At 45.8% G+C, this 72,089-nt stretch overlaps 1 long non-coding RNA gene across 1 annotated transcript; it reads right to left on the bottom strand.

The window, feature by feature from the left end:
* Positions 1-39,399: 39,399 nt before the first annotated feature.
* LOC146868472 (uncharacterized) lies at positions 39,400-66,321 on the bottom strand. The gene is made up of 3 exons (XR_014966246.1): positions 66,287-66,321; positions 64,637-64,695; positions 39,400-40,379 (listed from the first exon to the last, which is right to left on the bottom strand). It is a non-coding gene; the product is annotated as an uncharacterized LOC146868472 (long non-coding RNA).
* Between the last annotated feature and the right edge of the window lie 5,768 nt (positions 66,322-72,089).

Below are 72,089 nucleotides of genomic sequence, written 5' to 3'. Positions count from 1 at the left end.
TGGTATATAGGATGAACCTCCGGCATCGGAAACTGACACACTGAGGTAGGGCTCCTCTCATGTAGCCTACCCCAATAAGCAATTAATGTTGTGACGCTACTAAAAACCTGATCAGGCCCCATATTAGTGACATATGCATAATCTTTAATATCATATAAAATCAGTGGTGCCGTATCTTTGAAACACTGTTCCCAAAGACCAATCAGGGTAGCAGATATATGTTTAAGGGCATGCTGTTGTACATAAGGCTCATAATCTTTCATCACATTCCACACGTCTTCCACACTGTAAATGGGATTTTGAGCCCACTGGGCAGCCTAATTTGCCACTACCCTCTTTTCATTATCGCCCATATCCAACCGCACTAACGTCCGTCCCATTCGTTCCTTAAATTTCATCCAGTCTGGCTCCTCAAAGCCACGTAATACTGTCCCACTACTCAGTAATGTCGGGGAGTGAAGAACAGAGTGGGAGCAGCAACAGAAGTAACAGGCACCAACGTAGCTGCTGTCTTCATCGTATGCGTAAGAGCTGGCGAAAGGGACGCTGAAACAATGGACGAGGCAGGGGTACTGACAGTCATCATTGTTGCCGCAGACAGCGAGGATAAATAAAAGACAGGAGGAGATGTGGTAAAAACAGTCGGATCAACAGTCACAAGAGCAGCAGTAATGGGGGCAGAAGGAGCAGGCGGCTGAGGCTTTGAAGGAGCAGCGGGATATATCCCCTGCAGGGCATGTGGAGGTCGAGTATCTAATAATTCCTCCGCAAAAGTATCATTTTCTCCCTGGACCACATGAGATTTATCAATCTGTAATCGAAATCTCCTATCTTCACTTTCGATCCCTATCTTTTGCTTCTCTCTATCATGTGCCACATCTTTCTGAGTCAATGTTTGCATTCTCATCTTTCGCGTCTCTTTCTCTGCTTTCATTCGTCTCTGCTTAGCTTCCTTTTGCCACGTTAGAAGAGAATCAAACATAGACTGCCTACTTCGCTTTGCAAACAATTCTTCCTGTAAGAAAACAATCTTTTGTTCATCAAAAGTGCCTGTCATTGTCCACTGTAACTCAGCGTTGTCCCTCGTATATTTGCTCCATAACGTACTAAACATAATAGGGCCAAGGCCATGCTTCACACACATATCAGAATTCGGATTGCCTTCTGGAGGCGCTGGCTGACTTTCTTCCAATCTTGCATCAGTAGAACAACAACGGCAGCCCAAACAAAACAACTTGCTAAAGCCAGGCCTTCACAAAAGAAAACAAGTTCACTATTTATGCCTGGCAAAAGGTTTTCAAACACTTTTGAGTTTTCACCCAAAAATCGGTCCTCAGATCATGCCAAATACAAACCAAAATGTTACCATATCCACAAAGAACCAAAACAAACTCACCTGATGTATGCAGGTCAAACAAATGTTTTCTCCACTGCCGACTCTTCGGACCAAACGGTCAGATCCAAGGGTTTTGCCGTTCAGGACTTCAGTCAGGGTGACCACTGGGCGAGGCACCGTCCGGTGGGACAGACAGAGCAGCTGCGATTTCAGGAGCTCTCTCGTGCAGGGATCCCTGATCCGCCCTGACGATAGCCCCGACCTTCCCACCCGTCCGCGGGAGGGGATGGGTCACTCACCCAAAGGAGTCCCTGTTTGGGCGCCAACTGTAGGAAGTGGCCCGTTTAGGGTCACTCGGGTCACTCTCGACCACCTCTCAGCCTTCCATACCAAATGAAGAATCGGTCAGACAGTAGAGAATACAAACTAAGTATATGTTTATTCAGATACACTCGAGAGAATCCCCGTCTACCCAGTCGCTTAGGGGTGCTGCAGAGAGGACTGACTTCAGCAAACATAGTGATACATTATGTACATTTCAGAACCAAAGAAGGCCCACCCATAATGGAACTTTCTGAGCAGGTGCAACTAACACAAAGAAGTACAGTAGGATGAGTTTTGATTCTGAGGCCAGGCACACAGTATCTCTTAGCCAAGGTCACCCTGCCCTTGCCTGCCTCTAGACTAGTGGGAGAAATCCTCTATCCAGTGGGAAAGGTATGCGCTAATAAGAACAGTGCGTTAATTAGCAGAGTAGGCCTAACCTTGAAGAAACAAAACTTTCCACTGCCTGCTTTACCAGGAGACAATAATCAGTCAGTGGCATAAGTCAAATTGGCGACTAAACATAAAATGGTGCCGCAAATGCTAACTTATATAAAACAGTGCACGGACAGAATAGCAAAAACATTTTCATTTCATCTCTCCCTCCTTTTAGCATTCGCTAACATATTTAGGTGGTGGGCCAACAAAACATAACAGGCTTGTGGGCAAAGGGACTTCAGTACTCGGAACAGTCCACATACTCAGTATCAGATATAGAAGCTGCAAGGGATTATGTAGAACCAAAAATCCCTTTGTCAATGTGCATCATTTCTTCGATGCTTTTCTGTGACATAATTGCTGCATTAGTATCATGAACTGACATTTTCGGCTTGGGGGTGAGGATAGTGACGCAATAGGAGCAGCAAGCTGGGAGACATTGTATGCAAAGGCAACAGGTGAAGAAAATACCAGCAACCACAGCTAGAATAATGAGGATTTTCCAACCCCAAAGATGTGAGTATGTTCCAAAACCACCCTGATAATGTCCAAGTACCTGTCTCTTAATGTATGTCAGACGAAAGCCTATGCAATTTTTGTATAGCTGCATATACATTGGGAGCGTGATCAGGGATGTAAGCACACCAGCTGCTGCCGATGATGCGACAGGCCCCACCCCTATCTGCAAGTATAATGTCTAACACCATCCGGTTCTGTAAAGTGACTAATCTCATAGCCTGAACCTCAGCAGAGATGTTTGTCAATATTCTTGCAGTTGTATTGATAACCCCCTCATCAACTCTTGTTAACCGACAAAGCTAAAGACTATTAGCCATGGAGCCCCAATGGGTAGCAGGCCTTTGATAGCATCCCCAAATTGCTGTGCAGTGGTGTCTGTCTGATCTATATCTTTGGTGTGAACAGACCTTTTTTAATCAGAACAGGAATGTGCTCCTACATTGCAACTGATGATCTCTATGATAGTTGGGCGGGGTAACATATACGGAAGGAAGGAGATAAGAGAGATAACAAGTGCCTGATCATCCCCTCTGAAGCCAGACATAAGTTTGGGATCCACAAACAAAATAAACATTATGGGGTGGAATCAAAGCGGACTATTAATCTTTGTCAGACTATAGGTGTAATTGCACTTACTCTCCCCCACCTTTACCTCCCCGGTCCCCTGGACACAGAAACTAGCTGTTGTATTAACCACGGACACCGGTATCAGTTTGTCCTTGGTAACATTGGAAGCTTGGATAGATTGAACCTGTAAAAATCAGACATTTCCATTCTAAGCCATGTTTCGTTTTTCACTTTTTCGTATATCTTCATACTGGATTTGGGGGATAATGTACCAGAGGTCCCTTGTCCTGCTGATCCCATAGGAGTAAACCCTTGATGAAAACGTATATACTCTACCACAGTGCGAGAATCAGCAGATGTTATTCCTATAGTAGAGAACTGGAAATGATAGTGCACCATGCTAAACAATTGAAACCAACCTTCACGGCTCCCAATATATGACAATGGCATGGACAAAAAATTGTCACTCTATGAGTAAGTGAGTGGAGCAATCCACAAACCCAACAATTAGTTGTAATGGACACATCATCGGCCTGATGCAACATTTGTACAAATACATTGCCTGTTTAAGACTTTCTATGCTCGTCTTTTTGAGCGGCCAAAGTAACAAAAATGTGCTCAGGGGGAGTGGTAGTAGTACCTACCAAGGAGTGCACACTAAATTTCTCATCCAGGAACCAAGATACTCCAGGTATTGTTGCTAGTACCATTACAACTAATAATATGCAAATTATTTTACTCTTTTTTGACCAACCCTTGATCAAACGCGGTGGTGCAAATGGCTGGTCCTCCTCAGCCACAGGTCGAACAAAAGGATGCATGATTAGGCAAAGAAAGAAGTGCTACGAAAATGATAATAAAGGCAAGTGTTCCCAGTGTCCGCCTGAGCCTCACTGGTACAGGCTCCTATTGTTCATCAACGCTAGCGCTCTTGAGCACAGGCGGTGGAGCTTGCTCTGTCCTAAGCTTTCGATGAATCCCACGATGATCAGGATAATGTACCCCCCACAGGAGAGCACATGTAACTTATCCTATCCAAGGTCATGAACAGTGCACAAATCTCACGTCACCCTAAACTGACTCTGTTGGTACCACAGCAAAGTACACCCTAACTTACAAAGTCCATCCCTGTCTAATCTGACTTCTCCTTTTGTGCACTATAACCAGGTCGAGGACACAAATTGTACCTGGTGACTCCAAGCACAGAGGAGTCAACAAATTGCGGCTCTTTAAAGGCTTGGATTTTTGGGGGGACCCCTGCTTAGCACGTCATCATTCTCAGTATCCGTTTGGGTCCACGTTCATTTTGCGTCACTGAAGGGGATGAACTGAGCGACCTTTTCACACTCAGTGTCCCCAACGCCAACAGCGACCCATTGGTCATAAGGTAAGGGTAGAGGCACTTGCTTACAATGAACACCATGGATCCAGTTCTTTCGGCCAGCAACCTTGACTGCGCTTCTGGTGGCCAGACGGACCTGCTCAGGTCCCTTCCAGCGCGGCTCCAAACTCTTTTTCCACTGAAAATGTCTCACAAGGCTTCAATCACCAGGCTGAATATTGTGTCCAGGCCCCTCTGGTATATCTGGGACAGTGTCCCGGACCCGTTGGTGAATAGAACGCCAATTTTCAGTTAACTGGCACAAGTAGTCTGTCAACAATTGAAACTAAATATCAGAGAACCTCCGAGGACGCGGGACGCCCCAAACATTTGTGGGGCATCCAAACACGATCTCGTAAGGTGACAGTCCTGTTCTAGAATGTGCTGTTGTTCTTGTTGACAAAAGAGATAGTGGTAGAGCATCTGGCCACTTTAAACCTGTACTTTCCTGGATCTTTGCTAATTTCAGTTTGAGAGTACCGTTGTACTTTTCAACCAAACCTGCTGACTGGGGGTGATTTGCAGCATGAAATTTCTGTTTTATGTGCAAACCGTCACAAATTATCTGTATGACTTTGGCATTAAAGTGACTTCCCTTATCACTCCAGATCAAATGGGGCAAGCCAAAGCGAGGAAAGAACTTCTTCAGGAGTACCTTTTCAGTCCCAATGACTGTATTTTCTTTAGTGGGGTAAGCCTCAACCCATTGACTGAATGCACAAACAACCACCAACACGTACTTCAAATTGTTAACCCTGTCCAATTCAATGTAATCTAATTGAAGAACCTCAAAAGGAAAAGTGGGTGGTGCAAAATTGCCGGGTGGTGTAGGGGTACCTTTCCCAGGATTGTGCATCATGCACACCATGCAATATTTAACTAAATGTGCAGCTGTTTTGGGAATGTTGTAATTTTGCCATACAGGGTCTAACAACTTGCAAATAGCCATGAGCCATAGTGACCACAGGAAGAACATATGCATCTGGCAACATCAACCTTTGCTTCCCTGACTTGTCAATCCAACATCCCTCATCGTTCAATTGTGCTGTACTTTCTTGCCATACGGCTAGTTCTTCTATGGTAGCCTCGCTTTGGATTTCCTTCACATATTCAAGCGTGTCCTTAAACATAGCACCTTCAGGCACCCACCTAGCAGGACCGGCCACAAACATTCTCTGCATTTTATTCTGTGCTGTTTCCTTAGCTGTGTGATCATCGTCAGTGATCTTTCTGTGGGCGTAACACTTAACTATTGTCAACTTCTTAGGGAGTGTCAAAGCAGATAAAAGCCTCAATATAAGGGGACCATTTTGAATCCTTGTGCCATGGGAAGTAAGGAATAACCCTGGGCAACGAACTCCGCTCCACTAGCGGAGTTTGCGGAGATTTGTTAACTACGCATTCCATGAAAAACACGGAATTCAGGCAAAACTTTGTGTTTCTCCACATAGCGGAGTCAGCTACTAAACTGCACTCACAAATATTTTATAAAGCAACCTTACATGCTAAAAAGCATATAAAGAATTCACAACGGTGAACTTTGAAAATGAAAAATATCAGACAATGAGAGAGGTGATGATTTTGGGGTCCCCCCTTACCTAGGGGGAGGACCAAGCAGATGCCTCGAACACAAAAGCATTTCATGCAGAATGATTCAATGGTGATCCCATCCTCTTAGGACCACCCCAAGCACAGTTAAGGGCAAACATACAATCCCAAACAAAGGCCCTGCAAAGCATTATGGGACGAGATTAGCAGTGGCCAGTGAATATTATGGTATCAAATATCAAAAGAATTCTACAAAGAGCTGGAGTTCTACTAGTCGTTACTAGGTGTCCCTCACGAGTCAAATGCGAAAGCATTGAAATTATTTCAACAAGCTGCAGTTCAACTAGTCGTTGCTAGGTGTCCCTCAAGTCAAATGCTTTTGCATTTGACTCATGAGGGACACCTAGTAACGACTAGTGGAACTGCAGCTTCATGAAAGGGTTTCAATGCTTTTGCAATTGACTCGTGAGGGACACCTTGTAACGACTAGTGGAACTGCAGCTTGATGTAATAATTTCAATGCTTTTGCATTTGATCCATGGTGTGCCCGATGCAATAACAATTTAACTGTACTGTCCCTGCAGCCTTGTTCTGTATCAGAAGCGATGAGGAGGTCATCAACATACTGAAGAAATATATTACCCGCAGGAAGTATAAGGGAGTCCAATTGGGCCTTCAAAGCTTGACCATAGATACTTGGACTTTCAGTATAGCCCTGAGGGGCTCGACAGAATCTAAAGCTACTGCCGCCTAGTGTAAACCGAACAGATACCTGCTGTCTGGATAGATAGGAATACTAAAGACCGCATTTTTTAAATTAATAACAGAAAAGAACTTAGCAGAAGAGGGAATCATTGTCAGGCGAGTGGTGATGTCAGGAACAACCGGAAACTGGGGAATCACTATTTTATTAACCTCGCGCAAGTCAATCACAAAACAATAAACATCTGCAAGTTCATCAGAGGAACTTGAGGGAGCCCTTTTAATAATTGGAAGAATAGGACTATTGCAAATATTAGCAGTCGTCTCCTCAACCACATCTTTCTCAATTAAATCCTGCACATTTTGCAACATGGCTCGCTCTTCTGCCTGCGGTATTTTATACTGAGGGACATGAGGTAAAATGGCACCATCCTTAACACGGATCGTAACATGCGATATCTGCAACAATGCCACATCTGTGTCGCCTGTTGCCCACAGAGTGGGTGGCACATCTTTAAACTCAGCAAAAAGGGGCGCATCTTTGGACAAACACTGCTTGGCGCACACCACATCCGGACGTTCTGGAGAACAGTAAATTGTGGCATGCAACTTTTTCAATAAATCCAAGTCCATCAAATTTTCACCACAATTAGATGTCAACAAGAATGGCAAATCCACAGTAAAAGGACTGATAGTCAATGCAAAAGGTTTTGAAATGGGGTTACAACCGGTAACCAGAGAAACCTACCGAAACATTATTATGGCCAGATAGAGCCTCACCAGGGACCAAGGAGCGAGAAATAGAACTATTTGTTGCACCTGTATCCACCAAAAAATCCTTAGCTGAACCATGCAAGTTTGCAGTAACATAAGGACCGCGCTGATCTACAGGTATTGGAACTGGTCCCTCACTCTGTCCTTGGCTGTCCTAGGTGTAAGACATTCCTGTCACTTCAACTGTATCATAATCATCATGATAATACTGTCCGCCCGAGGGTCATCGAAGTAATTATTAGCAGAACGACCCTGTGATGCTGCTGCATTCGGAACCCTGTCTGCTCCTCCAGCTCCATGACCCCGTCCACGAAAACCTCGTCCTCTAGGGACCGCCACCTTCTACAAAAGCACAGGACACTCGCTATGCCAGTGTCCCTCCTCTTTACAATACGCACACTGATTCGGCCCTACGGGCGTAGTATTCCTGCTAGTGCATGGATCCTGGCGAGCCAAACCACTACGTTCTCTACCATTCCCTCTAGAAGCCTGCTGCAACAACACCTTTATCTTCAGATGTTTATGCCTTTTCTCCGTTCTCTCCTTATCCTCATTTTCCCTGTGCTCATAATACTGTAACATATTCAAAATAACATAAGGAAAAGAAGTGGACCAGGTGCTTTTGAAAGCCTGTAATCGAGTTGCAATCTCAGGAAGCAAATTGGAAACAAATTTATTAACAAACAGTCGGACTCCTCCCTTGTTAGACAAATCCTGCCCACTATAATCCAGGAACACATTTTCAAACCGAATGGAAAAAAATCAGATACAGTCTCGTCCTTCTTTTGGTGACAAGCCGATAACTTGTCCCAATCGACCTTCCTCGGCGGAATAAGAGAATGCATATATGTTATAATGCGACCTGGCAAAGCAAGTATCTCTGCCCTAGGCTTGTCACCTGGCTCCCTGTCCTGATCCCATGCTTTGATTTGATCCCAAGTACCACCCAATTCCGCAACATGATCCTGTGTGTGCACTTGTCTCCAAATATCAACCGCAACTAACAAACCAAAAAACATTTCCATATCTGCAAGCATCATTACTGTGGAAGAGGCTGCCTCGGTCAATTCTTTATAATATGCAGTAGGATTTTTGCTAGGGTAGGGTAACTGAGTCTTGAGAGACAAAACTTCACTCCTTTTCCCATGGAGTATAAACCCCCTGTTCTTGGAAACGGGCTGCTTCACCAGGTCAAACAACAACATTGTGCTGGTCCCTTAACTCTAGTATCTCGGGGTGGTATATAGGATGAACCTCCGGCATCGGAAACTGACACACTGAGGTAGGGCTCCTCTCATGTAGCCTACCCCAATAAGCAATTAATGTTGTGACGCTACTAAAAACCTGATCAGGCCCCATATTAGTGACATATGCATGATCTTTAATATCATATAAAATCAGTGGTGCCGTATCTTTGAAACACTGTTCCCAAAGACCAATCAGGGTAGCAGATATATGTTTAAGGGCATGCTGTTGTACATAAGGCTCATAATCTTTCATCACATTCCACACGTCTTCCACACTGTAAATGGGATTTTGAGCCCACTGGGCAGCCTAATTTGCCACTACCCTCTTTTCATTATCTCCCATATCCAACCGCACTAACGTCCGTCCCATTCGTTCCTTAAATTTCATCCAGTCTGGCTCCTCAAAGCCACGTAATGCTGTCCCACTACTCAGTAATGTCGGGGAGTGAAGAACAGAGTGGGAGCAGCAACAGAAGTAACAGGCACCAACGTAGCTGCTGGCTTCATCGTATGCGTAAGAGCTGGCGAAAGGGACGCTGAAACAATGGACGAGGCAGGGGTACTGACAGTCATCATTGTTGCCGCAGACAGCGAGGATAAATAAAAGACAGGAGGAGATGTGGTAAAAACAGTCGGATCAACAGTCACAAGAGCAGCAGTAATGGGGGCAGAAGGAGGAGGCGGCTGAGGCTGTGAAGGAGCAGCGGGATATATCCCCTGCAGGGCATATGGAGGTGGAGGTCGAGTATCTAATAATTCCTCCGCAAAAGTATAATTTTCTCCCTGGACCACATGAGATTTATCAATCTGTAATCGAAATCTCCTATCTTCGCTTTCGATCCCTATCTTTTGCTTCTCTCTATCATGTGCCACATCTTTCTGAGTCAATGTTTGCATTCTCATCTTTCGCGTCTCTTTCTCTGCTTTCATTCGTCTCTGCTTAGCTTCCTTTTGCCACGTTAGAAGAGAATCAAACATAGACTGCCTACTTCGCTTTGCAAACAATTCTTCCTGTAAGAAAACAATCTTTTGTTCATCAAAAGTGCCTGTCATTGTCCACTGTAACTCAGCGTTGTCCCTCGTATATTTGTGCCATAACGTACTAAACATAATTGGGCCAAGGCCATGCTTCACACACATATCAGAATTCGGATTGCCTTCTGGAGGCGCTGGCTGACTTTCTTCCAATCTTGCATCAGTAGAACAACAACGGCAGCCCAAACAAAACAACTTGCTAAAGCCAGGCCTTCACAAAAGAAAACAAGTTCAGTATTTATGCCTGGCAAAAGGTTTGCAAACACTTTTGAGTTTTCACCCAAAAATCGGTCCTCAGATCATGCCAAATACAAACCAAAATGTTACCATATTAACAAAGAACCAAAACTAACTCACCTGATGTATGCAGGTCAAACAAATGTTTTCTCCACTGCCGACTCTTCGGACCAAACGGTCAGATCCAAGGGTTTTGCCGTTCAGGACTTCAGTCAGGGTGACCACTGGGCGAGGCACCGTCCGGCGAGACAGACGGAGCAGCTGCGATTTCAGGAGCTCTTTCGTGCAGGGATCCCTGATCCGCCCTGACGATAGCCCCGACCTTCCCACCCGTCCGCGGGAGGGGATGGGTCACTCACCCAAAGGAGTCCCTGTTTGGGCGCCAACTGTAGGAAGTGGCCCGTTTAGGGTCACTCGGGTCACTCTCGACCACCTCTCAGCCTTCCATACCAAATGAAGAATCGGTCAGACAGTAGAGAATACAAACTAAGTATATGTTTATTCAGATACACTCGAGAGAATCCCCGTCTACCCAGTCGCTTAGGGGTGCTGCAGAGAGGACTGACTTCAGCAAACATAGTGATACATTATGTACATTTCAGAACCAAAGAAGGCCCACCCATAATGGAACTTTCTGAGCAGGTGCAGCTAACACAAAGAAGTACAGTAGGATGAGTTTTGATTCTGAGGCCAGGCACACAGTATCTCTTAGCCAAGGTCACCCTGCCCTTGCCTGCCTCTAGACTAGTGGGAGAAATCCTCTATCCAGTGGGAAAGGTATGCGCTAATAAGAACAGTGCATTAATTAGCAGAGTAGGCCTAACCTTGAAGAAACAAAACTTTCCACTGCCTGCTTTACCAGGAGACAATAAGCAGTCAGTGGCATAAGTCAAATTGGCGACTAAACATAAAATGGTGCTGCAAATGCTAACTTACATAAAACAGTGCACGGACAGAATAGCAAAAACATTTTCATTTCATCTCTCCCTCCTTTTAGCATTCGCTAACATATTTAGGTGGTGGGCCAACAAAACATAACAGGCTTGTGGGCAAAGGGACTTCAGTACTCGGAACAGTCCATATACTCAGTATCAGATATAGAAGCTGCAAGGGATTATGTAGAACCAAAAATCCCTTTGTCAATGTGCATCATTTCTTCGATGCTTTTCTGTGACATAATTGCTGCATTAGTATCATGAACTGACATTTTCGGCTTGGGGGTGAGGATAGTGACGCAATAGGAGCAGCAAGCTGGGAGACATTGTATGCAAAGGCAACAGGTGAAGAAAATACCAGCAACCACAGCTAGAATAATGAGGATTTTCCAACCCCAAAGATTTGAGTATGTTCCAAAACCACCCTGATAATGTCCAAGTACCTGTCTCTTAATGTAAGTCAGACGAAAGCCTATGCAATTTTTGTATAGCTGCATATACATTGGGAGCGTGATCAGGGATGTAAGCACACCAGCTGCTGCCGATGATGCGACAGGCCCCACCCCTATCTGCAAGTATAACGTCTAACACCATCCGGTTCTGTAAAGTGACTAATCTCATAGCCTGAACCTCAGCAGAGATGTTTGTCAATATTCTTGCAGTTGTATTGATAACCCCCTCATCAACTCTTGTTAACCGACAAAGCTAAAGACTATTAGCCATGGAGCCCCAATGGGTAGCAGGCCTTTGATAGCATCCCCAAATTGCTGTGCAGTGTTGTCTGTCTGATCTATATCTTTGGTGTCAACAGACCTTTTTTAATCAGAACAGGAATGTGCTCCTACATTGCAACTGATGATCTCTATGATAGTTGGGCGGGGTAACATATACGGAAGGAAGGAGATAAGAGAGATAACAAGTGCCTGATCATCCCCTCTGAAGCCAGACATAAGTTTGGGATCCACAAACAAAATAAACATTATGGGGTGGAATCAAAGGCGGACTATTAATCTTTGTCAGAATATAGGTGTAATTGCACTTACTCTCCCCCACCTTTACCTCCCCGGTCCCCTGGACACAGAAACTAGCTGTTGTATTGACCACGGACACCGGTATCAGTTTGTCCTTGGTAACATTGCAAGCTTGGATAGATTGAACCTGTAAAAATCAGACATTTCCATTCTAAGCCATGTTTCGTTTTTCACTTTTTCGTATATCTTCATACAGGATTTTGGGGATAATGTACCAGAGGTCCCTTGTCCTGCTGATTCCATAGGAGTAAACCCTTGATGAAAACGTATATACTCTACAACAGTGCGAGAATCAGCAGATGTTATACCTATAGTAGAGAACTGGAAATGATAGTGCACCATACTAAACAATTGAAACCAACCTTCACGGCTCCCAATATATGACAATGGCATGGACAAAAAATTGTCACTCTATGAGTAAGTGAGTGGAGCAATCCACAAACCCAACAATTAGTTGTAATGGACACATCATCGGCCTGATGCAACATTTGTACAAATACATTGCCTGTTTAAGACTTTCTATGCTCGTCTTTTTGAGCGGCCAAAGTAACAAAAATGTGCTCAGGGGGAGTGGTAGTAGTACCTACCAAGGAGTGCACACTAAATTTCTCATCCAGGAACCAAGATACTCCAGGTATTGTTGCTAGTACCATTACAACTAATAATATGCAAATTATTTTACTCTTTTTTGACCAACCCTTGATCAAACGCGGTGGTGCAAATGGCTGTTCCTCCTCAGCCACAGGTCGAACAAAAGGATGCATGATTAGGCAAAGAAAGAAGTGCTACGAAAATGATAATAAAGGCAAGTGTTCCCAGTGTCCGCCTGAGCCTCACTGGTACAGGCTCCTATTGTTCATCAACGCTAGCGCTCTTGAGCACTGGCGGTGGAGCTTGCTCTGTCCTAAGCTCTCGATGAATCCCACGATGATCAGGATAATGTACCCCCCACAGGAGAGCACATGTAACTTATCCTATCCAAGGTCATGAACAGTGCACAAATCTCACGTCACCCTAAACTGACTCTGTTGGTACCACAGCAAAGTACACCCTAACTTACAAAGTCCATCCCTGTCTAATCTGACTTCTCCTTTTGTGCACTATAACCAGGTCGAGGACACAAATTGTACCTGGTGACTCCAAGCACAGAGGAGTCAACAAATTGCGGCTCTTTAAAGGCTTGAATTTTTTGGGGGACCCCTGCTTAGCACGTCATCATTCTCAGTATCCGTTTGGGTCCACGTTCATTTTGCGTCACTGAAGGGGATGAACTGAGCGATCTTTTCACACTCAGTGTCCCAAACGCCAACAGCGACCCATTGGTCATAAGGTAAGGGTAGAGGCACTTGCTTACAATGAACACCATGGATCCAGTTCTTTCGGCCAGCATCCTTGACTGCGCTTCTGGTGGCCAGACGGACCTGCTCAGGTCCCTTCCAGCTCGGCTCCAAACTCTTTTTCCACTGAAAATGTCTCACAAGGCTTCAATCACCAGGCTGAATATTGTGTCCAGGCCCCTCTGGTATATCTGGGACAGTGTCCCGGACCCGTTGGTGAATACAAAGCCAGTTTTCAGTTAACTGGCACAAGTAGTCTGTCAACAATTGAAACTAAATATCAGAGAACCTCCAAGGACGCGGGACGCCCCAAACATTTGTGGGGCATCCAAACACGATCTCGTAAGGTGACAGTCCTGTTCTAGAATGTGCTGTTGTTCTTGTTGACAAAAGAGATAGTGGTAGAGCATCTGGCCACTTTAAACCTGTACTTTCCTGAATCTTTGCTAATTTCAGTTTGAGAGTACCGTTGTACTTTTCAACCAAACCTGCTGACTGGGGGTGATTTGCAGCATGAAATTTCTGTTTTATGTGCAAACAGTCACAAATTATCTGTATGACTTTGGCATTAAAGTGACTTCCCTTATCACTCCAGATCAAATGGGGCAAGCCAAAGCGAGGAAAGAACTTCTTCAGGAGTACCTTTTCAGTCCCAATGACTGTATTTTCTTTAGTGGGGTAAGCCTCAACCCATTCACTGAATGCACAAACAACCACCAACACGTACTTCAAATTGTTAACCCTGTCCAATTCAATGTAATCTAATTGAAGAACCTCAAAAGGAAAAGTTGGTGGTGCAAAATTGCCGGGTGGTGTAGGGGTACCTTTCCCAGGATTGTGCATCATGCATACCATGCAATATTTAACTAAATGTGCAGCTGTTTTGGGAATGTTGTAATTTTGCCATTCAGGGTCTAACAACTTGCAAATAGCCATGAGCCATAGTGACCACAGGAAGAACATATGCATCTGGCAACATCCACCTTTGCTTCCCTGACTTGTCAATCCAACATCCCTCATCGTTCAATTGTGCTGTACTTTCTTGCGATACGGCTAGTTCTTCTATGGTAGCCTCGCTTTGGATTTCCTTCACATATTCAAGCGTGTCCTTAAACATAGCACCTTCAGGCACCCACCTAGCAGGACTGGCCACAAACATTCTCTGCATTTTATTCTGTGCTGTTTCCTTAGCTGTGTGATCATCGTCAGTGATCTTTCTGTGGGCGTAACACTTAACTATTGTCAACTTCTTAGGGAGTGTCAAAGCAGATAAAAGCCTCAATATAAGGGGACCATTTTGAATCCTTGTGCCATGGGAAGTAAGGAATAACCCTGGGCAACGAACTCCGCTCCACTAGCGGAGTTTGCGGAGATTTGTTAACTACGCATTCCATGAAAAACACAGAATTCAGGCAAAACTTTGTGTTCCTCCACATAGCGGAGTCAACTACTAAACTGCACCCACAAATATTTAATAAAGCAACCTTACATGCTAAAAAGCATATAAAGAATTAACAACGGTGAACTTTGAAAATGAAAAATATCAGACAATGAGAGAGGTGATGATTTTGGGGTCCCCCCTTACCTAGGGGGAGGACCAAGCAGATGCCTCGAACACAAAAGCATATCATGCTGAATGATTCAATGGTGATCCCATCCTCTTAGGACCACCCCAAGCACAGTTAAGGGCAAACATACAATCCCAAACAAAGGCCCTGCAAAGCATTATGGGACGAGATTAGCAGTGGGCAGTGAATATTATGGTATCCAATATCAAAAGAATTCTACAAAGAGCTGGAGTTCTACTAGTCGTTACTAGGTGTCCCTCACGAGTCAAATGCGAAAGCATTGAAATTATTTCACCAAGCTGCAGTTCAACTAGTCGTTGCTAGGTGTCCCTCAAGTCAAATGCTTTTGCATTTGACTCATGAGGGACACCTAGTAACGACTAGTGGAACTGCAGCTTCATGAAAGGGTTTCAATGCTTTTGCAATTGACTCGTGAGGGACACCTTGTAACGACTAGTGGAACTGCAGCTTGATGTAATAATTTCAATGCTTTTGCATTTGATCCATGGTGTGCCAGATGCAATAACAATTTAACTGTACTGTCCCTGCAGCCTTGTTCTGTATCAGAAGCGATGAGGAGGTCATCAACATACTGAAGAAATATATTACCCGCAGGAAGTATAAGGGAGTCCAATTGGGCCTTCAAAGCTTGACCATAGATACTTGGACTTTCAGTATAGCCCTGAGGGGCTCGACAGAATCTAAAGCTCCTGCCGCCTAGTGTAAACCGAACAGATACCTGCTGTCTGGATAGATAGGAATACTAAAGACCGCATTTTTTAAATTAATAACAGAAAAGAACTTAGCAGAAGAGGGAATCATTGTCAGGCGAGTGGTGATGTCAGGAACAACCGGAAACTGGGGAATCACTATTTTATTAACCTCGCGCAAGTCAATCACAACACAATAAACATCTGCAAGTTCATCAGAGGAACTTGAGGGAGCCCTTTTAATAATTGGAAGAATAGGACTATTGCAAATATTAGCAGTCGTCTCCTCAACCACATCTTTCTCAATTAAATCCTGCACATTTTGCAACATGGCTCGCTCTTCTGCCTGCGGTATTTTATACTGAGGGACATGAGGCAAAATGGCACCATCCTTAACACGGATCGTAACATGCGATATCTGCAACAATGCCACATCTGTGTCGCCTGTTGCCCACAGAGTGGGTGGCACATCTTTAAACTCAGCAAAAAGGGGCGCATCTTTGGACAAACACTGCGTGGCGCACACCACATCCGGACGTTCTGGAGAACAGTAAATTGTGGCATGCAACTTTTTCAATAAATCCAAGTCCATCAAATTTTCACCACAATTAGATGTCAACAAGAATGGCAAATCCACAGTAAAAGGACTGATAGTCAATGCAAAAGGTTTTGAAATGGGGTTACAACCGGTAACCAGAGAAACCTACCGAAACATTATTATGGCCAGATAGAGCCTCACCAGGGACCAAGGAGCGAGAAATAGAACTATTTGTTGCACCTGTATCCACCAAAAAATCCTTAGCTGAACCATGCAAGTTTGCAGTAACATAAGGACCGCGCTGATCAACAGGTATTGGAACTGGTCCCTCACTCTGTCCTTGGCTGTCCTAGGTGTAAGACATTCCTGTCACTTCAACTGTATCATAATCATCATGATAATACTGTCCGCCCGAGGGTCATCGAAGTAATTATTAGCAGAACGACCCTGTGATGCTGCTGCATTCGGAACCCTGTCTGCTCCTCCAGCTCCATGACCCCGTCCACGAAAACCTCGTCCTCTAGGGACCGCCACCTTCTACAAAAGCACAGGACACTCGCTATGCCAGTGTCCCTCCTCTTTACAATACGCACACTGATTCGGCCCTACGGGCGTAGTATTCCTGCTAGTGCATGGATGCTGGCGAGCCAAACCACTACGTTCTCTACCATTCCCTCTAGAAGCCTGCTGCAACAACACCTTTATCTTCAGATGTTTATGCCTTTTCTCCGTTCTCTCCTTATCCTCATTTTCCCTGTGCTCATAATACTGTAACATATTCAAAATAACATAAGGAAAAGAAGTGGACCAGGTGCTTTTGAAAGCCTTAATCGAGTTGCAATCTCAGGAAGCAAATTGGAAACAAATTTATTAAGAAACAGTCGGACTCCTCCCTTGTTAGACAAATCCTGCCCACTATAATCCAGGAACACATTTTCAAACCGAATGGAAAAAAATCAGATACAGTCTCGTCCTTCTTTTGGTGACAAGCCGATAACTTGTCCCAATCGACCTTCCTCGGCGGAATAAGAGAATGCATATATGTTATAATGCGACCTGGCAAAGCAAGTATCTCTGCCCTAGGCTTGTCAACTGGCTCCCTGTCCTCATCCCATGCTTTGATTTGATCCCAAGTACCACCCAATTCCGCAACATGATCCTGTGTGTGCACTTGTCTCCAAATATCAACCGGAACTAACAAACCAAAAAACATTTCCATATCTGCAAGCATCATTACTGTGGAAGAGGCTGCCTCAGTCAATTCTTTATAATATGCAGTAGGATTTTTCCTAGGGTCGGGTAACTGAGTCTTGAGAGACGAAACTTCACTCCTTTTCCATGGAGTATAAACCCCCTGTTCTTGGAAACGGGCTGCTTCACCAGGTCTAACAACAACATTGTGCTGGTCCCTTAACTCTAGTATCTCGGGGTGGTATATAGGATGAACCTCCGGCATCGGAAACTGACACACTGAGGTTACGCTCCTCTCATGTAGCCTACCCCAATAAGCAATTAATGTTGTGACGCTACTAAAAACCTGATCAGGCCCCATATTAGTGACATATGCATGATCTTTAATATCACCTCCTGAGGCGACAAGCCGGGAGGTTCTCTTTCGCACTCTTGCCCTGATAACTTTTTAAAACTGTAATTCTTGTGTTACCTGTTTTAACAGGATTTTAACCTTGTGCCCTGTTTAAAAGCATTGTAGCAGCTTTGTGCATTGTGGTTGGCGCTCGCATTCCCCACAGAGCCCTCATTGTAGTCCGTCCTACCTTGGAAGGTGCCTCATTGCTCCCGCGACCAGTCGCTCTCGGGCGGCTCTCAGCTGAGCATCGACGCTGAGAGCTCGCTCCCGGAGAGGCGACACAGGTTTTTGGCGGCCATTTTGGGGGTATTGGAGCGCGCGGACGCGCTCTAGTCTTTTACTTAAGGGGATGACGTCCCCTCCGCACAGCGGACGCGCATTGCGGACGGGCCGGACTCAGGCCGGAGTCATGCCAGAGTCCTGCCCGTCTGCGCTCGTCAGCACGAAGGAGGCGCTAGGGGCTAGGGATGCTGCCCGGCGTCCTCGCTCCCCATCCTGTTCCCGAAGGTACTCAAAGGACTTTCTCAGACCGCCTATGTTAAAATGTCATCACAAGTGCACTCCTGTACACTTGTGTCGTGGTGCGCATTGTACATGTCTGAAAGAATCGGCGCAAGCCATCCAGGTTCCAGACACTAACACTCGCTTGAAATCAGGGATACAAGAGCCCACATTCCCCCCGAAAGAATCAGGCTACCTTATTAATGCCCGTTCCCTGGTCAAAAATAATATAGCCTTTAGAGACTTCGTATCCCAAAGAAAACCCTCTTGGGTTTTCGTATCGGAAACGTGGGGTTCGGACTCAGCTGGCCCTGATTTGCTTAATGCTCTCCCTGACGGCTACACTATGGTAAGACAGGACAGAGAGGGCTGAAAAGGGGGCGGAATTGGCATTATATATAAGACTGCTTTTACCTGCCGTACTGAGTCTCTTCCCTCTCCTCACAACACTTTTCAGGCTATGTTTTTCTCTCTCAGTTCCTCTCCCTCAGAAATTTTTTCAGGGATTCTTATCTATAGACCTCCAGGCCCCAGATCCTCGTTTTGTTCTGACCTTTTGGAAGTTATAGAGCCTTTTCTTAACAGGCCCTCCCTTACTATTCTTGGGGATTTTAATTTCCATCTGGAAAATAGTAATTCCAGTGATACGTCATCTCTTGTGGATCCATTGGCCTCTTTTAATCTACTCCAAAAAGTTTCTTCCCACACTCACATTGCCGGTCACACATTGGATGGGGTGTTTACGAATGATTCTAGGTTAGAGGTGGGTCCACTTCTTCCTCTCTCCTGGACTGATCACTATGCAGTCTCCATGAAATTCTCTTACTGTACCTCTTATGCTCTCAGAAAAGACACAAACTGCTGGGTGCAGAAGAGAAATTTCCGGAGCCTGACTGACCAATCCCTGGGCCCCTTTATTGCTAACTTTGAGTCCTTTCCCTCACAGGATATCGACTCATCAGCACGGGAACTTGCAAATACCATCGCGAAGGCAGTGGACTCCCTGGCCCCCCTTAAATCAGTATACTGTGCTAGGAAACATCCTACGGCCCCTTGGTATTCTGACTCCCTTAGAACTCAGAGGCAGGCATGTAGGAGGCAAGAAAGGCTTTGGAGATCCCAGCCCGATGCCGAAGGTCGGACCATACACAGAAAGCTTCTTAAAATCTACAAAGCGGCGGTGCTGGATGAAAAACAATCCTATTTCTCCAACCTCACCTCCTCTCTTACCTCCCTCGGAGACTTGTTTAAAATTGTGGACACCTTATCTTTTATTCATCACCCTGACCCTATAGTCCCTTCACAAGAACTCTGTGATCAAATCTCTTCCTTTTTTCACACTAAAATTTTAAATATTCACACAGCCCTCCAGGCAGATAACCTTACACGGCCTTTCCCCTCGGTTTTGGGTAATACTGTTCCCCCTGCGGAAACTTATTCCAGTTTTCCTCCTCTTACAGCCCTGGACCTAGAGAGACTTTTGGACTCCCTTAAGTCAGGCTCGCTTCTTGACCCCTGCCCGCTCAAAATCTTAAAAACTTGTAAGGCTACCTTAATGCCCCCCATGCTGGCAGTCATGAATAGGGCCATATCCAGTGGGACTTTTCCATCCTCCTGGAAAACAGCCATTGTAAAGCCCCTTCTGAAGAAGACCACCTTGGAGGACCCTGAGTTCTTAAAAAACTTCCGCCCCATTTCTTTGCTTCCTGCCCCGGCCAAGATGTTGGAGGCCCACCTGAATTTCCATCTTAGCTCCTTTCTGGATAAAATCCGCCAGCTTGATCCATCTCAGCATGGTTTCAGAAGGGAGCACAGCACTGAGTCAGCCCTTACGGTGGTGGTTAACAACATCCGCGCCAAGGTCGATAGGGGTCAGACTACGCTGCTGATCCTGCTCGACCTCACCGCGGCTTTTGACACCCTGTCCCCCTCCATCTTGGCCTCCCGTCTCAGTGATATGGGGGTGGAAGGTCTGGCTCTCAGTCTGCTTACCTCCTTCCTCAGTAACAGGGAGCAAAGGGTCAAATTGGGTGACTTCCTCTCCACTGCCAAGCCTTTGCATTGTGGGGTCCCACAGGGCTCTTCCCTGAGCCCAACACTTTTCAACGTTTATGTGGCCCCACTTGCTAGGCTTGTTAGATCTTTTGGTCTGGAAGTACTCTCGTACGCCGATGACACCCAAATTATGGTCTCCCTGTCTCAATCCATTGGATCTACAGCCCTCAATTTTAGGAACTGTATGGAGGCCGTGGCAGGCTGGATGACATCTAGTTTCTTAAAATTGAATGGGGAAAAAACGGAGATTCTGGTGTTCGGGAGTAATAACAAGGTGTGGTCAGCCGACTGGTGGCCATCGACTCTGGGAATCTGCCCCCAGCCCTCCCTGGCTGCCCGTAACCTGGGAGTCCTATTTGACACCTCTCTTACCTTTGATAAACAGGTAAATAGGACTGTTTCCACCTGCTGTGGGGTTTTAAGGGTGTTGAGAAAGCTCACCCACTACCTCACGCCCGACGCCCGGAAACTAGTCTCGGTTGCTCTTCTATCTTCGCGCCAAGTCTATTGTAATGCCCTCTACCTCGGGATGAACAACAATCTGGTCCACCGGTTGCAAGTGGTTCAGAACGCGGCAGCAAGGTTCGTTGTTAATGCCCCTAGGCGTTCCTCGGGAACCACGATCAGGAAACATCTCCACTGGCTACCGGTGTATGCCAGGATAAAATTCAAAACTCTGATCCTTATTCATCGGGCTCTCCATGACGCAGGGGCCGAGGGCATCAGGTCTCTCCTGTCCTACTACACCCCAGGCAGGGCTCTGCGATCCACCAGTCTAAAGTTGTTAACCGTCCCCCGGGTTGTGAAGGCAAGGTGGGGAGGCAGGGCCTTTTTCGCCCTTGCCCCCAGACTTTGGAATGAGCTTCCCCTTGACCTTAGGAATCAGGAATCCCCTATTTTGTTTCGTCGAGCACTTAAAACTCTGCTCTTCTCCGAGGCCTATCCCTAATGTTTCTTTCCTGCTACTTGACTGATTGTTTTTACATCTTCTGCGCCTTGACGCCCTTGGGCAAAGTAGCGCAATACAAATCTCTTATCAATCAATCAATCAGTGGTGCCGTATCTTTGAAACACTGTTCCCAAAGACCAATCAGGGTAGCAGATATATGTTTAAGGGCATGCTGTTGTACATAAGGCTCATAATCTTTCATCGCATTCCACACGTCTTCCACACTGTAAATGGGATTTTGAGCCCACTGGGCAGCCTAATTTGCCACTACCCTCTTTTCATTATCTCCCATATCCAACCGCACTAACGTCCGTCCCATTCGTTCCTTAAATTTCATCCAGTCTGGCTCCTCAAAGCCACGTAATGCTGTCCCACTACTCAGTAATGTCGGGGAGTGAAGAACAGAGTGGGAGCAGCAACAGAAGTAACAGGCACCAACGTAGCTGCTGGCTTCATCGTATGCGTAAGAGCTGGCGAAAGGGACGCTGAAACAATGGACGAGGCAGGGGTACTGACAGTCATCATTGTTGCCGCAAACAGCGAGGATACATAAAAGACAGGAGGAGATGTGGTAAAAACAGTCGGATCAACAGTCACAAGAGCAGCAGTAATGGGGGCAGAAGGAGCAGGCGGCTGAGGCTGTGAAGGAGCAGCGGGATATATCCCCTGCAGGGCATATGGAGGTGGAGGTCGAGTATCTAATAATTCCTCCGCAAAATTATCATTTTCTCCCTGGACCACATGAGATTTATCAATCTGTAATCGAAATCTCCTATCTTCACTTTCGATCCCTATCTTTTGCTTCTCTCTATCATGTGCCACATCTTTCTGAGTCAATGTTTGCATTCTCATCTTTCGCGTCTCTTTCTCTGCTTTCATTCGTCTCTGCTTAGCTTCCTTTTGCCACGTTAGAAGAGAATCAAACATAGACTGCCTACTTCGCTTTGCAAACAATTCTTCCTGTAAGAAAACAATCTTTTGTTCATCAAAAGTGCCTGTCATTGTCCACTGTAACTCAGCGTTGTCCCTCGTATATTTGTGCCATAACGTACTAAACATAATAGGGCCAAGGCCATGCTTCACACACATATCAGAATTCGGATTGCCTTCTGAAGGCGCTGGCTGACTTTCTTCCAATCTTGCATCAGTAGAACAACAACGGCAGCCCAAACAAAACAACTTGCTAAAGCCAGGCCTTCACAAAAGAAAACAAGTTCACTATTTATGCCTGGCAAAAGGTTTGCAAACACTTTTGAGTTTTCACCCAAAAATCGGTCCTCAGATCATGCCAAATACAAACCAAAATGTTACCATATCCACAAAGAACCAAAACAAACTCACCTGATGTATGCAGGTCAAACAAATGTTTTCTCCACTGCCGACTCTTCGGACCAAACGGTCAGATCCAAGGGTTTTGCCATTCAGGACTTCAGTCAGGGTGACCACTGGGCGAGGCACCGTCCGGCGGGACAGACGGGGCAGCTGCCATTTCAGGAGCTCTCTCGTGCAGGGATCCCTGATCCGCCCATCCGCCCTGACGATAGCCCCGACCTCCCCACCCGTCCGCGGGAGGGGATGGGTCACTCACCCAAAGGAGTCCCTGTTTGGGCACCAACTGTAGGAAGTGGCCCGTTTAGGGTCACTCGGGTCACTCACGGCCACCTCTCAGCCTTCCATACCAAATGAAGAATCGGTCAGACAGTAGAGAATACAAACTAAGTATATGTTTATTCAGATACACTCGAGAGAATCCCCGTCTACCCAGTCGCTTAGGGGTGCTGCAGAGAGGACTGACTTCAGCAAACATAGTGATACATTATGTACATTTCAGAACCAAAGAAGACCCACCCATAATGGAACTTTCTGAGCAGGTGCAGCTAACACAAAGAAGTACAGTAGGATGAGTTTTGATTCTGAGGCCAGGCACACAGTATCTCTTAGCCAAGGTCACCCTGCCCTTGCCTGCCTCTAGACTAGTGGGAGAAATCCTCTATCCAGTGGGAAAGGTATGCGCTAATAAGAACAGTGCATTCATTAGCAGAGTAGGCCTAACCTTGAAGAAACAAAACTTTCCACTGCCTGCTTTACCAGGAGACGATAAGCAGTCAGTGGCATAATTCAAAATGGCGACTAAACATAAAATGGTGCCAAAAATGCTAACTTACATAAAAGAGTGCACGGACAGAATAGCAAAAACATTTTCATTTCATAACTATACATATTTTCTTTGTAATTTTAAGACATATACAAACATTCTACTTTAGATGGGATTTTTAAAACTACATATCATTTTTATTTCTTATTTAGTGCTATATATTTAAATTAAGTAAATATTTTATTCAAAATTAAGTTAATGATGTTGTAGCATTTTCATCTTGTTTTACTTTTAAAATAAATATTAGCATCAGGTACAATAATTCCACACTCTTATATTTTCACCTGGGAACATACTGGCTGGTCTAACCTACAGATCTATACTGGAGAAGATGTCCTGCTTACCTACCAGTAATATTAATTGAAATGACTCCATGCTTTCTTTATCACAGTCCTTTTTCTTTTTTTTTTTAAAACGCTTTGTTGAAGAAAATCCTAAATAAATGACATAAAGTACAGCTATCAGTAATATTATCAGTATCGATTGTATATAGAGCAATAATAGTTATGCAACTAAAATAACAATATAAGTTAAACAATAATACAAGCGACATCAATAAAATAAGGAATCTAAAACATGTTCAATGAAAAACACAGCATTTTATAATTTCTTGAGAAAATTCTCAATGAGAAAAGAAAACAAGAAAGAGAAAGAAAACAAAGGAATTAAAGGAGAAAAGAGCCTTACCAGAAGGGAAAAAAAGGTAGCGAAAAAATCAATCCTAAGTGTAAGACTTTTAAGCATAAATGAATATTTATAAACAAAAGTAACAGCAGTGATTGTGTAGGTTTATTTGTGTTGCAAGAGTGGACATGATTTCTAGATAAGTAAAGGAGAGTGGTAGCCAAAATAAGTATTTCTTAATAAGTTGGTGAGTAGACGTTGCACCGGCTCTATCAAGACTATGATTCCGACACAGAAAATCCCACCATCTTGTAAAAGTAATACTAGTGGTGTCTTTCCAACAAGAAGTAAAGAAATTGCAATCATCAAATCAACAAACTTTCCAACCATGGGACTGTCATTCCAGATCTGTGAAGAACCACCATGGCAGATCTGCATTTGATCAAATGTGATTGTTACTGAACATAAATTCAAGATTATATCCCATACTTTTAACCAGAAAGAATTAACCAGTAGATAATAAGACAAATATGCATTATATCATTATTTGTAGAACCACCAGTTCAACATTTAATATCTGTGAAGAGTTTGAATTTATGGAGAATGGCAGGGGTAAAAAATAATCTCTCATAAAAAAGTGCAATGTTTTTGTAGTAATGGCCTATCATAAAGTGCATTGTATTTTAGAATATATTTTGCTCCAATTTTTAAGAGGAAAGTATGTCATTTGCCCTTTGTATCTTCACTTTGCATTTTTGTCTGTCAGGAGGAAGATTATCAAGGTTTTTAAATATATATGGAAGCAAGCATTAACTCCCATGGAAAAATTTAAGGCAACAGGAGGTACAGTGTGACTATTATCATCAGAAAGCTGTAGGGATGGCATGGATTGTGAAATAGTAGTTTTTAACAATTCATATTTCTACCTACAGGATGTGGGTGTGTAATATTTACTTTTAATTTCTTAAAAAGAAAGAAAACCTGCATCTGAGAGTAGGTGACAAACAGTAATAATACCATTTTTATCAAATCTGTCCAACACATCATCCTATTATGTAGTTTAATCTTTTTATTATACCAAATGGGAGATTCTAGAAAAGCATGCAGAACTGAAGATGGGTGAATGATAATAGGTTTATCCAAATTAACCAAGTTAACAATAGTAGGAGAAGAAAAGAACATAGGAGATTGTGAAATATGAACCATATTCTTTAACTTAAATAGAATTTTTAGTGAGTCCTCTAATTTCTACCAGACAGTGACGTTTAGCACTACCATCTTCAGACAACAAATGCCAGATTTATTACAGAACAAAAGCTGTATGATATTTCGTAAAGTCTGGAAAGTTCACTCCACAAGAATTTCTAGGATTTTGTAATTCATGTAATGAGACCAGGGCCTTCTTATTTTACCATAGAAATGTAATGAGAAACTGTTAATTGATTTGAATAATTTCCGAGGAAGCATCACAGAAAGCAAAGATAGATATAAATTAAGTATTGGTAACATCATCATTCTAATAGTGTCTAACCTGTGCCACCAAGATAAAAAGAGAGATAACCACTTCTCTGATAAATTAAGAAATGTTTGTTTAATGTCTTCTAAATTTATGTGAATTGTGTCTTTAATAGAAGTAGAATACATTACTTCTAAGCATTTGATGTATTTTGAGTTCCAAGTAAAGCAAGAGTCATTGAACATAACTTTCAAACAGCATTTGCTTAGCAGCATAACTTTTGAATAATTAATGTTTTATTTATAGCCTGATACCTTTGAATATTCAGTTGGTAAATTAAAAAAGGCAGGAATAGAAGCCTGTGGAACAGAAACATAAAGTAAAACATCTTCTGTATATTCAGTAAATTTAATTTCCATGTCCGTGCGCCTATAGCCAAGAAGTTGGCCTGTGGAATTTTTCTAAAAAAGGGTCGAAGGATAGAATGAGTAATAATGGTGACAGAGGACATCCCTGTCTTGTGCCCCTGAGTAAGTTAAAATATGAAGATTGTAGCCATTAACATAAATGGAATTTGTAGGTGAAGCATAGAGTAATCCAATATAGTTTAGAATACCATGGCTGAAAGAATGCCATTATTGAATTCTCACCATAGAATTACAATCTACATGATCAGAGGCTTTTTCCCATCTAATGTTATAGCTGCAAGTGGGATATTTACTATTGAGGCAAGATGTATAATATCCAATAAGGTTTCTAGAATTATCAGCAATAAATTGTCGGCCCGTAACAAAACCTGATTGCTCTATACCAATCAGGTCCGGTATATATTCATTAATGCGTAGTAAGATCTGTGCAAAAATCTAGCCGTCTGTATTAATGAGGGAAATGGACCAGGAATCGCCACATAAAGACATGTCTTTATCTTTCTTAGGAATTAAACAAAGCATTATTATTATTTTTTTTAAATAAAGAAAAAAGAGCCAGATGCCTAATTTTTGGACACGAAAAGTTGAAATAAAAATAATAATCGTGGAACTAAAATGTGTGAAAGTGGAGAATAAAATTCAACTCAAAACCATCCGGACCAGGAGCCTTCTCCTTAGGTAATTTACCTAGAGCTGCTTTTATCTCAGAAACGTAAATTTCATTATCTAGAGATGAAAGATCAACTAAAGAGTCTTGACTTTTTGGAAGAGAGCTAAAAAACTAATCAAATGCATCCTCGGATCGAGAATGCTCTGGTGTATATAGGTGTTTATAGCACTTCATAAATCTATGACTTGTGGTGTATTTTATGGTATTGTTGTGCTCCCTTGCCATGTAATACACTCGCAAAACTATCTTGGGTCCATTTAGGCACATTTGTAAAACTTCTAGTTCAACCCTGGGTAGCTGTGACTTCGAGCAGCAAAGGAACTAGTGTAAAGCATTTAAAAGCATCAAACAATGAAATAAGGAAGTCACCAATCACCAAAGAAATCTAACACCAATTTAAAATAATAGATTATATTTTTATGAGAATTTAGACACCAAGATGAGCAGAATCCATCAGAGGACTCCGGAGATCTAGATTTTTAAGTAAAACGTAAATCTCAGCTTTTTCGTGCAAGGCTCACACAAGCACTGGTAACCGTAAAGTTATGTTTGACTACTCTGGCCTGATTTGGCGGCCAATTCTGACAGTGAGAAGGTCAGGAGGGCCAATAAGGAGTATTTGGACAGTTCCCTGGTCTCCACAGAGGTCTGAAGTCCACTTCCACATTTTACATCAAGACCGCCATAGATTTCCATGGAGTGATCCTGATGCTGGGGATGCCGGATGCTGGAAGATACTCATGGGGCTGTGCTGTTGATGGGGTCTTCATGGGGTTATTTCACGGTCCACCGGTAAGGTAGGGCCACTTTGGCCACAGTGGTCGGAGTACCCCAAAGTTCTCTTTAAGCCAGTAGAAGTCCAGCTGCGGCTCAGCTACCGATCTCCGGACACAGCAGGTCCAATAATATCCTTTGGTGAGAGCTAGTGTCTGTCTTTGGTGACCAATCCACACTCTGACGACTCTCTGAGTCTGGCAGACAGGGGTGCAACTTTTCAATCTGAGGTGCAGGTCTTCTTGGATGCACGTCAGCGGTCAGTGGTGATTCATTGTGAGTGGCTACTGACTGGCCAGAACAGGCTACTTCTGCTTTTATGGTATTAGTGCTGGAACATGGGGTCAGCAGACTGATCCCATGTTCACAACTGGGGTTATGGAGAAACCTTTTTTTGAGCCAGGTACCACTGGCACAGTCCTCTCTTTGCTAGCCCAAGGGGCAGCAGGTGCAGTCCAGCAGTTGGTGCAGCCTCTCTTGCCAAATCCAGAGGGCAGCATGGCTGTCCTTCTTTGGTCCTTTCTCCAGTCCAAAGGTGATCTGAGGTTTAGGGTGCCAGGAGTTCCACATTTATGCCCAGAAAGCACCTTGGGTAATGATGCAGTCATTAGCCAATGGGCTACCAGGATCACCCCCACCCTGTGATGACGTCTGACTATGTTTGGCATGTAGCAATCTAAGAATGCACTATTCTGCCCACTCTCAAGAAGTCTCAACCCTTCCTTGGATACTAGTAGCTTGGTAGCCCACTCTAAGGTTGTGGCTACCTGTCTGCTACATGTCCATGGGCAAAACGGTTTGGCCACTGGTTTCCCCTCTCTGTTCCTGCCACCAGCCTGTCTACTTGAACAAAGGGTCATGAGTGTGATCACTACTTCGACAATTTGAGGGTTTTGCTGCTAGAACATATCAAAGTATATGTTTGACTTAATAATATACAGCTCCCTGCCTCAGGGCTCGATAGGGCTTCCTTAGAGCAGACTGACATAAGTCGAACTAGCAGTTTTAAAACTGCACTTCCAGGCAGCAGTGGCAGGCTGGAGACATTTTGTACTTTGTCACATGCAGGGTAGCAAACCAGTGCTGCCGCCTGGGGAAAAACTCTAACTCATATGCCCTGACTACCCTTTGTGCCATATACTATGGACTTTTATGTAGGTCAGCTTATGCCAATTGTGGGTAGCTAATTCAAGAAATACTTTGTAACAGATTAGAACAGTGATATTGAGGTCTTGTTGGCAGACCTCAATGCACTCTCAGAGTTGAAAAACCAGCAGCATCAGTCCAAACATTTGGGGGCGATCATGGAAAAAGAGGTGCTTCCTTACAATAAAGCATTCCAAAATATCTGAATCTGTATAGTATTTATTAACATCAGTAATAATATACATTTTGATTTTTTGCTTCATTACCTTTAATTACTTTGCAAAAGGTTTGCCAGCTTTATTACAAACTCTAAAATATTTTGCATTATCTTTTTATAACTTACCAGATATGGTCTCAATGGACACTTTTATTATGATCTAATTTGGCCTGGATGAGACCTGCTACAGTGGTTTCTTACTGAGAATGATAATATTTATACAATTTGTTTAATAGACTTCAACAGACAGGAGAAATCCATAAATGTCTCCCATATAAAATTAAAACTGGTATCTAAACTGATGTTAGTCTTAGAAAGCTCCCTTGAAACTGTTCAAATTTCTCCATAAAACTTTAGCACTTAACAAACTATTGTTAAAGCACCATCTATCCGAATGGGATATATCTTGCAATAAATCTAGGTCAACAGTAACCGGTGTGTGGTCTGAAAATAAAATGGTGCCTATTTCGGCGGCACAAGAAAGCTAAAAAAATCATGAGTCAAGAAACTTCAGTCTATCAGAGATTTAGAATGGTGAACAAGAGAATAGAAAGTATACTCAAGATCCTCTTGATTATTTGTTCTCCATGTGTCTATAAGCGCTTTGGATAGTATTGATTTTTTAAAACCCTTTTTGCATTTTATTGGGTACATATTTTACCCTCTATTTTCTATTTATAAAGAGATACATAAATTGACAACGATCACCTCCAACAATAAAATATGTGTCAGAGCATGACATCGGCTTAGTGGAAGCCTGTTCCCAAAATTGAATGTCCACTTCAGTGGGCCGATAAACACTAAACATAGATAATGGTGTATTATTAATTTTAAGAGTGAGAAGGAGCCATCTGCCATCTTCATCCTTAGCTTCCTTCTCGATAACCAGATGAAGAGACCTATGTGAGAAAATAATGCACCATTCTTATGTCTCTTAGCAGAAGAACAAAATAAATGATTATAAAAAAAGAAAAAGGTAAAAAGCAGACAGAGCTTTAACCATATTAAAAAAAGACGGTAAGTAACAATGTATAAATGAGGTGGTGAAACGCAGAAAAAAGCACCATTCAGAAAGAATTTTACTGGGTTTATAAAGGAAAGATAAAAATAAGACAGAAGATTAATATTTAAGACAATACTAAAGAAAAACTAAAAAATTGACTTAAGGATGCATTTTGCGATAAGAAATAGTGCTAATTGCAACAGAACACTAATAGCAGTGCAAGCAGGGGATCGCAGCTGCTAAATGGGCACTTGGGGTAGAGTTTTTCCCTTACTTATTCCCGGCATTTAGCATTAGTTTCTTAGCACAAAATGCACCCTTGCATCCAATATAGATGTGAAAATAGCACAGAGCAGTGCGAGCAGCCTCTCGCGCTTGCTAAATATGCTCTTGCAGCGGGCATTGTCCTGCAAATAACTCTTAATTACGCAACAGACGTAATTGAGTTAATATTCAAAATTTCACATCAAAGAGTAGTGTGGAATTACCAAATTTGTTCTGATTACTCCCACGTATTTAAATTTCACCAAGAATTAAAATATAGGCCTACCCCTAATTGAGACAAGAAATCAATCAGGCTGAAGAAGGAGCCTCAGCGTCACACGTGATGTCTCTGATAACGGTCCAAACCCCATGTGGACGAGCTCACAATGAAGGGTCCACGGCACGAAAACAAGAAGAAAATGCAGCAACAGAAGCAATCCTATACCAAAGTTTGACCTGCAATAGATGTGACAGCTGCACCCAGCTCCTCAAAAGAAGAGAACATGGAGCTATAGTCATGCTAAAACAGGACCCTCCACTGCCAAAGCCACAGGGACCACTGACTAAAACAACAGATAAATAGTAATACCATGCCAGCAGCCGCACCTCCGTAACAAATCCCGGCATCAAGTATTATAAAGTGGTGTTACTCAGGAATACAGTTCTCAGTATGCAATGTGATAAGAAAATGTTCAACTAGAATTAAAGAACAAAGGTGGCCAGTGCATCAGCATCTGCCTGAAATGGTAGCTAAGAAAGAAGCATAGGAATCATGATGAATGAAGGCATGTAAATCTATTTGTAGAAAAATAATTTCACCAGGGAAGACTAGGTGACAAGAAGCAAAGAATGCTTATGTCTATATTGTGACGAATAGGAGCCTTTTCTAAAATTTTGCTCACAGCTGTTGGGAAATGCCAAGGCCCAATAGTAATCAGGAAACCCAGGGTTTTTGTAATTTGCAGACGAAGTTGCTGTAAAACAGAACATCGACTACTACAGAATTGTCATTGTAGATGTGGCTTTAAGAATAGTAAAGTTTTACTTACCTAAGTTACACAGATGTGGAGTTAGGAATTGTATGTCTTTACTTACCTAAGTTACATAGATGTGGAGTTAAGAAAAGGTAATATTTTATATTACAAACTTTATTGACTTTTCAAATTCACCAGTAGGAGCACATATTCATCTGTATAGCAGCACCAAGGTACACATGTCAGAATTAACGATCACAAACCCAATCCGTAGTAAGATCCCCATTTCCCCCAAACCTTATTGTGTTTTTGCGTGCAACCCTGTGCAGCATAAATAGGTTTTTCTAATTGGGCCCACCAGTCTGGCCCTGCCTTCCATTCGGCTAGGGAGGGGGCGCTTGGGGAGTTCCACCTTCGGGCAATGTCTTGCTTGACAATTAATGAGGCAATACTCATAAATGTACGGTCCACCAGGGCACCTCTAAGGTCATCTATCATGCACTACAGGACCACCCTGGGGGTCAACTCATAGGCTCGTCCCAGTAGCAAGGAAGGTTGCTGGCAGCTGCTATGGATTACTGAGGATGACACGGAAAATTATTCCTCTCCTCCCTCTCAGTACAAGGAAAGTGGTGATTCAGGCCCTTATTTTATCAAGGCTTGATTATACCAATGTTCTTTACCTAGGAGCACCTTGCTCCACGGTCAAGACACTGCAAGTTGTTCCGAATTGTGTGTGCATTTTACATAAGATTCTGTCAGGTTCTGCCCCTTCTATTATTGGTTCCTTTGCTTCCTTTTATCATCCGTTCAGACACCTTCGTTCAGGCAATAAGTGGCTTGCAGTTGTTCCCAGAATTAGGAAAGTACGTGCCGGGGGCTGATCCTTTTCTTATAATGCAGCCAGGCTCTGGAATTCACTTCCTCTAGATATTCGATGTGTAACTAACCATCTGGGCTTTCGGAAATGTTAAAAAACTTTCTTGTTTCCATAAATTGATACTATTCACTAGCTCTTGGCCTCTAGCGCGGGGATGCCTTTGGTAACCAGGCGCTCTATAAATATTTTACAATTACAATTACAATTACTTCCGAGAGGTCACGTGGTATCTACTGCCAGTAGGGTGTTGGGAAAATGGGGCAGGCCCAGACCATGTGATTGAAGTCTGCAGGTAGCGTGGAGCACCAAAACAGGAGGGTTGAGGGATGTTGCCAACTCATTGCAGTCGTATCGGGGTTAGGTATGTCATATGAAGGTAACATCACTGGATCAGCCGTAGATGTGTGTAAATGGGCAGCACAAGTAGGGCAAATCTGGCCTCACTCCAGTCTGCCTTATCTAGTTCATGAATCCATCTCCCCCGGCAGTGTTTAAGTGCGTCAAAACGATGTGCCGCATTTACAGTGAGTGAGCGGTTCACTTGGCAGATGGCGCCCAATGCCAATGCACCCTGTCAGTAGCCTTACCTTGAGGGGGCTGAATTCTGGGATATCCATGCCCATAGGGATGTTAGTAATGAAGGCATGGCGTAGTTGTAAATATTTATAGAATTGTGTCGGATTAAGGTGATAGCGGTTTTAAAGGTCCAGTAGGTCCGGATCGTCAAGATATGATTCCCCAACCACACATCTCCAGGGACTGCAATGTCGATTGTGTTCCATTCGCGAAATGCCTCCAAGCCAGATGTGTGGGGTAGCCATCTCACCTTCTAGTGGGGGGTCATTTCTGTCAGATGGCTGCTCCAGCCCACAAACCTCAGAGAGAATCTCCAGGTCATGAAGACCACGTATATGACATCGGGGTGGGATCGGGGTATTGGTGCGCTGCATAACATGCCTAGGATATTGTTTAGACCCACTAGGGAGAGCTCCTCACAATAGGACAGGTCATTCCAGCCTCCATTGAACAATTCATTGATGACAACCATATGTGAGGCCCAATAATAGTAGGGGAAGTCCACCATCCTCAACCCTCCATCATACGGAGACTGTTAGCCATTAATGAAGGCAATGCATGAGCGGCCAACAGAACAAAGGAATGCTCGGAGGATGGAGCATGGTACCACTGAAACGGGATCAGGAGTGGGAAATGTTCTATTACATATGGAAAATGAGAAAGGACCATCAGCTCAAAAAGGGCTATGCTTCTCACAACCTGAAGTGGAATCTATTCCATCTCTGGATATCTCTGAACCACCTGCGTGGTCTTTCCTCGTAGATATCAGGGGAGTCAAGTTAAGGTATCTCATAAGTTCCAGGAGAAGGGAGATATGAACCTCCAAGTACTTAAAGGAGAGGCATCACACCGGAATGTCCGATTGCTGGGAGTGGATACTCGCATCACCCTGGACCAGGACCAGCATAGTATTGGATCGATTCATGCGGAGACCAGAGACCTCGTCATATAGCCCAAGAAGATGAAGACACCGAGGCCCTGAGGTCAGTGGGTCGGCCAGGAATAGTAGGCTGTCATCCACATAAAGAGCATGCTTCTCCTCTGGGTCTTAATCCCGGGACCACCTGTAAAATTGGGCATCACAGCGAAGGAGCCGTGCTAGAGGCTCGATTGCGAGTACAGGAGAGAGAGGGCAGCCTGGCATGAACCTCTCCAGGTAGGAAACCAAGCGGAGAGTGATCCGTTGACCTGGATCTGTGCAGAGGATTGGAGGTAAAGGCTCCAATGAGGCCATGTATGTACATCCCTAGTACAGCATGGTCCTGAATAGCCTGAAGGAAGGGCCAGTCCACCATATCAAAGGTTTTTTCAAAGTCTTTTAGAAGCAGCGCTGCTGGAAAGTGGGAGCAGTTTATACGAGAGAATGCCACCTGGACCCTTCTAATGCAGTGTAATGTGCTTTGCCCCGTCATTAATATACATTGGTCACAGTGGATCAAATTGGGAAGAACAGTCTGTAGTCAGTTGGTGAAGAGTTTGATTTCAGTGTTGATCAGGGAGATGGGCCTATACAATTAGAATTGGTCTGGAGGGTGACCCGTTGTATGGATGACCACTATGGAGGCCAGATCAAGTCCAGGCGGAAAGGCTCCTCGCACAGTGTAGAGCTTGAGTACTAGTGGGGTTAATTCAGTGCAGAACTTCTGGTAATTATCAACGTTAAGCCATCGGGTCAGGCTTTTTGCCGGATGACATGTTGGACAAGTTGGATTCAATTTCGTCCACCGTGATGGGTTAGTTTAATTCACGGGCTATGGAGAGGGGGATTTTGGGTAACGGAATATCGGTCAATAGCGGAAATTCCACATGCTGCAGAGGACGGGGCCTGCAAGCATACAGCCCTTGGTAGAAGGTTGCAAAAGCTTGCAGAATGTAGGGGGTGGCCCTGTGTGTCCACAAACTGGGGTACTATCCTTGAAGCAATGTAATGGGAAGCGAGTCAATAAAGAAGTTTCCCCGATTTGTCGCCGTGCTCATATATATTCCTTGTTGTTCAAATGAGAGCTTGCTCAACTGGTCAGGGTGGGACGGCCCAGAGCCTGACATCCCAGGATAAGGATTAGGCCTAGGTTTGCGCTACGAACGGCACCATGTGGTTCGCATGGGCGCACCAATCTTGTTTTCTACTCTGTTTATGGTGCTGGGCCTGTGTTTTAATCCCTCTTTAACCTTTATAATCCTTTGCCCTCCTAATGAATCCACCCCTCACTTTTATTTATTGTATTAGTGTGTGTTTTTATGTCTGTGTATTTTACATTTAAAAACTTTTTTTCATGTTTTTCGTGACTTTATGTTTTTTATTTTTCCCTTTACTTCCTTATTTCTTCTTTCCTTCCTTCCTTTTCCTGTTTCAATCTTCTTTACCCCACCCAGTGCCATGGCAGGACAGGGCGACTAGGGGAGCGGTGGTGCCAGGCCCCCCGAACAGCCAGCAGCAGCCGCCTACCTTGCGAGAAGCGCCACTGCCCTGGTGTGCAGCCCGGGACTATCTTCAGTGAGGAGGAGGTGGCAGCACTAGTTTGTTTTGTGCGGCACCACCTCCCCTCCATGCTGGCAGCAGGCGGCAGGCCCAGTAGTGGATACCCCCTGCGAGAGAGTCGTCTATCTTGGGGGAGGATGCACCTGTGCATGCGGGGCACCAGACAGGTACAGCGCCCCCTCCGGCAGCTAACACACTGCTGGGCAGATATTATTGACCGGGAGCAGGGCCTGCTAGACCTGCTCGGTGTCGAGATTCCGGGGCTTGGTGAGTATTATTATTTGTTGTGTATGTGTTCTGCAATGTTACCACTTTTTCTCAAATAGCATGTTGCTCACACTCAGGGGTAAGCTACGTTAAGTTTATGTTAAGAATATTATTATTATGTGATCCAGTTTCAGCTAGGCAGGTGCTCAGCGCTAATCTAATCGTACTCATTATCAGCGCTCGCTTTGACTGACTAATTAAGAAGCTATTGCAGACACTTCTGTCCTCCTGTCCCCATAGTGAATCAGTGATATCAATGAGTTAAAGTTCGCTCTAACTTTCAATATGTAGCTCGTACAGTTCCAAGCTATTTCACAGTGATGGACAGTATGCATCTCTGCATTCAAAAAAGGGAGACTGAGTTGGTCCATAAAGGGGGTTGGGAAAGGAAAAGAGAATCAAAGATCATTCATTGCAATGCATTAGTTCCAACTGTAGTTTGTTTAAAGAAATTTGTAATAGGAATTTTAGGATTAGTATGGCCAACTCAGCGATAGTCGATAGACTTGAAACTAGTACTATAGGTGATCTGTTTTAGATAATAATTTTGTAGAGATTAACTGAATCACTAATCAATTTTTTTATCTTCTTCATTTCTTACATCAGCACCCAAGGGCAAGAAGAGGGACATTGTGGAGGCAGGTCCGGGAGTAGCTGGTCAGGTGGCGCCTACCACCTGCATCGCTGCCGAGGGCTCTGATAATCCCAGTAAGTTCTAATATTTATTATTATCATTTCCCTAATGTTGGGGTTTATGATTGCTGTGGACGTAGGGTAGAATATTGGGGTATTGAAATGTTGGTGCTAGCTTCCAGGATGGGAGTTGCTGCCTGGAACCTAGTGTTGCTGGTGAGAAATAAAGTTCCTCTGACACCCTTACCTGTCATCTTCCTTTCATGTGGCGATGAGGGCAGGATACAAACCCACGTAAGGCAAAATGAATTAGCTCTTTTTCCTCTGCCCAATTTGTGACTTTTACATTTTGCCTTGTTTCTTTTTTTACAATGTCTCTTTTTTTCCCAGCTCCCCTATCCAATTTTAGTTTCATTTCTGTTATCTCTGCATTTTTTGTTTCCTTATTTCATGTTTTTAATTTTGGTAGCTGACTTTTTCTGGTCTCTAGTTCACTTATCTTCTGCTTTGTTGGTAGTCTTTCCATCTCCCATCTATATTTTGTGGCACTGTAAGACTAAGAACATTTTTTTGGTATTCTACTGTCTACCGTGAAGGCCCAAGTAAGATACTATTATAAATAATATTCACCATGTTTGTTTGTTGAGAGGACTTTCTTTTTCTTCCTCATGCTCTGGCAGTTAACAAGAGAGTTGTCATGGTCATGGACCCCCCCCCCCTAATGTAGTGCGGTGTAATTAATTTATACAGTATACCAGCAGTTTCCATGACAGTGCAGCATGGCTGGAAAGTATGAGGTCCCATTGCATTTGCCAACCAACACCATATGTCTTTCATTGACCATTATTCCACTCCTTCATTGTGCTTAAATGACTCTGAGTCATCATGATCATCATAGGTTATAGCTTTGCCTTTCTATTACGAAAAGCTTTTGGTTGGCTTCACCACCTGGCTTGTCTAACATTGTCAAACAACAAAATGCCCAGAGTGATATTTTTGTTACAACATACTGCGGTGTTAACTGAAATGTAGTGAAGTATGTATTGCGGTTGTATTTTTTTGACTGCAAAAACTAAGGAGAGGCTTGTCTGGCATCTAAAAAATGTGTAATGTTTTATTCTAGCCACACATACCACCATTGACCCTGGATCAAGTGATGCTGAAGTTGGAGGGGGAGAAGCAGCTGCAGGGATGGACACTGGTAAGTCACATAATTACTTGCTTATTAACAATTAATATTATGCTCACTAGCTAAGAGGTTGTCGTCGACTCGTGACTATAAACCCCCTTGCTTTACTGGCTGCAGCAGTCGTTGAGTTATGGCCTCTTCTATCTGCAACTCAGCAAAAGCTTGCATAATGAGCATTGATGGCTTGAGGGAAAAGAGAAAGAACAAAAACTTAAAAGAAAAGATGGGTGAAATGGTATTTGAGTGAAAGGGTGGGTGGTGAAATTGTTTATGGGCGGGTAAAGGGAGAAAGGATGGTTGGAAGAAAGGGTGGATATTGAATGATTGGATAATGGATTGAAAATTTTGGTCAAAGGCTGGATGAGAGAAAGTAAAGCATAAATCATGGTGGCTATGGATGAATTCAAATGAAAGGATGAATAAATATTTGGATTGCTTGGATGAATAAGCAAGACAGCTATTCTTATGGAGAGGGGCATGCTGCTCAACTACTTCGCTCACTTTGTTTTATGGTTATCAAAGCTATGGATCAAAGTGGTGGCTACTTTAAAAAAAAAAAATTCTACTCCCTTGACGCACGATATTTATTAAGCGAGTTCGATGTATCCCACCCATCACCATTCATCATCCCCCTCCCCACCCATGGCACTTTGCAACCCAGGACCGAAGTGCAGTATGGTTCAATTTGTGACTGCAGTGTTGGCTGTGCAATGTGTGTCTGCTTCTGTTAATGCGGCATTTACAAAGTTTTCAATGCATTGCAAAATTGCTTGTCTTTGTAGGGTGATGGGGCCTCATTTGTAAACATGCAGTTTTGGTTGTTTTTGGGACACATGCACGGGTCATGTTTTTTCAGGAGGTTGATATAATTTTGCACTATGATGGTTGGTTTCATGAGCACTCTTGGGTTGCTCTTAATGAGAATTATTTTTGAACTGAGGTTTTTTCAGGTCATGCATTTTAGTTTGCATGTAGCAGGAAATAAACATATTACATTAGGTGTAATGCTAATAGGATTTGCAGTTTTATTATTTTTCTCTAGTCAAGCTCATGTTATATCGATTTGCTGATGGGTTCCTTTGTAATGTCTTGTATTATAGTTACCCCTGAAGAATGGAATTATCCTGAAATGCATTGGGTACCTTTTAAGACACCGTGAAATTAGTACTTTTTATCTCTGTGACACTGCTGCAAAAAGCCAGGAAAGGCAATTTTGAAATCTATGTGTAAGATGAATTGAAGAATCATGAAAACTTTGAGATAAACAGATGGAGAAAATGTTGATTAAAAGAAGATTAAAAAGTTAGAAACTGGTTCAAAGACTATGGATTCATTTATTCATGTGGCTGTGCATTTTGTCTGGGGACCTGATGTGGCTCCATTTCTTTCATGCTTGACTATGTTACTGCCATTGTCCGTGGAAATAAATCCAATTCTGAGACCTCTGGGTCGCAGCCATTCAGACACCTTGCCGTCAAATTCCTGCGAGATTTGTACAGCTGTATGTGATTTCTTCATGCAAACATGGCCACTGTTGCATGCCACTAAACACTCTTAAAACATTTTCCAGGGCCAAGACCTACAGATATGTTTTGCTTTAGCCCCACAAAAGAGATCTAGTATGCAGTGATACACATGTAATTTGTCGCCTGACAACTGGTCCATATGTCTGCCATCAGGTGGATAGTGTGAACAACACTTTGCTGCAAAGCTTGTCCAACCAACTACAGCACATTGTTATGCAGCGCTGGAACAGCAACTCTGGAAAAATAGGTCTGACTTGGAACTTTCTAAGAATCACACTCCTTCCATAAAAGAAAAAGGGAGGAGTTCCAGCGCTAAAATGTTTTCCAGCTTCCCGTTATACAAACATGCTGTTTGGTGGTTGCACTTGTAGGGCCCTCCTGCCTAAAAATGCCCGTAATAGTAGCCTGGATTTTCTTTTCTGGGGCCACTTACACAGGCAACTTTCGAGAAGTAGGTGGTGGGCGACTCAAAGTGCATCATGGTGGAGCAGTCACTGTATGCTGTGGTGTCTCCATTTCACTCTGAGTCTTCTTGTGCCATTTTGAAGTCACTGAGGTAGGTGATTCTGCTGATGCACTTCTGGGGACAAGGCTGCTTTGTGTGATGGTGTCATCCTCTTCTTCCTCATCATCACCCCCTACTCTGGTTGGACTTGTAAATGATGTTCCCCGTCTCTCCTCAGCACCACAACCATGTTCAGCAATGTTTTTAAGGTGCTTCTCTCACTTTAATGCATGGTGTTTTTTCATATGAGTCATTTGACCTCCAGTACCATAATGTGAACCAGCCATTCCTCGATGAACATTTGTGTGGCAAATGATGTATACTGCAATGTGCTCCCTCTCTTTGTGATCTGTAAAAAAGTCCCAAACTGGGGAGAAGTACTTTTTTACTGTGCAATGCCTGAAGAAGAATTGGAGGTAGGTAGGCGTTTAATAGATTGCCTCTCTGCAGTGAATACTTCTGGTGCAGGTCTCAGCTGAGGTTTCGCAAATATCAGAGCTGGCGGTGCTGCAGGTTGAATAGCTATGTTGGACACCTCTGTGTCATCTTCCACAATGACTAGCTCGTCGTTGTCATCCTCCTCATCATCCCCTTCCATAATTTTAAGTCTTTTAGGAACATTTCTTTTCCCTTGCTTTGCCTGGTGTCTCCTGGACTCTGCCAGGGTCCACTCCAAGTCTGTATCACCATCATCAGAAGTGGTGCTTGGAAAAGATGGTGGAATAGTAGCCTTTCTTTTCCTTGTTGTAGATCTGGGAGTCAATGATTCTAAAAGAGGAGGTTCTTGGTCAGCAGGAAGCTTGACCTCCTCTACTGCTCCAACTTCTGGAAGATCTACTATTACTGGCTGAGGATGCTGGCCTTTGCTCTATTTCCTAAAACAACTGGGTATTAGTTTGCGAAAGGGACACATTCAATTCAACATCACTAGTCATCAGCATTGCCATGATTGCAGTGGCTGCCTCACTGACAGACTTGATCCTGGACTTAGCTTGGGTAAGTGCTGTTGATGCAGGAGCGCTGCTCCCATCTTGCTCCCCGGAGGCTTCTGCATCAGGCACACGGCGCTGTCGGAAAATGGTTTCGGGCTATATGCCACTGGGGGAAACTGGAAAGCTGCTTTTCTCACTGACCACTTTCTTTTGAGCAACTTTCTTAGGGGCCATCTTAAAGCTCTCAGTTGGCAGTGGTTCTAAGTGCACAAGTGGAAGAGATTGGAGCAATGACGTGTGAAGTCCTTATACAGGCCTTCTGTTTGGCAGTATTGCGGGTGATGTTGCTTCTCTTGTGCACCTAAAAGCAAACAAATAAGAAAAACATTTAGTGAAACAAGACATTGGTGCAGTTTAAATTAGTACAGACAAAGGAAATATTAATGTGGTTGGTTTCTTAGGTAACATATCATAACCACTTTAAAGTCAAACCACAACACCATACCACAAAATGTAATTCCCCATCAGAAAGCACACAAAATAAAAAGAAAGAGCTTTTTCCTTTATATCCATGAAGGAGACACCTGTGGCACTCAGGGAACTGCATGGGTAAATGGAATAATAACCTTTTTAAAAATGCAGTTACGTTTGTACGCAAATGGAAGGCAATGTTTTCCAGGGGGAATGGAACAAAAGTGGGTGATGCTGATGTGTCTGAAGTGCACTGCAGCCAGGGTGTCCAGGAGGAAATGGAGTTATACCTAAAAAAAACGTTATGCTGCTGCACGGCTGTGCACCTATGGTGGATAGGTGGATGGATGGATGGATAGATGGATGGATGCATGCATGGATGCATGGATGGATGCATGAATGGGTGGGTAAATTAATCGACCGAGGCAAATGAAAAGAAAAAAAGATGTAAAAATATTTTTAGAAAAATGTTTACAAATTTTTTTTTTAATTAAATGCATTAAAAAAATTACAAAAACTCATTTTTTTTAAATTATCAAATCATTTAAATTCAACATTTAAATAAAACACATCCAACAGCTAAAATAAACAAGCATTTGCAATGCAATATGTCTCGCATTTACGCGAGTTTGAGATATTGACATTGCAAATGACAATGCCTTTTATTTTTGTTTTTAAAACCTAAATAAAAGGCATTGTCATTTACAATGCCAATAGCTTAAACTCGTGTAAATACGAGACCTATTGCATTGCAAATGCTTGTTTGTTGCTGGAACCGTAATCCTGCCTTCCTGTCCCTGCTTAGAGGGAAGCTAAGGAATGAGCTTCCCAGAGATAAGCACCTGATTTATGAGGTCTTTGAGCTCCGCATGAAGGCCCCTTGATGTTTACAATCCCTTGTGTTCGCACTGAAAGGGTGGTGGTTTATGGCCTTCACAGTCGCCTGCTAGAAGCTTCTTAGATGTTAGCTGTATCTGGGCCCGTGTTGTAATCGATTGCCGATCCTACTATTTTCACCAGATATGTCTTCTTCCTGGGGATCTTTCACTGCAAGCTTGTTACAGGCCTTTCGGACATCTGGAGGAGTTGCCTTTGAGGCTGGATGGCCTATCGTGATATAGCCATTGAAAAACAATTGCCAATGTACTTGCACATGTGTTTTGTATTAATAATTATCGGGATCATTTTTTGTTTTAGCAAAATGAGTATTTGGGATGACCCATTCTGAATTCAGAATAAACGCAATGCAAATGCAAGGTGTAACTGGTTTAAACATTTTTCTCAGGGATGGTTATGGTTCGCAGACCGGTCTGGTCGGCACTGCATCTTTGACTCCGAGGATAAAACCCCACATATTTCAAACTAACACAACAAACCTCCTCTCCTACGAATGAACACAATAAAAACGTTCGGTGGTAAATCTTCTACCTTCTTTACGGCAGAGAGTCATCAAACACCTCGTACTTTTATTTTACATAGTGCACAGGCCTTCACTTAGGCGTCAAGCTCTGAAAAACGTGAGACTACGTTGCGTATATTGCAATTATAAACAAGCGCCCGCTATTACTCAACCAGCGTCGTAAAAGACAAACATGGCGGCACGGGTGTCTCTTGTTGGAGGTTTGGTAGGAAATGGTAAAACGCACATCATGAAGCTGACAATTTTTGTGCAATGTGATATGCGGCTTCCAGTGATGGACAGCGCAAGAGAAGCTGCGTGACTCTCCTTTCAGAAATACATTAACACGCTGCATGGAAGGCATCTTGTGAGCTGGGGCCGCTGGAGCTAGGTGAAGGGAGAGGCGGCAGTTATGTTCATGTTATATGATGAGCTCCACAGCAAACATGCAATGACTGACGGAGTGGGCGGTCAAGCAGCAACGTTTTTACCTGTCTCTAAGTTGGCCGCTGTTCGTGACTCAGTCACCGTGCATGCATGTTCACTCTGGCTATCCAGTTTGAGGTCCTGTGCGTGAGAGTGCCGGTGTTTAACACCTGTTGATGACGTTGACGTACTGAGGTAAAGGAAACAAGTTTACCTGACAAACACGCATGCTTTACCTATGCCTTTGTTTTAACCCACTACATTGTCTCTTCACTAATAAATGTTGTGCATAACATTCGGCTATAGGTTAAACCAGCAAATGTGCAGATTACCACGAGACTGACCGTCTTCTACGTAGAAGAAGGGGAAGGCCGGTGTGTGACGGCATTTGTGAGAGAGCACATAGTGCCGGCTGTGTTTTGTAGCGCTGACGTGGCAGCGCTCAGAGGCACTTGTATTCAGGGAGCTGCGCTGTAATCTGTCTGCTGTAATCTGTCTGCCAGTCTGCTGAAAGGGCGAGTCACTTCTGTGACACAAGCGTCCCCGGAGGAGAAATGAAAAGTTATGCTGAAGTGTGACTCGGAGCCAGGCGGTCATGCATTAAAAGTGACGGCTGTTACGAGCTCCATTGGGGTGAGGGATAATTCTTAAATATGTTGACATTGATTCATTACATCCACTTTTCTGCTTGTTAAGCAATTCTGCCTCCTAGGAAGTGATGCTGCTCATAAATATTGAACAGCAGCTCCAATTCAGTTTCAGCTTACCCTTAGTGCTGCTGGTGCAGAGCAAGTCGGTCTCTGGCAGAGCTATGTGCACGAGGCGCCACTTGAGTCCTCTAGTGGTAGGCGCGCTAAAAAAAAATAAGCATTGGCCGCACGCGCGCCTCGCGCTTAAAGTTAACAAAAAGACAAGCCCGGCGGAGCGTGGCGCGCGCGCGCTTGGGGGCGGGGGAGCGGACCCTTTGAAGTGCTCCCAAAAGGCGGATTGCATGGCGGCACGATGCGCGTGATTGTGCGCGTGCTAGCCATGCAATCCGCTTTTTGGGAGCACTTTTCAAACCCGCTCTCTATAGTCTCGCTTTGCGATCGCTTACGCGATAGCAAGGTCGAGACCTAAAAATGTCATAAAAAATATCGATAATTGTCAATGTTTGTATGGGAGATGAGAAGAAACCTATTATGAGACAAAGAGGTGCAAAATAAAAAAAAATGCATGTAATATATAAGCACTGTTCATCAAAATCATCTTAATCTTCATACTACAATGATCCTCAAGCATATTATTAAACTGATAGCACATTCATCCATGCAAGCTCATGGCAAAAGAACACTAGCTGGATGCACAAAATGGCTGCCAACCAGTTCCACGTGGTTAAACAACAACACTGAGCAAGGAGACATTGGGAACAAAGAACACATGCAAGCATAAGATAAAAAACACACTGACTGGATGCACAACATGGCTGCCAGCCAGTGCCACATGGTCAAACAATAACACTGAGCAAGGAGGCATGGGAAACAAAGAACACATGCAAACCTATGGCAAAAGCACACTGGCTGGAGCAGGAAATGGCTGCCAGCCAGTGCCACATGGTCAAACAACATCAATGAGCAAGGAGACATGAGGAACAAGGAACGCATGCAAGCTGATGGCAAAAGCACCCTGGCTGGATGCAGTGAATGGCTACCAGTCAGTGCAACATGGTAACACAACAGCACTGAGCAAGAAGGTACGGGGAACAAAGAACATGTGCAAGCCTATGGCAAAAGCACAGTGGCTGGATGCACAAAATGGTTGCCAGCCAGTGCCACATGGTCAACCAACAACACTGAGCAAGTAGGCATGGGGAACAAAGAAACCATGCAAGCCTCTGGCAAACACACACTGGCTTGATGCACAAAATGGCTGCCAGCTACATGGCCAAGCAACAACACCAATCACAAAGGCATGGAGAGCAAAGAGCACACATTCAGGCCTATTGACACAGTGTCCACAAAATGGCCCTAGCCACAAGGCATGGAGCACAAAGACAAATCAATGGTGGCCTATGGCAAACGCACACGCACTGGACATGCAAAGGAGGCATGGTAACACTGAAGAAAACACTACCATTAATTCAGTAATGGCAAAACCGAAAATTAATACAGCTCTAAAAAGTTTACAACAACACACATCCTTACAAAGGCATCAAATATTACCCCACATATATAATTTTTGTACACAAAAAAAAGTGAAATGCCAAAAAAAAAAAAGAATGTAATATAATCCAATGCCATCCCAGCCCTAAATGATGTTTTAACACAGCATATACCACAGAAACAGTTGTTTTATGCACCCATGACTAGCACTGGCCTGGGCCTACTAGATGGCCCCTTGGCAGACTAGGCCACATAGTAAAATAAACAAATATTGCAAATTTAACAAATATTTAGAAAATGAACTGATTGTGCAACATTGTTCCTTTACAAAAGATGAAAAATTAAATCCCAAAAATAACTAGGCCCCCTACTGAAATTGAGGGCCACCCACCACAACAAATTTTAAAAATCGAATAAAAGTACAACTAAATACTGGTGTATGCCCTCTATCAAACAATAAAACAAACAACACCCTTACACAGGAGTTTTTGAACTTACTTGTGAAATCTCAAAAACAAAGTCCTTAAATCCAATAGTATATATGCAATAGACAAAGATAGTGATCCTTCCAGCTTTAAATCCAAATTAAAAGTGACCAGGAGATGGACAGAGCCTGCTGAACAAGAACAGGAAGTTGGAGTCTCTGGGCACTTACATCCTGTTGGAAAACAAAAGTTTAAAAAAAAAGGCTTGTTGCACAAACAAAATCTCCAAAGGTCCGCTGGAGAAGAAAATCCAGTCGAAACCCTCTTGAGCCGCTTCTCGAGCACAAAAGCTACCCGAGATGGATGCATTCACAACCACGATTTGCACAACATTGGCACCCTCGCCATGCCAGTGAGAGCAATCACTAGTGGTCCGAAAGTATTGTGGCACTTGCGTGTGAGCGCCAAAACAAATGAGAGCACACAAACAGAAAAAAAACCTCTGCCTCGTGCTCTGAAGGTGGAATTCAGGAACTCCACGCTCCTCTGGGGAGTGCCTAAATTCCACAACTCCATGAGCGGAGTGGAGTTTTATGCCCAGGCCTAGTTAGTATCTGAGTCTCGAGGCCTGTAATTTGCGCTAACTTCTCTTTCTCCCTACTGTGGATGAATCACTTTGCAAGGCCTCTGATCAATGGCTTACTGGCATCCCAAAGGGTACCTGCCAATTCCACCGACCCACTGATTAATCTCAAACTAGGAGTGTATCTCAGACTCCTATTATGCCTCAAATGAGGGTTGGCAAGGTACCAAGCATTGAGATGTGACATGCCACATAGGCCTCCGGGTCAAATCCGCAGATCTGACTATCGTGGTAAGTGGAGCATGGCCCGAGATCCCCCGTGGGAGGATGGTCATGCCTGTTATGTGACTGACATTCGTGGCTGGTAAAAGGGAGAGATCGATCCAGGACACTGCTAAGGTGTGTGTGTATGCATTGTCACCAGGGTGCCAGAGACTCCACACATCACAAAGACCTAATGCGTCCACCCAGGCAGCAAGTTGGCAGAGGCAGGATGTGCGCAACCTGCGTAGAGGGGCCAGATGCTTCCAGTTCTGGGTTAGGCACCGCTTAAAAATCTCTGCCAAGGATAGTTATGCCCATTGGCAGAGTGGCGAGTAAAGAGGTCAGCAAGGACAATGCGGCTGTGGGTGCCTGGTTGGGGATGTACAGTGAGAGAAAATTATGCTGATGGCCCTCAAGGAGGCTCCCCAGCCCAATATCTCTATTATGCGGATCCATTTGTGTGTTAGTGACTACCAGAGGAAATCCCCTACGTAGCAGAATGGCCACCGCCCGTGAACCTCAGGTAAACCCTAAGTGGTACACCCTGTCGTAACCATAGCACCAACGGCATGGACATTGGCATCCCAGCAAATAAGTCTTTTGCAGCATGAGAACAGCAGGCGTGAAGCGTTTGGCGTAGAGCAGGGCGGCAGTGTATTTAATGCAGCCCAGAAGGCCATTCATATTCCAGGGCATCAGTTTAAATGAAGGCATCCATTGTGGGTGTGATAGCAGATAGGCAGTGAGCTATGCCCCAGCAGGAGACATGGGGGTCACTATCGGCAGTGGGAATAGAGACGGAGTACTTGTGAGGTGTGGTGCAAGAGCAGAAATACACAGTGGTGGACCTAACATGAACGAACAAAACAACAAACAATTCCCTGTGAACCACAACTGCACACACCCCATACTTCCACCCACAAAGCATTTGTCGTCCAAACTTGTCCTCAATGAAAGAGAAAGAAAAGAACAGAAAAAAGAACAGGCAAGAGTTGTAGGCAATCTGTGTTGAACTCCTCCATGAAGGATATGAAGCTGGTAATAAAGGAAACCAAGAATGTCATGTAATTACAGTGTGTATCGGACTATTTCTCTGGGTAGAACCACAACCCTCCTGCACCCATCAGCAGCAGGCAAGTGTTTAAGTAGGTTGGATCATAGGGTAGGAAACTTCCCCCTCATGTCATGACTGTTTAGAGCATCCGAGAGCTGTCCGTCATCTGCAATCTCTGCGGTGGCAGGGCAATACGAGTTCGAGCCCAAGGAGGTCATAGAAACAAGTGCGCCTCTTCCTCTGTGGCTTCAGGAACCGGCCGGCAGAAACCCGGCGTGGCCCACCACCAGGGATCGCATGGTCCGATGGCACACACAAGTCCATCCTCTCCTCATTCATCTCCCAGGCCTGCTCAGGAAAGGAAGAGGAGCATGTATTGGAGATTAAGCATTCTGGGTTTTGCTTGACCTCAGTGAAGGAGCGACAGCGTTGTTGGACTGACTTGGTATAGCATTATGTGTGCATGTTGAAATTGAAGGTCAGGGTGCCCACAGCCCTCTTAAGGAGAGTGTTCTTGTAGTATTTTAGAGATCAGCGGGCACGCCAGAGCCCCAGTTGGAAGACGTTGGTCCAAGGATCTGTGAGCTCATTCCACCACAAACCACGGCGAGAGCGTCGTCTCTGGAAACCATGAGCGAAACCAATTCTCTAGGAATTTTGCAGCCTCCAGTGTCTCAAAACCCACTATTAGCAGATGATTGTGGCAGGAGCAGTTCTTTGCGTCCTCAGCCCTCTCCTCAAGGGCTGCCGCAGAGGACAGCAGACCAGCTACCTGCCGCTTCAGCACAGTCACATCATCCTCAACCGAGGACACCCGGCATTCGAGTGGCAACATTTCCAAGGTCCCGGGGAGGAGTGCAACATCCATCTGAACCCACTCTGTTTTCAGAACGCATTTCGAGTCCAGTATGGCCTTAAGAATGGTGGCTAAGTGGAGCTGGGCATGTTCTGGGGGGTGGGGGACTCACCACCCCAAGGGAGCCAGTTGAGCTCCCAAGTCCTGCTGACAACATGGTAAAACTGTTGAACTTAGTCTGGGCCTGCACAGGTTGTGGGGCCTTATGTTTTCCCCTCGTGGCTGCCGCAGGGCCTGGGTCAGGAGCTGAAATAGTAAGTAGAGCCCCACTCTGGCCTGCTTTCCGTCAGGCAACATGAGCAGCCAGGACACCCACAGGACCCAGGATCAGTGGCTGGGTCAGCTGGTGCCTCCTAGGCACCTATTGATCAGGACCTCAGGAGGAGGAAGGAGACCACCCCACAATTCACGAACGGAGATGCAGTGACGCCACAGTGACCACCACAGCCCCGCCGAGATCACCCCCTTACTGGTGCAGATGTGTGTTGTCCGTGCCACTGAAGTCTTTCCTTGTCCTATTAATCGCAAGGTCTCTGGGCCGTTGCAGAGTGAGAAGGTTTATGTAAGTGGCTGTGGCCTTTTGGAGGGAAGGAATGTTAGATCCCAGGCAGAAAGGGCAGTCTCTTCCATGACCTCAAAACAGCCAAGCATCGCCTTAAGGCTGGGGCAGATCGATTCTCCAGAGGGAAAGCAGTCTGTCAGGCGACTCTCACTGCCCTTGAAGTCAAGCCCCAATCCCCGGCACCCAAGGGGATTCACAACAGACCGTAGCGACCATGCGACCTCCTCACAGGTCGGCAGGAGGGGAGGAGAGAGCAGGCCCCTGCACCCCGATCCCTTGGAAATGTAGACCATGGCTGAGCAGACTGCTGCAGTCAGGACTCGCCAGAGGGAGAAGGAATCTTGGGAAGAAGGTGGGTTGATGCGACTGCCCCCCCCCCTACGGAGATGCCAGACACCGCCTGTCACCGAAGTTCTGCCACCTCCACAGCCGCGTTGCTGCTCTGAAGCAAGGCATGCCTCCAACAGGCTGCGTCAGCAGCCACAAGAACTAGGCTGCGGGACGAGGACTCCGGATAGGTGGGCGCTGCAGCACTCCCCGGAGTTCCAGCTCTGATTAAACAGTTCTGGATCCTTCACGGAGGGTGGGGAGAAAAGCAGTACCCAGAGACAACAGCCGGGGCGACCAGGATGAAGGCGGATGGTGGAGGAAGTCGGGAGCAGTTTCACACTGCGACTACCATCTTGGCCTCCATGGCCACACCCAAGAATAGTTACGGTTTACTTACCGAAGTTACAGAGATTTTGAGTTAAGAATAGTCATTTACTAACTTACCTAATATACATAGATGTGGAGTTAAGAATAGTGAATCTTTACATACCTAAGTTACATAGATGTGGAGTTAAGAATAGTAAACCTTTACTTACCTAAGGCACGTACATGTGGGGTTAAGAGTAGTAAATCTTTACTTTTCAAAGGTACATAAGGTGGAGTGAAGAATAGTAAATCTTTACTCACCAAAGGTACATAGATGTGGATTTAAGAATAGTAATACTGTTTTTACCTATATATATATATATATATATATATATATTGACTTTGACGATATAGTGCTAGATGAGTGCATAGCACATGATCCGCTTTTACCATTGGCCAGTTATCCCATTCGGCATTTCTCCTAAGCAGCTGGAGCCATTGGAGGCTGTTTTTTAAAGTCCAGCGTCGCTGGTGGTCCTCAGGCGTTTTTTTCTAGTTCCCTGGGGTTAACCACAGTGGGTAAAGCAGGGGCTTCAGGTGAGAGTGAGAGAAGAGAAAGAAAGAGCTAGTAAATTTATGGCTATAGAGAGCACGTCCATTTTGAACAGCTTGGCCAGGACATCTTTTGATTATATTACTGTTCATATAGACCCCGAACTTGGCCCAATGACACTTTACACATGAAGCAGATTCCATTACACTTTTTAGGTCGAATCTGGGCAGTGCCTGTGCTGCTCTGCGATGCATGCTGTAGTCAGGTACAGACTTGAAGTTCCACCCATTTTCTGCCCATCTGTTCAATTGGCTCCTGTTACTGTCCTTTCTCAGTCAGTCAGTCAAAAAGCTTTATTATTGGCTAAAAACCATAAAAGCACATATTTACAAAGATTTGAATAAAACATACCAATATCCCACAATGCAATATATTCATGATGAAGAGGAATACTCCTAAAATAGTTTTTAAATACAAGTATAAAACCAGGAAATAATCCTATGCAATTTAAAAACATAACAGATAAAAGAGTCAAATCAATCCCTTCACAAGTTAATGTCAGGGAATCCCAGTGATATGCTGGATCTGTGGTAACGCGGGTGTAACAGATAATTGTTTTTTTATTTTTGCGCCTCTGGCGCACCACATGGCCCAGAGGTATCTAGAGGTCGCAAAGACAATCAGGGGGGTGGTGTTGTATTTAAATATTCTAAATGCTTCCCTGTAATCCCTGAGACCCAGTGACTTACAAAGCTGGACAATCCATTTAGCTCTAGCCCTGGTGTAAAGAGGGCAGAAGAGCAGAACGTGCAGATCCGTCTCTTCACAACCATCACATCCCGGGCATGAGCTAGTAACGTGTGAAGCGATTGACCACTTGTTTGTCACTGCCCTCAGTGGGAGTGTCCCATGTCTAAATTGGACATAAAGTTTCTTCGCCAGTGAGGGCTGAATGTCATCCAAGAATTTCTCAAAGCGGTAAGTATCCTTAACCTCCAGAAATCTGTTGGTCAACTTGCCCAGGGATGGACTAGAACATAAAAGATCCATTCGATATTGATTGAGTAAGTTAACCAACACCCTTTTAGGCATCAAAGGACATGTCTGCTCCGGAGAGAGCCAAATGTCTCCCCTACCCAGTGCATAGCAGAGCTGCTTAACATATTTTAGCCAGGGGATTTTCCCTACCCCCCTTATGGTCATTAAATCCCTTAGGTCATCCCGGTAGCTTAGCAGCTCTGGGGTAGCCTAGAGTCGCCTCCAGTACATCACAGGTTGGTTCGAAATGATCCCCTGTATGGGGACCAGACCCAGTTCTAACTGTAAAGGAATCAGAGGTGTGCTCTGCGGGAGACTCAATATACGCCTAATAAAGCTATTCTCAGTGATGGACAAGGGGGTGGCACTAAGATGGCCCCATAGCTCCACCCCATAGAGCGCCCCACCTCTCGCCTGGGCCTTGTATATTTCTAAAGGGGATCCCAGGGTTTTAAGTGAACACTCTTTATGGACCTTTAAGATACCACCAGAGGATTGGGCCAGCTTCATGTTTGCCTTGGCCATCTGCGACCCCCAACCCATCTTATCGTTGAGTGTTACTTCTAAGTAGTCAAAGGTGGAGACTCTTTCCAACACCGTGCCATCCAAATGGGGTTGAGGACAATTAGGTGATTTTGCATTAAAGACCATGAATTTGCTTTTGGAGAGGTTGATCTCCAGATTTCTTGTCTTGCAAAAAAATGAAGAACGCCTCCAGTGTTCGCTGAATACCCATAGAGGATTTTGATAGCAAAAGGGTGTCATCAGCGAACATCAGGGCTGGTATCTTGCGGGCTGCTAAGCTAGGAGAATCTAAATCCCTCGCCCCCAAAAGATGGTCAATTAATCCATTAAGAAACAAAGAGAAGAGAGTAGGGGCCAACACGCACCCCTGCCTCACTCCCCTTTCCACCGGAAAGGGGGCCGAAAGCTCCCCATTTCTCCCATACCTCACCCTCGCAAAAGTGCCTTGATGTAGACGTTTGAACAATTGGCACAAGTATGCTGGGGCACCCATCTCTATCACTATGGCCCAGAGCTTATCCCTCTGGACCAAATCAAATGCAGATCGAAGATCTACAAAAATCAAGTACAGGCTACCAGCCCCCAAAGTCACTGTCTTCCAATAGACCAACTGAAGTCTAAACAGTTGGTCGATGGTAGAGACCTTAACATGAAAGCCCGCTTGGAGGGAGGTCAGGATGTGTTGATCGTCCATCCAGCACTGCAACCACGTTAGTAAAAGGCGGGCAAACAGTTTCTGCAAGACATCAATGAGGCTAATGGGACGGTAATTAGCCGGATCAAGTGGGGATGCCTTTTTATAGATGGGAATGATCTCGGCCCCCAACCAAGTTCGGGGAATTTCCATGCCATGTAAGATGGCATTAAAATATAACCAGATGTAGGGAACCCAAACCTTCTGCTCACTCAGAAATAGATCTCCTGGGATTCTATCCAATCCCGGAACCTTCCCAGAAGACAAACTTTTAAGGGCCGCCTTAATTTCCTGCATAGAACTAGATTGACAATCGGAGACCTTCACCTCCGATAATACTAAAGAGGATGTGCACTTTGCGGGGAGACCTAGTTCTACCGAGGAAACAATGTCAGTGTGGGAGTACAAGGGCTTAAAGTGTGCTATCCAAACCTCTTCGCTCAGATTGGGTGTTATAGCGGGCGTCCCTTCTGACGAGCCTGATCTCACAAGGTTCCAAAACGCGCCATAGTCGCGCCTGTCCAAGGCTTCTTTTATACTTGCCCATCTTAGGGCCTCCCATTCCGACTTGGCCTCCGCGATTATACTTTTATAAGCAGTTCTGGCCACTCTAATACTCTGCACAGAACCGGTTTTAACGTCGCTAACAAGTGCACATTTCGCCTCCCTACAAGCTTTGTTAAACCACTGGACCAGTTTTTTTGTTCGTGTCCTATTATTCACTGTGGTATAAAAATAATCGACCATATTGGCGATTAGGTTAGTGTGAATACAGTCCAGTGCTTAGAAGTAAGAAAGATCATAATTCACAGGTGGAAGTTCAAAGGCCTCTTCTAGAAAGCGAGCTACATGTAAATATAGCTCAGCAATTTTTTCGGGTGCTAGCACAAGCTTGGCCCACCTAATACGTCTGCCACCCACTACTGTGATTAAGTTCCTGTCAACACGGATCTCCAACTCCCCTGATCCATGTGGGTGAACCAGTGTGTGTTTTAGTTCTAAAGACAAAAGATTGTGGTCACTATCTACCCTTTGAATTACACAAAAAGCCCTTATTTGAGACCAGAATTCTACATTGACCATAATGTAGTCAATAGTAGTGCTTTTCTCCACTCTATTGAATGTAAAATTCCCTGGAACATCAGGAGGGAATCTGCCATTGCAGGCTCTAAGAGAGTGGGTTACTAGAAGCTTATTAATCTGTATGGCCACTGGCATTAAGCGCATGGCTGGGTACATAGAACACTCCTGGATATGCCAGGTGGAATCCTCCTCTAAGGTTACAGAGGGGATCCCCACAAGAGGTTCGAAGTGACAGTTAAAGTCACCCCCGATAATTCTATGTGTTGATGGTGAAGAAAATGAAAGAAGTTTGTCAAGAGCCTCTAACATAGATAGCCCCAGCTCATGGGGGGTAAGAGGCAAATATAAGTTAGCAACCATCACCTTTGAGCCACCCATAAATTTAAGGACGATAGAGAGAATGTCCGGGGAATGAGAATCTATTACTTTCACTGTACACCCCAGGTGTGTAGATACCCAGATGCACAGTCCCCCCAAAGGTCTTCCTCTAGGTCCCTGTACAGCGGGTAGATGGAATGTTGCAAATCCCACCCTTGTAGGGGCAGTCACCATCCAGGTTTCTTGAAACAGGCACAGATCATACTGATCCACCAACTCACCCCATTCTGGATTGGATAGCTTAGATCTCAGCCCTGCTACATTCCAGGATCCTAATAATAATCTTGGGGATTCCACCCTATGAGGACTGGGTGAGGTGGAAGAGGGCATGCTGATAGAAGGAGTCCCTGCAGAATTGTGTAGCTCAAATCCATCTCTTGACAAGCTTGTATCTGCACCTGGGCTTAAGGGGATTATTCCCAGACCTACTTCCTTAACCCCAGAAACCTCCATGGGGCACCTAGCTACGTTGGAATTTGTTTTTTAGGCCCCAATGAGTAAAATAGTCAATCTATATTATTCAAGGCACTAAATCCGTTGGCTGTGGGTATATTATATTCCCCCTCCAGGCCACCTTTATGAAAATGAGTTGATTCAAATCCCCCTGATACTATTTCCCGAGAGTAGAAGTACCCCAAAGGAAATGGAATAATTGCACCCATTTGACAGGGTCCTCCCCAATCAAGGATGTGCTTAACTACTCCAGGATCCCTAAAATTAACAATCACGCACTCCCCTCCAATATCTTTTAGTTTGGTCCCCAGCCAGGTAACTCTTCTAACAAATAGTATTTCCCCCTGACATTAGTGGTCTATGTCTATTTAAACACGAAGTGGTTTTATTCTTCAGCGCGGTGTATGTTTCGCCTCGTTCGCCCGATAGCGGAGGGACACCGGTTAATACCACCACGTACAGAGAAGCCTCCGGTGGTAGCTGGGGGTAAAATAATGATTGTCGATTTCCATTTTTGCAAAAATTCATATTGGGCTTTTGAGGCGCCGGACCCCCCTCCGGCTGCTGCTTACTGATGGATTTTTGGAATATGGGTGGGTCTAGAGTGGGAAGAGTAACTTTGTCCGGGTGCACCCTGGGACGGGTGTCAGGGCCGGGACCAATGTTGTTAGGGGTGCGTCTACACGTGTTTATTGATACCGATCCTTGTGCCTGGGCGATCGAGACCCTTCATTAGGACTAGGGCCCTGAACCACCTGGTCAATGTTACCTTCAGCCAATGTCCCAGAGTTATTCCCAGTGCGTATGGGCAACTGTTCACCCCGTGACACTTATTGTTAATCAATGAGACTACTTTATCAATTCTACTCATCAAGATTTTAAACTGAGATTTGATAAGCTGTTCCATTTGGGCCTGAAAATCGATTAGTAAATGAGTGGCCCAGACCGGGGGTGCTAAAGTGGAAAAAGGGGTGCCTAAATCATCCTGAGAGGTGTCTAGGGCAGATGTATTAGGCCTCGGTAGTTTTTTCTTCGTTTTTGATTTCTTAATTCTGGGGCGGTGCTTAGGTGCCTTTTTAATCGCCTTAGGAGCTGTCTCAGTGACCAAATTAGTAGGATAGCTAACATCTTGCACTACCTGTGCGCAAGGGAGCTCAGCAAAGGAGGAGGCTAACAGTGAGTCAGGTGAATTACAAGTGGCTAAAGATATATTCCCAGACGGCAAAAGGGGGGGTATAGCTGGAGTAAGGGAAAGGCGTCTTTCGGTATTCTCAATAGCCGATGCTACCACCCCTATTGTTTTTTGTAACATTTTATCTATAGCAGTTAAACTCGGGTCTGGGGGTATTAGGGCTGCTTTTTGTCGTGTGAGAGGGCGAGAGGTTGGAGGATTTGTTTTGCCCATGATGCAACAAGTACAATGCTTAATCGTTTAGGATAGTAGTAACCCAGTACTTCACAATTTGCACAGGGTAGTGGTCTTTAAGGAGTTAACAATAACACCATTAAAAAACGCTGTAACAGTGAATCATATGAAATAATCACTTTAAAGCCTAACTTTGACTGAACAACATATTCAAAATTATCAGAAAACAGTCCAAGTCCAAATGCGGTATGTCCCGCTTAGAGGGATGGCCCGGCCTGGCCTCCTTTGGCCCCTGACGGCCACAGACGACGCACCCTTTGCCCGGGCTTAGCCCGGCGCACGCCCGCGCGTGTCCCGCGCTGCGGGGCACCGGCACTGCTTTAATGCAGCCCTGGTGCTGCCTGGTGACGCTGGTCTCAGGCGCCTGGCCTGGGGCTGCTGGGGAATGAAGTCTTCGTTGGCCGTTTCCCTCACGGCGGGCGAAAAACAGTCTATGGCGCGTAGGATTACATAAGTCATTTGCAAATTTCAGACTTGCAGAAGAACTGAGATCCTTGGGAGCGAAGATGTGCCTCTACTGTCCTCCAAGGTATATACACACCCAGCACTTAATATGACTAGGAAAGTGACTAATACCCTGTGGGAGAGAAGCGATGACAGAAGGACCACTAGGGAACGACTTCCAGCAGGACAGGTTTGCACTTAAAGTAAGTTCCTGATGCTTTTACTCCAATAATTAAGGCAAAGGTTAGTCCATCAAAAGAAAGCCTCTTCCAAAAATAGGTAAAGTAAAACAATAAAGTGTCCGCTCTTTCAATTGCAGAACTTCTGCTGTTCCTCAATAGTTCATCCCTAGGCAAACGTCTGCCTTTTGGTATGTATGAGGTATTGCTGCCCTTGGAGTCAAAGCATACCTAACATTAATCATGAGTAGTGCGTTCGTGATATCAGTTCTGTTACTGGACTGCCATCAATAAAGTTTCAACAAAAAACAAACAAGAGTAACAAAGAGGCAGATAACCCCGGAGTCCACTGTATGATAACGCTATGGTGATTTTTCTTTAGCCGCCGGTCTCAGATCTGAGATTGCTAAGAAATTAAACAACAAGGGCAGGCAGTCTTGGGTGTCAGCGTATGCTCTCACTCACATGAGGAATCCGGTTGAGTGTATGGGAGGCCGCCAAGTAACCTCAGAAGGCAGTGCGTCCCAACGCAGAGGCAGGAGTCAGGTTCGCGGCTTGTAGGCAGCTGTGGCAATCTTGCGAGTCAGCGCGTCCCATTTAAAGCACTGCCTACAGCGGCATGGGGGCTGAGGAACTGATGCGGGATCTGATGATTTCTGAACATGTGCCAGTCCTTGAGGTAGAGACAACCCTTGGGAGAACAGTAGTTGTTTTGTATATAGTCCTTCCAATAACTAATGAATTCTGCAAGCGGAATCTGCTCCTTTGGATTGGAATTGTGCTCTTTCACGTCACAGTTTGCAACGGGAACTATCACTTCCCCAAACTTCAGAAGCAGATGATCAAAATTAGGCCTGCCATCCTGAGTGACCCAGCCCTTCCTGCTTTCCCAGCTATCCGTGAACTATAGTTCCAGTATTGACAATACAAATAAAAATTGAACCAAACACTCACTTCTTGGTGTACTTATTGAAAAGTGCAATTCCTAGCTAGTGTATAAAATGTCTTAAAGCCGCCAGCGTGTTGACCAAGTGAACCCTCACGAATCAAGCTACTGTCCTTTCTAAATAGTTGCTTTTGATTCATGAATAGGCTTAGCAGTCCCTCCTTAGCACTGCCTTGTCTGCATTTGTAAATTTCACCCATGACATGCTTCCCTGTAATGCAGCACAGCACCCACTTTTAATAGTAATGGCGGATGCGTCATATTTACAAAACCACCTTCTTTAGTAATAGCGTAATGGCAGCTGCGTCATATTTACACAGCCACCTTGCACCTTTTAATGCATATTTACATTTTGGGCAGCGCGTTCCACTTTAACTATAGCGACAGTCCTTTATTTACCTTGGCAGCACGGTCTGCTTTCACTATTGCATCCCCCACCTTTATTTACCTTGGCAGCGCGGTCCGCTTTCAATATAGCGGCTGTGCTCCTTTATTGCCTTGGCAGTGCGGTCTGCTTTCACTATAGCGGCCGCACTCTCTTTTTTTTTATTTTGTTGCCAGCGTGGTCCGCTTTGACTATAGTGGCCATTAAGTGTTGTATTGGGCATCACACAGACTCAAAACGCACACAGAATACTCAGAAAATACGCATAATGGTTTTAAAAATTTTGAATTTTTTCGACTAACCAAACAACGAAGACCTCGAAGGCTTAATGTAGTTTACATGTCCAGGGATTCATTAAGGACTATCCTAAGGTTAATAATGGAGTGTAAGTTTACTCTGCACACTTTGCATATTCGCACACTGAATCATCTCTCTTAATTTCACACACTGCTCTCTAATCTTAGAAGAAATGTGTATTTTACATGACATTCAGGATTAAGTCTGTGTCCTTAGTTTTGGCTTGTTTTAAACACTAAGAATTCAGACCATCACAATGCAAGGATCCAATGGCCTGTTTCGACGTTATTTAATGTCTCTTTTAATCAAGAAATTGTACTGTTGTTTATTTCCAATGTTGGTATGGTTTTAACTAACTAAATAATAAACAATCATGTCATGACTATAGTGGCCACTCTCCTTCTTAAAAATTTGTTTTGCCACGGCGGTCTGCTCTAACTATAGCGGCCGCCATCTTTTGTTTTTATGGGATTACTAGCCAATGGTGGCCACATGCCTGGAGTGGGGAGACACACATTTTGCACATAAAAGCGTACAGCCGCCATTGGCTTGTAATCCATACTCCCTTATCTCCCGGATCTACCATGCCATGCCCCACACCATCTCTCCCCTCCCACTTGTACATCCTCACCGCCTCTCCGAGGTCATAGAACATAGTGCCAATATCGGCAACACTCACCATCCCCCCCCCCCCCCCCCCCCCCCAACAGCAATCTCAGGGAAATAACCAGACAAGACACCTTCTTTGTGGAAAGAAATATTGCTGCAGGTTTATTAGCATTACAACAATACCAAGATTGGTGGGTTAGCTTACGGGCGATCCCAAAGCAGGCAGCCCCTCGCCGCCTGCCGCGCCAAATTACAGCGGGGCCTTGCCCAACTGTGTTTGCCATATTTTGGGGGAGGGAAGACACCTCCCACCAGTGGGCCAACAGCCCACCCCTTTTGCTCAGGCCCCATAGGGGGGCAGAGCCTGCCAGGCAGCCCACAGTTGCTCAGGTCCACGACCGCCTGTGGGACTAACGGGGCGCCGTCGCTCCTCCAGGGTCCAACAGGAGTACCTCCCTGTGGATATTCGGCCTTTGCACCCTTGTTGTGCTCCTGCATAGGGTACCCATACGTACCTTACAGCCTCTGGATCGCCCTGTAACTCTGCCTACAACACAAAAGAAAACATTAGACCACCCACACCCTGCTTATACGTTGGGTATGAGGTAGGGTGGGAAACGGCATCAGGGTATTGGCAAAGAGGGCGCCCAGTGGGCAGGGGAAGGTATAAATACCTCCCCCTGCACCCTCTCCCTGGAAGTGACGTGACCTACCAGACCCTTGAGGGTCCCAAAGACTGGGCGGCTGCCTCCTGTGCCTTCTTGTGGCACTAAGGCGGCCGCCCTCTTAGCGGGTCTCCTACGTGGACCCCGGGCAGCCGGCATAGTGCCAATATTGGCAACACTCACCATCCCCCCCCAACAGCAATCTCAGAGAAATAACCAGACAAGACACCTTCTTTGTGGAAAGAAATATTGCTGCAGGTTTATTAGCATTACAACGATGCCAAGATTGGTGGGTTAACTTACGGGCGATCCCAAGGCAGACAGCCCCTCGCCGCCTGCCGCCTGATGAGCCAAATTACACCGGGGCCTTGCCCAACGGTGTTTGCCATATTTTGGAGGAGGTAAGACACCTCCCACCAGTGGGCCAACAGCCCACCCCTTTTGCACATGCCCAATAGGGGGGAGGAGCCTGGCAGGCAACCCCCGGTTGCTCAGGTCCACAACCGCCCGTGGGACTAACGGGGCGCCGTCGCTCCTCCAGGGTCCAACGGGAGGACCTCCCTGTGGATATTTGGCCTTTGCACCCTTGTTGTGCTCCTGCATTTGGTACCCATATGTACCTTACTGCCTCTGGATCGCCCTGTAACTCCGCCACAGCTCTGGGTGTGGCCACCGTCACCTCAGAGCCCCCCACCATATAGCCTTACTTATTTACACCCTGCTGTCCCTAAGGCCTCCTCCGGGTCAAGTAAGAACAGGTCCATGCCAACTCCGGACAAGTGTACCCCATCATCCTCTCAACACCCTGTGGCCTTAGTGTTCAGTAACCCATGACGGATGAAGCCAAACCCCCTTTGCCCGGTGAATCTCCTCATGGCACTGTTGACCTTCCTGCAAGAGACCTCCATGGCTTCTCTTGATCGCACTCCCTGCCACACCAGCCAGGGTGTTATCTCAGACCACCATATCTCACAGGTCCCCAGCTGACTGCTCAACTTACACATGGTGACAGTCATGTCATGGAGTCGTTCCCTCCCAGGTGTATCACCAATACATTAGGAGGGAGAATCTCCCCCCCCAGTCTCTGCTGCAGCTTCTCCAGTAAGCACGTCCAGCGCATGCCTGGGTATCCTAGCCAGATAATGTCTGTGGCCGTGAGACCGTGTCTCCATCTCCTGCTCTCCGCCCACTGTGCCAACCACAAAACGCCTGAATGGCCAATCACCCAGACCATAGTCCCTGGCAATTAAAGAGATGAAAGTTTGCAAGATTTTGACTCAATTCACATCTACAAATATAAATGTACATATTGCACTTCACTGCAAGCCACCGGCATCTGGTGGTGCAAAATTTTTCTTTATGTCCATCAATTGTTCATCAAACATTATATTGCCTCACTGACTTTTTTAATAATTACGTGTACTTATTAAATCACACTGCACACCACTGGCATCATTTGCTACAAAATGTTCATGAAGTCCCACTTTTGTCATTATCAACCCCTTCCCTAGTCCACCGACCCAACACAGTGCATTCGGGAACGGATGTATTTTTTGTAACACTGGGACTCCCAACGCCCCACTTGCTTGATGCGTTCAGCTGACAGTCCTGCCCTAAACGCTGTGGTAGCTGCTCCTATGTGGAATGAATGGCTGCAGAAACGTTTACCCTGTACCTTGTTTCCTGACAACGCTAAACATGCCTGCATGATGCTCTGTACTTGGAACTTGGTGAGGGGGATACTGTCTTCATGTATCAATAGGTATCCTTCAGTTGTTGGGCGCAGCGCTAGGTAGGCCGACACCAGACGCACTGGGCAGTATCTGGCAGTTTCAAGCTGATGCAGCACAATTACCCTCCCCTCCCCGGTCCATTTTTGACCTCCTTAACCATATTGTGAGGGCGTCTCCCGCCATGCTTGAATCTTGCCTGCTCAAAGCAACACCAGATTTGTCCTGTTTGGACCTCGCTACCAACTCGCCTACTCGTAGGGTCCCAAAAAAAGGCCAGGCTGAAAGTTGCTGAGAACAGTGCTGCTTCCAACGGTGAATTTGTGGCCCTGTGCACCCAGTCTAGCATCCCCTGCAGTGTTTCAAAATCAATAGGGGACCTAGTGTCTGGCAGTCTTGGTTCGCACCTGGCCGAACCCTTAAGCGCTGCCCTGATTAAGAAAGTTTTTGTAGGATTATCCTGCCCCAGTAATCTTTCATGGTGGCTTATTGCTGACAAATGGCTTGCTATCCAAGGGTGGCTCTTCCCCTCGTCCCTGGCCCAAATAACAAACTTTTGCACCCCGCACTGTAGTGATGCTTTCCCTTCACCCCAGGCTCCTGTCACAGTACAAAACTTTGCCACACAAGCTCTGTAACGCTTACTAGTCCTTGGCGCCAGGGACAGCTCGCCCAGCCCCCCCAGTCGCCTTTCCACTTCAGCAGGAACCAGAGGTGAGGCGGGAAAGGTGTCATGTCCTCTCTCGCTCTCGGCCACGCCTCCCGGAACCGGCACCACTGAAAACGAGAGAGAGTGTCAGCTGCTATGTTCTGCACCCCTTGGATGTGTCACGCCCTGCATTCTACATTGTTGACTAGGCAAGCTCGTACCAGTTCCCTCAACAAACACAAAACTAGGGGACAAGTCGCCGACTGTGAATTGATGGCCTGAACCACAGCCATGTTGTCCGACCAGAATACCACTCTTCTCGCTGATAGCACTGCTGGCCAAAGGTGCAGAGCTAACACTATAGGGAACAATTCCAGGACTGTAATGCGGGCCGTGATTTTCGTCTTGTGCCAGGCATTGGGCCATTTCTGCACGCACCACTCCCTGTCCAGGATCACCACAAAACCTTCTCTACCTGACGCGTCTGTATAAAGCGCAAGTTCAGTACTCTCCACCCAGGGTGCCCTTCATATAACTGAGCCGTTGAAACTCTCCAGAAACGTAGCCCACATGGAAAGGTCCTCCTTCATACCTTTGCTTAGCTTCACCATGTGGTGTTTCTTCTTTACCTTTGCCGTTGCCCTGGCTAGCCTACGTGCAAACACCCTCCCGGCTGGTATTACCCTAGCTGCAAAGTTGAGTTTCCCCAGCAGGCTTTGAATGCAACCCAGGGATGCCTTGTCCTGACCTGATAATGACTAAATCTGGTTTGCTAAGTCCTGGACCTTGTCAGCTGGGAGCCTGGACTCTCCTTTTATGGTGTCAAGTTTGATTCCTAGGAAAGTTAGCACCTGGGCCGGACCCTCGGTTTTCCCTGTCGTGAGTGAAACACCCAGATGACGAGCCAACTCTTCAAAGTTCTCCTGGGCCTCCCTGCAATCTTGAGTGCCCTCCCCTCCTATAAAAAGGAAGTCGTTGAGGTAGTGCGTGACGCCTACCACCCCGTAGCTTGCTTGCAGGACCCACTGGAGGAAAGTGCTGAACGCCTCAAAATAGGTGCAGGAGACTGCGCAACCCATGGGCATGCATCTGTCCTAAAAGTAACTGTCATCCAACCTGAAACCCAGCAGGTGTTGGCTGCTCGGGTGGACTGGCAGCAAGCGAAACGCCGATTCGATGTCCGCTTTTGCCAACCAAGCCCCCTTGCCCGCCCTCCTGACTAGGTCCACTGCTACATCCAGCGTACAATACATGACAGAGCAAGATCCCTCCTCAAGCCCGTGGTTGACAGATTCTCCCTCAGGGTAGGACAAATGATGGATTAGTCTGAAAGACCCTGGCTCCTTCTTGGGCACCACCCCCAGAGTCGAGACAACAAAATTGTCCAACGGGGGCTGCTGAAAAGGTCCCACCACCCTGCCCATAGCCCTCTCCTTTTCCACCTTAGCTCTGAATACTGCTGGTTGTTCCCTTGCTGACTTAAGATTGTCTGCCTACCGACTCCCCAGCGTGCCCACATAGGGAATCCTGAAACCTTCGCTGAAACTTTGCAGCAGTAGAAAGCCGTCCTGCTTATTTGGGTACCGTATAAGGTGAGGCATGAGGTTGGCCAGGCTGACTGGTGAGGGGCTCTTGACTGCCTGCCAACTGGGGTGACATCCTGAGGGAATGGGGGTACTGCTGGAGTTGACATATGAGACAAAAGGGTGCTGCTATTGGAAGGGGGAGTATTGTGACATGGTGTTTGGTTGTGCATATGTCCTCAACTATCTTGCTTGCCTTTGGTGGCGGGCAGTTTCTCCTGTTGAGCGTGACACTTGACTGCAGGGTGTGATCCACCACAAGAGTCTCATGCATGCTGGAATTTGCGCGTTTTCCCCCTTGAGCATGACCCTTTGTTGAACAATCGGCATGTCCCTGGGGAAAACCTCCTAAAGCACCCTCTCTAGCCACCCCTTCTGAACCCACCTCGAAATGTCTGTTTAAAACCATGCGATTTCCACCGAAAGTAGCCTTTGCCGGTCCCCCGCCCTACCTCTGCCTTGCCTTGAGTCTCTGTGGTTTGCTGTGCTCGGGAACCCATGTGGTCCAACCATAGCTGGACCTCCTTCTGGTCCCACGCTATCTCAGGACACATAGACATCTTTTTCCTGAACTCTCTTTCATAGTTCAGCCACCCACTTCCAACCCACTTCATCGCCTCCTTGTGGATTAACCTGTCATATTGCAAGAGCCCCTGCGCTACCTCAGGTTGTTTTTCTATGATGACGGCAGACAAAATGGGGAAAGCTTCAAGACAATTTTCTATGCTCTTCTCAGGCCAGGTCTGAAACTTTACCTTTTTGTCTTCTTCTTTTACACCCGCTTTCCTAGCATCTATGCCATCCTGGCCAAGTAGTAACAGGGAGAAAATGTCTATCAGTTCGCGCCTCCAAATGGCTTCCTTGGGCACCAGCCACGCCAGTGAGCAACGGCCAGGTAACAGTGGCGCTGCTGTAACTAACTGTGTGGGCACGGGGGGCTTGCACAACTGTTGGGGAGTTACCATTGCGGGCACTGGACTAAGAGGTGGCCCTGCTGCGAGGTCGCTAGTTCCAGAAAGGGGAGTAACACTAGCAGTGCTGGTGGATGGTAGCGGCCTCACCCCTGGGGCCGGAGTGTCCGTGCCTGTGCTAGCTGTCTTCGTGAGTGACTGGCTGACTGTCGCGGGTGCACTTATTTCTCCCACCAATGCCCTAGCCAAATTAGAAGTAACTTGATTGGTCACCCCTGTTAAAACCAGGAAAGCAATTGCAGGGAACGCTTTTTGTGCTTGATGACCGCAACCCTAATTCCCCCGGGCTGCCGCCGCCACCCGCACCCCTCCTACATCCAAGCCTGGCTTGCCCCCCACCTGCGGTGAGCTTGGCCCAGGATGACCTGCTCTGACCTCTGCCATAAAGTCCCTCATCGTGTCCAAGATCTTACCCAGGTCTTCCTGGGTGGCGACTTTCGCTGCAGCCGCCACATTGTCCTGGGGGATAGACGAACCCATGGGAGGGGAAACGATCGGCTGGGAACCGGTGTCTCTAGGTGCAGGCAGTGCCCTGGTCTTAGCGGGTAGCAGATCCGCTGGGAAGTCCTTAGTCGTAGGCTTGCGTACCCGCTTGGGCCTAGTCGAACTCGACTCCCAACTGTGCTCCTGCTCTGGGATAGGGGCGTCGACGACAGTCCCCGAATCTTCCGGGTCCCTTGCATTCAAGAGAACCTGGGCCCTTGCCAAACCTTTGGTCTTGGCCATCATGATAAATGCTGCCCACTGAGCCTCCTGGGACGTTTCGGGCAGGGAGTCTTCGACCTGAGACGTCTGCAAAAATAGAGGGGGAGAACCCTGGCCTTCCATGCCGCCTCATTGGCCCGACCGCCAAACAATCTGAGGAGACAAAATAGGAATCAGCAAAAACCCCCACTGCATTCCCCTTGTTCTCCGTTGGACCTACAAGGCATAATCCGCCAGCTGTTCATGTCCCTTCCCCTCCTAATACTCACATGTTCTGAACTCTCCAGTGGACCTTATTCCGTGTGCCCCTAATTCGGATTCCGTGTGTGCTCTGCGTGCGGAGATGAAGAAATGCAAGTTAAAATGTGCCCCCGGGTTCAGACCGGAGTCATGTTCCCCCGGTGACTTGTTCCCATTCAGTGGTCAAACCCAAACTTCAATCACAGGTCTGCCTGCCTGTCTCCCCCTTCGGTGTGCCCTATCCATACCTGCTCCTGTTCCCTGTCAACGCTTCCTTGCGTGGTGACCGTCTTTCGCTCCGGCAGACCTGAAATTATAAATAAAACATTAAAAACACTCTATGCGTTATTGAATCAAGCTCCTTGCGCCCCTGTCCGGTTTGCACTTAGACCCCATTGACCCAGTTCCTGATCCTTGGCCTGTCCTGGCCGTGATATTTGGCGTCGTGCTTGTCACTCTCATGAAAGCGCTGAAATAAAAGCAACAGGAGTTAACATCTCCCCCCCTACCTGTTAGTTAACCCGTTCCATGGCAGTGTCCCCTGAAGTAAACTAAAATGCTGTACCCCCTAGTCCCCAGTCTATGCATACGAATTTTTATTTTTATTTATTTATATGTATATCCCAAGGTGGCCCTCTAATCTGACCCCCTGCTGCCCCTTGCCGGATGTACTCCATGGCACTGCTTGTGCCATGCCTTGCTGCCCCAATCCTCTGCCCTGGATGAGAGTTGCTACCGCTGCGGCGGACCTGGGTAAAGGAAATGCCACGGTAGCCGCGCTGACGATGCAGAGCCACTGTGCCTCAAAGTATGTGCGCGCGCGTGCCGCCACGTAAACACGGACCCGCTGGGCTGCATAAATCTGCGAGTGAAGCCACAGGTGAGGCGCTGATGCACATGCTGTCTTTAATGCCCATGTGAACAATGCTGCTAGCAGATGGGCAGGGGGGTAACGCTCTCCTGGGGGGAGAAGAGGGGAGAGGGTGAGCAGCAGCGGCCTCCCCAAGTCTAAGGCCCACCCCGCCCATCCTTACACAAATCACGGGCATGTATGCCTCGGCACAAATACACCGCAGACCCAGTCGGGCGCCAGTCGCGGCACCAGGGATCTAAGATGCAAGACGATGCAGCGCTCCGTCACAGGATTCATCAAATTAATAAAAGTAATATAGCGTAATGTCACAAGAGAGCTGAGGACACCCAGGCCTGTAGCCCCACCCATCCTCAAATGCGGGATGCATGGCCATTGCGAAATGCGAGTCCCATCGGAACTCGCCTCGGGCCTGCCCGCCCTGACCCCCAGACCGTAACAAGATGCGAGGGACGCTGCCGAGATAATCACCAAATTGGCTGCATCGCCAACAATCGGCTGCGCCCTTTACTAAATGCCGCCACACAAACATCGTAACCTCTACCGGGCCAAACTGCCGGACACCCCCTCCCGCCCTGCCTCTGGTCCCACCCCCGGTACCAGGAACCGCTGAGCAACCTCGCGAGGGCCAACACCCACGCTAGACCTCCCCTAGCGGCGCTAGTCACTGCAGGCACCGTCGGGCCTCGTGCAAGCTCCCGGTGGCCCAGCCTGACCATGAGTTCCAGCTCAGCAGGAAACCCCAGTGGGGTAGGGAGGGGGAGCACGCGGGCAGGGGCCTGTAACCCTGCTCCTCATAAAATCACTGGGTCCGGGCGATGTGCCCCCGGCCCACCCCGCACTCCCCCTGCCTAATTGTTGCCCCGTTGCGCCGGCTTCCCCCGGTCCGGCAGGCCCAGTAGAGCCCCACGGACCGGCCACGTAGCACCGGTCGACGAACCTCCCAAAACACACACAACCTCACTTAGATTTCCCCCGGACCCCCCAGAGGAGGGCCCGGGAATGCTGCGCCAGGCAGCAGACTAACCTCGTGGTCAGCAGCGGTCGTCAACGGCGTCAGGGTAGTGGCAAAGAGGGCGCCCAGCGGGCAGGGGAAGGTATAAATACCTCCCCCCTGCCCCCTCTCCCCGGAAGTGACGTGATCTACCAGACCCTTGAGGGTCCCAAAGACTGGGCGGCTGCCTCCTGTGCCTTCTTGTGGCACTAAGGCGGCAGCCCTCTTAGCGGGTCTTCTGCGTGGACCCCGGGCAGCCGGCAGAGTTTAAGCTATTGGTATTGTAATTGACAATGCCTTTTATTTATGTTTTCGTTTTCTAAACAGATGAACAAAATGCATTGCCATTTACAATGCCATATCCTAAACTCTCGCAAGTGCGAGACCTTTTGCATTTGCAAATGCTTGTTTTTAAAGCCACGACGAAATGAAGTGATCTCGCCAGAACGGCTAGATGTTGAGCCAGGGGTGGACTGAAGCATAGTCCCCCCCACTCCATAGTAGCTAGCTCTGCCCATTAAGCCAGCTCTCCTGCTACCTCCTTCGGAGGCCGGCCCTGTGTATACCTTTAATGAAAACGCGGTGCCTGAAGTGCTGCAGATAACGAGCGTGACCCCCGGCTCGCGCGCTGCCCCTGCCGGCACCTGTGATTTCTAACGTCACTTATCTCTTATCTGCTGCCCCGGCTCTCCGCCCTTCCTTTTCACACTGAGTGACGGGAAGCGTCCCCGCTCTTCTTATTTTAAACAATAACAAATTGCTTTCTCTCCCCCAAACACTTTGAAAGCCGCCAGCAGTCCTTTTAGCAAATTACGCGCGAAGAGCTGAGATAAGGGGCTAATTGGTAGCAAGTGTCCCTCCACGCTCAATCACAAAAACACTCGCAGCCTTCACAAGCAATCCATCACAACACGCTCGCGCACCTGCTCGTGCATCCGACAAGCACCCCACGTAGGGATCTTAGTGCAAGTTTCTAGGAGAAATGTCCAAATATGCCAGTCTCTGAACAAAAGGAGCTAAGACAACCGAGCCCTGGCGGCACTTAAGAGTTAGCGAGCTGTCGTGGCGCCTTTACGCTTATTTTGGAACGACCGCTTTGATTTCCGGAGGCCTTAAAATGGTACAGAATGTCCCGGAACAGGCTGGTTTTGTCCAACACATAAAGGCGATGACATATGGTTAGAAACTTTTTGATCACTATCATCCCCTTTGAAGTGCCCTCGCCCCGCCCCCTTACCCTCGCACTTGATATGGCCCAGGGCATCGCTGACATCTTGGATTTGAGGTCATGCCGGGGTTAGTAGGCAGGGGTAGAGTAAACACTTGACTCACTAGAAAGCTAAAACAAGTATTTGCAAAACCAAGAGATCTGACTTCGACTGCCAACCTTTTGGCCTGTCAAAGTTTGTTCTTAGTTTTTGAAAACTTTGATTGCTGGGGAAGCTACCAGAGCACCCGAACAACTAAAAAAACCAATATTGGCTAAAATTGAAAATATTTTTGGGCTCAAAAAGCACAGACTTCCATAATAGTCCCTCTCAGTGCAGGGAACTACTTGTATGTGGATGTGTTTCATGTGAAAAGGCTCAGTGGTGGGAACTATTTGTGCGTGGATGTGTTCCTTGTTAAAGGTAGAATGCCTTCACTCACAGCACAGTTACCCAACTGCAGAAGGGTTGACCTACTGTTGAGTGCTGTTGAGTGCTGTTTGCCCAGCTGGTGGAAGGAACATGTTAATGACACAATCACAAACCAATGGATGAAGATGGTTGGATGAAAGTCCTTGCTAGTAAGATTTATTACATAAAATGTTAGCAAAATCTAAAGGCCTTGGCTAAAACCAGACCTAGAAAATCTGCTTTTTGAGGATCTCTTTTATCACCAGCATGCACAATTCCACGGAGAACAAAACCTACACACCCCAAGGCTGCTTTATGATTGCGCCTGCACTGAGTGGCAGGCTGGTGAAAGGAACTCTGAACCCAAAGACTTTAAAACTGCTTAATGAAAGGTTGCCCAGGCTCCACACTATACACAAAGTCAATATGACATAGGATCGCGTTTCCTTATTCTCCTACGTATTTATTTATTTAGCAGTTTGTGGGTATTTTCAAGTGTTCCCAGCACAATCAGGGTTTACTGCGTTTAAATTGTATCAATGAGAGCCTTTTACCACAAGCATTCTGGGACCAAACTTGAGCACCATGTACTCCACTTTAGAGCTTCACCTTCAGGGTGCAAGTTGAGCAGTCCAAGGGTTACTCATATGATGGTGAGGGGTAGATATTCAGAGCTCAGTAAAACAAATATTCTTAAATCATTGTCCACCCAGTTCCTATAGCAGTTTAATCATAGCACTCAGCTGAAGGCTACACGTGAAAAGTTGGAGATTCAAATACAGAATATAGGTAACCTGAAACAATGATTCTAGTAAACAATTACTCCCAGGCCACAACTAAATCAGTGTAATAGTACAGGCAGTGGCCGTAGGGCTGTGGTTTAGTCTACTTTCACTTTCTCTCCCCTTCAAACACAAAGCTTCAGAAAGCTAAAGTGGAGTCTATGCCTTGGCCTCTAGAACCCTCTGAAGAAATTGCCCCAATGTGTATTGGTTATCCTACTTTTCCTGCAATCATAGTTGCTCACCGTACATTTTTGTAGTTACTTGTGCGTGGGCGTCTTCTACATGTTGCTTCTTGTTAGGCTGGGGATCCGCACTCGTCTATGTGTGCGGTTGCATACACCCACTCATTAGTAGCTGCGCCAGTCTTGGTTCTGGCCTGCAAGCTCCTTTGCTCTCCCCGAGCCAGTACTTTAAATGGGCCGGTACTGTCCAGTACGAAGTACCAGCATTTTTTTATTTTGAGAGGGAGAGTACCGGCACTTCTCAACAGAAATGCTACACTTCTCAGAAACAAGCAGGTACTCTGCTACAGAGAACCTGCACTTTTATTTTTCCATTTCAAGCACTGCCCCAGCAATGTGGTAAGGTGCAGTGTCTAAGTCTTAGGGGAGACGGCGTGGTACTGTCATACATTCCTACACTAGCTGCGGTGGTTCAATGCTTTTCTTAGCTCTGTATCCTCCTTGGGTGGAATGGCCCAAACCCACGACTCAAACAAAGTGAACAGCCCACCGCAGTCGAAATGAAGATTTTGCTGAGTTGAAACTACTGAAGCATGGTCAGAGGTTTCATACCACCTAATCATTGCGGGCTACTCTCATTCTGGGCATTATAGATCGTGGTTAGGAATATTTGTGTGTGCCAAGCTGATACAGCTGCTTTCTAATAGCTTCTGCCTTGTGGAGTAACATTGTCATCTTCCAGACGCTTTTTTCCAGAGGATGTGGGACCTTTCAAGGGGGAGGATTGTGGCACACACACAAGCAGAGATTCAGGTAGCGGATTCCTGTGCTCCCAGGCCCACTGCAAGGTATCGAACACGGTTGGTCTTACCACATGGCCTGGAAGTACAGATAATTTCTTGGTGTTACAGGTGGTCAAGTGTAGTCCTTCCCGCACAGCTCCTTATGGCCCAGTTACTGGGGTTTTTTGCTCCACATTTATACTCAGTTGACAGAGATTGAGTACTCTGCAAGTCCAGCTCTGGGACAGGTTTCAAGGAGTTCCTAACTTTTGCATGTGTCTTCCAGACTGATAAAGGCCGCCGTGGCAGCCGGAATGGCTTGCGGGTGGGGGGGGGGCGCGTGCGCGGGGTGTCAAAGGGGGGTCATGCCAAAGGGGGGTGGTGGGCTCTCAATGACAAGAGGGGGCATAACAAAAAAATAAAAAATAAAATAACTTACCTTTACCGCCAGGTTCCGTGTCTCTGCCCCTGCTCTCCTGCCTCCGACTCAAGTAACAGGAAGCTAGGCTCCCTCCCCTAAGCCAATCACAACGCTGCAATGCATCGTTGTGATTGGTCTGAGCGGCGTGACACAGCGCTCAGCCAGATGCTGGAGGGGTGGGCATGTTCTCCATGCAGGCTGTAAAGCAGCCTGCATGGAGAACAGGGACAGTGCGCATGACTGGTTTGGGCGGCCTGAGAGGGCCGACCAAAGAGTCACTGTGCACTTAGGAGTGCGAAAACCACACCTCCCCGCCCTGCTCTGAGAGCGGAGCAGCCCCGCCCACCCGCAAAGGAGCACAAACATAAAATGATAATAACTGAAAGTCATTATCATTTTATGTTTTTGTTTCTCGCACTGTTTGAAAGCAGAGGGGCGACGCTCCTCCGCCATAGCAGAGGAGCCGCCACTGACTGTCCTCTAGTACCAGCAGGAAGGAGAGGTCTCTGACATGGGAGACCCAAAAACAAAAGACACAAGAGAGAGGCTTCTCCTCTTACATAACTGTCATCTTGTTTTGGATAACAGTAGAAGCACAAATGGACCAAGGAGGAGGAAATGGTTCTCCCTGCACTACAAATGAATTATCTGTCTCCTGCCCACCACACCCTAGTGTCCGGGCCACTACAAAGGAACATAGAAATGCTTTGGAGGAGCCCTGCTATTCACAGTGTGACTGGTTCTTTCTCCATCCACCATATTATTTATCAATCATGTTCAGGGAATCAAAAAGGATAACGGGCTACCACAGTCAGACACAGCATCCTCACTCCATACACATCATTCTGCACACAAATGGGATAAACATACATTTGCCAATGATGCCCCACATGGAAGCAGTAAAGGACTCAGTAGCAGGGGGCTGAAAGAGGAACCTGACAGCAAGAGAGACCAGTAGGCAAATTTCCCTGACAGGTGACAATTAAAAGGCCTCTGCTGCCACTGTAATCTCTTGCCGCCATCACTATCAGTCCTCCTCAGCTTGCTTGCGAGCTGACAGTAATTATGCTCAGTAATGGAGGGTGTACATGGTGTACCTCTCCAGACCAAAAAGCCCCACTAGGTGTCACATTATGTGTCACAGTGGACCTTCAGCGAACACAGGATTGTCATGCATGCTGCAGCAGAGAGTCCAAAACCCATCATAGACTTGCCATGGGAAATGTACAGAAGAGGTGCACACTCTGCATAATCATACAAGGGAACGTTTCCTCCCAACAGAGTTTTATAAAGCACTACATGTTACCTTTTGATTACTTCAGAGCACTAGAGGAGTTCACAATATGCAATATAAAAGCAAGGGAAGTTAGGTAGTTGATAGTGACTTACCACTCTGTTAGAAGACAAGTGTAAAATGTTAGAATAAAAGGTGATTGGTTTGGGCTCTATAGGTGGGTCACAGTTGTAGGGCTTTATATTCCCAGAAATCTGCCTCTATGTTATACACCTTCACATGTTTGGAGATTCCAGGCTTGAGTGTACCGAAGAGCTAGATTCTGTAGATGGTTGGGGCCTTTACCCCAGAAGTCTATGTAGATGGTGCAAAGTAGCTTTAGTCTGAACCTGGCTTCTACTGGAAGACAGTGGAGAGATTTCAGTGAGGCCTTAACGTGGTCACATTTGTTGAGATTTAGGAAGAATGTGGCACCCTAGGTTTTTAGCTTTTGCAATCTCACAATTCAATTTTTGGGGAGACCAGAGTATATAGTGTTGCAATACTGCAGGCGTACCATCAAAGGCCTCTGTTCAGCTCAAGCTATTGGCCAGTTGGTAGAAGTGAGGGCATTTTGTGGAGTATGTGTAGCAAGATGTTGGTGTCTTTGAAAACCAGGAACTTGGAGCTTCATGGAGTCGCTTATTTAAGAATTACCGATGTTCAGAAAATTTTTCACCAATCGAAGTGAATTTCTGTGACTACATTTGACTTTTGGAGATCACATTTTCCTCTATTGTGGTGACTTACCAAAGAAATTCCGGTTACTTTTTA

This window comes from Triturus cristatus, chromosome 1_2 (assembly GCF_964204655.1).
Source record: "Triturus cristatus chromosome 1_2, aTriCri1.1, whole genome shotgun sequence".
In the NCBI taxonomy this organism is placed as follows: domain Eukaryota; kingdom Metazoa; phylum Chordata; class Amphibia; order Caudata; family Salamandridae; genus Triturus; species Triturus cristatus.
This window is presented reverse-complemented; position numbering and strand designations above follow the sequence as displayed.